The 60,849-nt window shown below is 32.4% G+C and overlaps 1 protein-coding gene and 2 long non-coding RNA genes across 5 annotated transcripts; 2 read left to right on the top strand and 1 right to left on the bottom strand.

Moving 5' to 3' along the window:
* The first annotated feature begins 18,074 nt into the window (after positions 1-18,074).
* On the top strand, positions 18,075-20,079 carry LOC135122039 (uncharacterized). 2 transcript variants are annotated; one of them, XM_064046297.1, is made up of 10 exons: positions 18,075-18,110; positions 18,229-18,314; positions 18,368-18,459; positions 18,513-18,663; positions 18,713-18,817; positions 18,904-19,041; positions 19,345-19,420; positions 19,478-19,542; positions 19,597-19,768; positions 19,929-20,079. In XM_064046297.1, the coding sequence occupies exons 2-10, from the start codon at positions 18,252-18,254 to the stop codon at positions 20,063-20,065; spliced, it is 999 nt and encodes a 332-aa protein (XP_063902367.1). In that variant the 5' UTR covers positions 18,075-18,110; positions 18,229-18,251; the 3' UTR covers positions 20,066-20,079. The 2 variants fall into 2 exon arrangements, with proteins under 2 accessions (XP_063902367.1, XP_063902366.1); XM_064046296.1 differs by having other exon boundaries at positions 18,091-18,174.
* Positions 20,080-30,379: 10,300 nt separating this feature from the next.
* On the top strand, positions 30,380-33,586 carry LOC135122041 (uncharacterized). 2 transcript variants are annotated; one of them, XR_010279218.1, is made up of 11 exons: positions 30,380-30,458; positions 30,607-30,645; positions 31,483-31,601; positions 31,664-31,806; positions 31,862-31,918; positions 31,969-32,068; positions 32,119-32,367; positions 32,491-32,606; positions 32,688-32,822; positions 32,876-33,027; positions 33,081-33,586. It is a non-coding gene; the product is annotated as an uncharacterized LOC135122041 (long non-coding RNA). The 2 variants fall into 2 exon arrangements; XR_010279217.1 differs by having other exon boundaries at positions 31,969-32,367.
* Positions 33,587-38,456: 4,870 nt separating this feature from the next.
* Positions 38,457-39,436, bottom strand: LOC135122040 (uncharacterized). Its single transcript, XR_010279216.1, has 3 exons — positions 39,375-39,436; positions 38,695-39,252; positions 38,457-38,560 (listed from the first exon to the last, which is right to left on the bottom strand). It is a non-coding gene; the product is annotated as an uncharacterized LOC135122040 (long non-coding RNA).
* Between the last annotated feature and the right edge of the window lie 21,413 nt (positions 39,437-60,849).

Raw genomic sequence — 60,849 nt, 5'->3', positions numbered from 1 at the left:
CTTTTTGTAATCGAATAAACTAAGTAATTTCCAAGTTAGAAATATGCTGCTTCAACTCATAAAGGCAACATAAGCTGGAAGACCAATTTCTTTAAACCACAAAACTTGATAATTAGTTGTCGACGTCTATCGCTCTAATAAGAATAAAAATACCCTGTGGGTGCTAAGTTTTCCGTTTAATCAGTTTCTAGAATCTCTTGAATTGTTGTTGTCTGAACACTTCTAACATTTCAGGTATCACACACTCCTTGAAAGCTTCTTTAAGAGTAATGACTATTTCATCTACCTATAATTTTTCACCTTTTCGAAAAGTATTTTAAATTGTTAGAACGCGATTGTTGCAGAATTAGACAGATAATTCCAATGTTCTTTGCAGTTACACATAAAGACTACTAACATTCTTTTCAACAGACTGAGCAATATTATTCACAAAATTCTTTAATGGGTTAGGGGGTACGGTCACATACTTAATTACCTAGTAGATATATACCTTTATGGACTGTGATGGAAACAGTCTTAATTAAACTATATACTGGCTTTTTAATTTTAAAAAACAGTTGGTACTCTTCCTCCAACTGTGTTTCGTATGCACCTTAACTTTCATTTTCATTTTTCATTTTCCTCTTCGCAACAAAAGCAGCCGTCATTCATGAACTCTCTCTTGAGATATATTTAAACAGCTAGCCCTTAGAAAAGGAGAGCACAAGCTAATTGACTCTACTGTTAATGGAATTCAAGCACCAAACGACTCGCAAAATTATCTTAATTTTATAGAGCCACTGATTCTATTGTCGTAGCAGGTTGGATCAAAATGACACAAGTTTTTATGAAAAAGTAAAAAGGCACTACCACTGAAAATTCCTTACTGTTGATGACCAAAACAATTGTCTAAGAATTTTTAAAAAATGGAAGCTTAATAAATACTAGAAATTAGAAGTTATGGATATTCTTTTGCCATCCTTAGGTCTTGCAAAAGCAGTATAAACTTTAATAAAAAGAAATATAGTTTTTAATTAAAATAAAAAAACAAGACGGCGTACATTTTAATTTAAATTAAAATGAACCTTATTATATTTTATAGTTCAATGCTAACTTTATATAATTTTTAATTCTTAAGTAATATTTTTTGCTTATAACTTAAGTATTCTAAAAATATTTATTTTTAATTAAAAAATAGTTTCCTTAAACTTTTTTTTTGAAAATTAAAATTAAAATTTTTATTATAGAAAAATAATATAAAGTTACTATGAAAATTTATTTTTTATCACATTAATAAATATTGTATCAACTTGAACTAAATAATTACTAAATTTGATTATAAAATAAAGCACGACAAGAAGAAAATCTGTTATAGCCCATAAAAACCGTTTAAATTTTTTTAATTCAAAATTGTTGTTATTTTTGTCTATTTTCATTTTAAACTTCAGCTTTAAAAGTAAGGCTGAAATATATTTAAGTGGCGGCCTCCAAGTGCCTGTTAAAAAAATATACTTACTAAAATTTGCAGTAAAAAAATAGCTATTAAATAAAAATGTATAACTAAAATTAATCTGGATTTAAATTGTAAAAAAAAAAATTAAATGAAAATTTACTCTTTACTCGAAAATTTTTCGCTAGCTAGCTTATTATTCATAATGTAGGCTGGTGCATATTATTAACTTTTTTCCTTATGTATATCATATTTGTATTTCTTTTTTTATTTAAAATTCATAAATTACTTTATTTTAGTACTTTATTTTTAACTTAATACTATTATTACTTTTTTTCTTTATTTAATTGTACTTTTTAACTAAATTTACTATTTATATACCTATATTTATATTTTACTTTCTTATTTATTATTATTACTTTTTTCATTTTTTATTTTACTTATTTTATATATTTAAGTTTTTAAGTTAATATATTATTAAATTTACATATACTATTTATTAATATATTATATTTTTTTTGGTTAATATTAACTTTGGTTTACTATATACAATTATTTAGTAAAGTGCAATAAACCAAAAATATCAAGAAACTAAAGTTACTTCCACACCTAGAAAAGAAATTATCATTCAAGTTACAAAACCAGTTTTTTTATAATCTTATAACCAAGATTAATTAAATTTACCCAACTTTTTCTAACTTACACTAAAAAAAGTTAAAAAAAGTTAAAAAATTTACAATTTTTATATCGAAAAATAAGATCCATCCCAGAAATTTAGCTCCATAGTCATATTTAATAATATTTAATAAGAGTTTAAAAATAGTATTAACTCTTTTTGTAATATCGGTATAATGTCATTAAACCACTAAGTTAAACTTTGAATTTCTCTTTAAAATAAGAAAAAATAAATTTCTTTTTTTCTTAGATTTAAGTTTAATTAGAGAGATGTTATTTGAAAAAAACTTATTTAAATTTTAATAAAAGTGGAATAATCATCTTTATATTATAGACAGACTAGTAGAATTCCGCTAACTTTGAAAAGAATATTTTATTAGTAGTGAATCCTAAATAATTAATAGTTTTATCTGTAGAAACCATTTTTTGGAATACATTCAAATCCTTAAAAAAAATCTTGTTTCATTACTTCTTTTTATAGGTACTTAATCTTATTAATACCTTCGTTAAAAGCTTTTATATAGTATAATCTTCCAAACTACTATAATAAATAAACAGCATTTTTTTAAAGTAAATATTTTTTAGATGTGCAACCAAAATTTATTAAATGAGTACTTCTATTTCAATAAATAAAAATTAGTTTGTAAGGCTTAATATAATTTCCAGTTTCTTCAGTTATATACAGTATTTATATTTATTATTATTTTATATTTTTACTTTTTTTACTAGATGCAATTACTATTATAAATTTATTTATGTTATTACGAATTTATTCGGAAAGAGCTCAAATTATAATTGCCAATTAAAAAACCCTTTTTTAGTGCGTGACTTTTTATGGAAAACGAAGGTATCATGAAATAGCAACCTATGGTAAGCAGTTACTCTTTTGAATTTTTATGGAAACCGTGCATTCTGAATATGAAAAGGGTAATATATGAGGTAGTTAGCTAGAAAAACCTTTTTTGATTTTTATGGAAACATATGCATTCTGAAAATGGTAGTATACGAGGCCGGCCGTTACTAAAAATTAAAGGTTAGTATAAACTGATCAGGTAGCTTTCAGTTAAAAGTAATTTATTCATTTCCAAAAAAAAATTATATTTATACATGAACTTTGCAGAGAAGTCATATCTTCTGTTACCAGCTGAAGTTACGATCGTTACCTGTAATTTAGATGTATATATTTATTCAAATTATTTTTCATTATTAGCCTTTTTATTGAACGGCGAAGTTTTATAATAAAGTACTAAAATCAAATATTTGAATTAACACATCTACTATCAGTTTTTTTTTAAAGGGTGATTTTGTTTCCACTGTTACTTCTATTTATTTTATAAAGCATTTAGAAAATAAGAATGTTCGATTATTAATAATATTAGATTCAAATTATGCACTTCAAACCCAATGAAGTATTTTGATTCTTATAAACAAAATATATTTAGTGTTATTACAATAATAATACGCTTTATCAATAAAGGTGTTAACAATTATTAATTCTATGCACATCTTTTAATTATAAATTATCAAGTAAAGTAACTATTTTTTTAAAAATCAACACTTTCCATTTTGTTATTGTTGTTATTTTTTTTCTTTCAGTTTAAATATATGTTATGATTTAAAATGTTTTATTCTTCTGCTTCAGGCTTGAAGATGACTGTCTCGGTTAAGTTACTAAATGCACTGGTAGCCTTACTCGCTCTTTCAGCAGGACTTGTCCATTTGCAAAAGTCACCATTGATGTGCTTCTACTCCGATTCGAATTGCGAAACTTCCCTTCTAGATTTGAACTGTCATTTTCTTCCCATCTCATCCTGTGCAACTCTCACTGCAGCTACGCCAGTATACATTGAAGCGTCTGAGTTGGACTCTAGTAATGAAAGTCAACTTTCTTATGGCTTATTTGGTTGTGGCGGTCCCGTAACACAAAGTGTGTCAGTGTGCGAGACGTTTAAAGAAGATCCTCATTACTATTTTAAAAGGGGATTTAGCGCTGGCTGGTATAAGGACGAGCATTGTACAGAAGTTGATGGTTCAATCTTCACTTCCCGGATCAATGCAAAATGTATTACTTTTGGCAAGTATTCCTTTTCTCAAGAAAGTAATGACCCTTCTAAAGTAACACTTGTGGAGGGGACAGGCTGTACTCCTACCCCTACCACCTTCTCTCTCAACAATGATTGTACACCAGTGAAAACTAACTTGTATGGAAAGTTAAGTACAACTGGTAGTGCTGATGTTAAAAGGGGACTGAATACCAAGCCTAATAGGGTTGAAGCTTGCTACTTCAGCGATAGCACTTGTACAGACATAATAATATGCCATGGTCTTCCTGTGAATACGTGTTCAAGTGAACTCGCTGGCTATCAAATATATATAGCCTCCGCCACTGAAGATTCCCAGGACTCTGGGATCTTTGAATTTACATACTACACTACATCATGCGATGGTAAAAAGGAAGTAAGCCTTTCTAGCAACTTTTGTGCAAAAGAAGACTCGAAATACTTCGGCCTGTTTCCTCTAATTGGCATGTATACTGATGATCAGTGCGCAACTACTGTTTCGAATGGGATGGCGACGTTGAGTGCTTGCTCTTCGAGTAAACCTTATTCTTTTAGAGTTACAAAAGTTGACGAGGTGGAAGTATTTAAGGGAGAACAATGCATTGCAGACACACAAACCCTTCAGGTGAAAGAAAATACTTGTGAAGCACTGAATATGGCTGGAGTATACGCCCAAATTACTCAAACAACGGGGTCAAACTTCAGTCAATCTAAAGGAGTTTCTTTCTGTCGCTGTGGGCTGCATGGTAGTAGCTATTACCTTGTCATCTTGATAACCCTTCTGGGGTCATTGTACCAGCCGGCAATAAACTAGAGCAGTCTCTAATAAAGCATTAGCTATATTTATGGCTACTTTTATGCTAACTATTGCTGTATGGAAGTAATGGTAGATATACTCGTAACTGATTTTATATAACAAAAGCTTTAAAAAGTTAAAACAACTACTATATGGTTCGTTACTATTTTTATTATATAGTAGTAGTTGACAAACTTATTACATAGTAGTAGGAAATGATTACTAATACTGTATACAGAAATTTGTAAAAGCAAATCATTAAGGTCCATTATAATAATTACATGCGGTATCGCTTCTATAAGCAAACCATTTGTGCAACCATAAGCTATGCCCATAGAAAAACGCTTCACCATACGTTCTCTTTGTATTGCAAAAGAAACACCATGAAACATCATAAGAAAGTAACTGGAGGCGAAAATCTTTTCCTTTACAAATTTCAACTGTTAACCAATAGAATTGTAATTAACCTCTTACAAAACTAAGGCTACTTTTCAGTATAGATCTCAGTACCAGAAAAAAATCTATCGTTGTATCAAATAAGCATATTACTTATAAGCCGTGAAATGAGACTAAGTGCTTTTCAATTTTTTTAAGTTAGCTTATTTTTGCTTACTAAAACATAGTTGTTTCTTGCCAGGATTCGATACCTTGCGGATGGCATGCCATCCTGCCTCCTCCTAGGAAAACGCCCCTTCTAATAAACGTTAGCATATTCCTAAATAACAAACAAAAGCAAAAGTACAATTTCATATATTAATACAAAGAAAAGAAACCAACCTAAGCTAAAATATAAATAAAGCTGACTAAAAAATAAATATCTTTTTTAATAGAGTTTGGTGAGTTCCGAAGCATTGCTGCTCAACTACTGACATAATACTATATATATACCAGAATTTATTAAATGATAGCTTAACATATGTAAACCTTTTTTAATATAACATAATATTTTTAAAAGATAAAATAGAACTTATAGACCAAAGTAATCAAAGTCATAGCATGCCAGTGCTAAAAAGAGAACCAAGATGTAGTTTGTGGTCTTTGCGAAGATAATAATGGGGGCACTAATAATTAACTACTATACGATACACAACTAAAACTTACACGTACTATCAAAAACTATAAGCTTTCCTTAATGATTTAATAACACAGTAATTATACAAATAAATGACCTTTTAATAAAATTAATTAAAATATAATACTATAAACACATTAAACTGTAAATAACCTAATTAAAATTTAACAAACCTTATAAACCCAAACGTTGTAACAAAAAATTTTATTGAGAGTTGTATAAGCGTTTTGAGTTATGGGCAACCTTTGTTTTTTACTAGTAATAGAGAAAACGACTAAATTAGAGATTCTTAATATGCAAATGCCTTGGCTTAGTTTTTATGCTTTCCATGTGCCTAATATTCTTCTAAAGTTTACATTCTCTTTTGGTTTAGCTCCAATAATGAAAATAGTATTTAATTTATATTGTGCTTGAGCGCTTCAGACCTAGCTAGATTAAGACTAGACGTTTAAACGTATAGCTAAGTGTACTAATATAGGTTTATGGCAATATGAGGTTCTTTATTTTGACTTCCCAGAAAAACTCAATTCCAGTGGACTTGTCCTTTATTTACAAGGCTATTTTTTATAATAATTATTAAATTTGCATAAAGATTGTAAAATGGAAGTAGTAACTAAAAATGTTTTAGCCTCACTAGTAAAATAAGTATGGTATCAGCGACACTTTTGAAGTAAAACTTGTTTAAAGTCTAGTTATTTAACAAAGCTTATTTACTTTAAGAAGTGTAGTTTAAATTTTTTAGGTTCAATTAAGCTATTAAAAAGTTATACATTTTAACATTAAAGCCTCACCTAAAACACTATTCAACTTAAATTTTATGATAAACTAAAACACTAACATAGAAGTCAATAATTAGTTGGATAACATAAGCTTAGTATTTTTTTTTTAATAAATTTGATAAAAACATACCACTTCCTAGAAAACTAAAGGTTAATGTTAGTTTTAACCCTCCACCGAAAAAGTTGACACCCACAAAAAATGGAGCAGTAAATCATATATTAACAAGTCGAGTCTCGAGAAATAACTTAAAAAAATTTTTTATTTGTAAACTTATAAAGTTTAAATATATAAATTTAACATTAGTATTTATATAGTTGCAATTGATCAAAAAAAATATATTAATGAATGCTTATAGTGAAACTTTATAAGAAAATTATGGAAAGCTTAATCTTATGTAAACTTTGAATGCGTAAGCAATAGATTTGGTTTTTATTGTATTTTAATATCTTTAGATAACCACGGCAAAAATACATTCAAATTAAAGAAAAAGGAAAACAATCAAACATTTTTTCTTTAATACTGGCAATGCTACAGTCAAACTGAAAAGTAACACTAACCCACTTAAGCTGATCTCCCCTCCACCTAGGGTGGCGCTTTCCATTGCATACTCCCGAAGAAGTATCATGGCTCTCCCGAAGTGATGGAGGGGCTTTGAACCCTAAAACTACGGTGGCCAACCTTTTTTGGGATAGAGTGCCACTTTATTTAACTAAAAAATGTTTGAGGTACCACTTCATTTCTTGTGCATTTTCTGAAACATAATCGTAGGTATCCCTGCCCTATTATTTCATCTGGATCGAATAACAGAAAAAAAGTTTTATATCATAAATTTTGATTTTTTGTTAATTACTTTATTATAATATTGATGAAACTAAACAGTATCCCAGTTGTGAGGACCAAAATTAAACTTAAACTAAATTACCACTTCAAACTACCAAAAGACTACATTATAAAACACTGATCGCTCTGTTATTGGGTATTGTGAATAAAATATAAATATACCAGTTTATGATAAAACAAACAGCAATTTACACTGAGGCCTATGAATGTGCTTCATCTGTGCCAATATCTTAATGTTGGGATCTCTTTGTGAGGACCCAAGAAGAATCAGATTTTTCATATGTTCGTTGGTTAATACTGCGCGATATTGATTTTTAATAAAATTCATAGTTGAAAATGTTGACCTTACAAATACAAGTCGAGTCAAAGCTACAAGAGTATCGGAGTGCAAGTTCAAATAAAATTGGAAGATCTATCCTGGAAAGCAATTTTTAACACAAGGCAAACTTTTGACTGGAAGGGTTTCCAAGCCCTTTAAATTTTCCATGCAAAACCACGTGTTCTTTAACTCCAAAACTGCCACATGAAGGTGAGCTGGATAAAAAGTAACTTCGTTAGATAAAATAGAAAAAGGATTTGTAAAAAGCTGCACATACTTAAAGTCCTCTTGAAAATTTGTAACTCTCCCTTAAAACTATTGTTTTAAGAGTAAAACTTGTTTTTTAAACCTTGAAGTCTTGAATTTTTGTTCCTGCCATAAATTTCTTGCCCTATAGTAAAATGGTTCAGTCCACCTTTACCCAGATGCTCTTCCAATAGTATCAATTTAGATTGGAAAGATGAACCAAACCGAACCAGGTTGGGAAAATATTAGTTTTGCTTTCCAAACGCTCATTTAAATTACTTAAGTTATCCATGAAATCTGTCACAAAAACTAAATCCCACAACCAATCTTTATTTCTAAGCGAGCATTCATCTGAGAGTTGATTACTCTCTTTTTAAAATCTAAAAACCAAATTTTTTAATTTTTAAAACCTTTCTAGAAATTGACCTTGAGATAGCCAACAAACAGTGCAATGTAGTAGTAATTCATGCTGTTCTTCTCCTTCATTTGAATTTGTGAGAAAAAAATTGGCGGATTTCCTCTTTAATGAAGAGCCCTGATATGTATGTGGTAGTACATTGTCTCACAGGCAAGAAAAGTTCATATCCTTGGCACAGAGAGCTTCTTGCTGAATAAGGCTGTGGTATTTGAAAACTTCGTATTTTAAAAAGTCTTCCAAAAATTACAAAAACTTTTACCTTCCAGATCATTGCCGGAACTCCATTTGTTCAAACACAATCCAATTTGTCCCAGTTTACTTAACGATTATCAATTACATCTTTACTTTCACGGAAAACATCTTTTTTACTCCGTATACCTAAGTTCTTCTGTGATACCGGATTGTTCGCTGACACAACTCATATAAATGCACATTTGTGCAGTGTCAGTTACATCGCAGCTCATTTTCAAAGCAAGAGAAAAGTAGGAGCACGCGGTCATACGATGAAGTATTTGTTTACCAACATCATCTGCCATTTCATTGACTCTTTACGCAACAGTATTTCTTAAAAGGGCAATATAATTTATCCTTAAAATTTTTAGATCTGCTATGGTTGTGGTGAAAATTTTCAAACAGGGTTTCACCATATTTCAGCTGTAGAATAAACTTTTTTTTATCTAGCAAGAAGTGATATATCATAAGACCTTTTGACCGTACCTTGCTGAGTACTATCCTTCTTGAATAATGTTAGTTTAATAGAACAGAGATTTTTTCTTTTTGCCTATGAAATTTTCTCTTAACTTTGAACCTATGGAATAGTTTGTATCGAAATCAGAATGCATTTAATTAATATACCGCTCTTAAGTAAATTTCTTTGGCACGGCTACACAAGCATTATAAACGAGACATACTGGCCTATAACCAACGCTTTTCACAAACAAAAACTGGTGCTCTTACTCGATGTTTAATTCGCAAAGAGCAATAATATCCTCTTTGTACCTTCTTTTCCCAGCTGAAGAAGATGGCTGATTTAGACCCATTATGGATTTAGAAGTGTACTACTAGGTATCTGTTAATGTTAATTAAACAGAGAATTCAGATTATTTTTTGCCGCCAAAATGCAAGATACAGAACAGCGCCTACACAATAGTAATGCATTCGATTCATGTCACTGCTGTGAATGGGGGGAGGGAGCGGAATGGAGGAAGCCTCGGACTACTTAAAATCTCTCCACTTGCCATCCAGCCCTAAAATAATGCTATTCTTTAAATACTGGCATTCCTACTTATTATTTTCTTGCGACCTGCTGCTTAAAGATTACTTTAGTTTTCCATTCACACAAGGATGTTACTTTCTTTAGAATTTAAAAAACTTTTTCAGTCGTTGGTAGGCATGCCAAGAGTTGCTTTTTACTCTCTCCTCCGTTTTATTCTATCACTACTCTTTCTTTTAACTAATACATATAAGTTGGCCCTCTATTTTAATCATATCATTATAATTTTTTTCGGTTACAAAAAGTAATGCTGAATGCCTTGCTTTGTTGTACTCAAGTAATGTTTATTATTAGTAGTAATACTTTTAATAGGTAAATAAATAATATAATAAGTACACAACTAGAAGAATAACAATATATGAAAAGTCTCGGTATGTTGTTTAGCTTAATACTGGTTCCAGATAGGCAATTGTAAAGGGTTTTTTTCACTCTTTAGATATACACAGTTATCGTCATGAGTTGGATGATTTCTTGTACATTTATTATTATCAAAAAGTTTTTTAACGTAAACCCAATCGCAAAAACTACTTAAAAAGCTCTACCACTACTATGCAACGAGCCCTTACAAATACATTCAAACTTTTTGTGCCAATGGTCATTGCGCCGCAGGAAAAGTCTCAGAGCCTGTTTTTGAAGATGTGATTTTGCCAGTAAGGTTTTATTTTAATTTATCTGGTAGGGGTTGTTAGTTTTCTATATATAATTATAAATACACCAATAGCTTTAAACTGTTTTTATTACAAGCGAATTAAATTAAAAAAAATCTACTCTTCTTTTTTTTTATATGACAAGCTTTTTAGGGTTTTTCGCTACAGGTAAGTCTACAAGGAGCTACATTATAATTTGAGTGACGAATTCTAGTGACTGACTTCTATGTAAACAAAGGGAAAGAAATTTTTGTTCCTTCTGCATTACTAAATTTCTCTTTTTAAGTATAGTGAAGGGCCTAAATATAAAGAACAGCTTGGTTTGCGGGTTAAAGAGATTTAATAATTTATATACTATAGATTAAAAAGGAAGTATAATATATTTTTATCCAAAAAGCTTTAAAACCATCTAAGAAGCACAACGCCTACCACAATAAAAACTATTAAAAAACTGTTTATATATATTTTTCTTACTGACATACTATAATTAATATGCATAGCATATTTTTACTGCTTAATGATAATTCTCTTCTTAACCTTGAGAGGGGCAGAGAAGGAGCTCACCCCCTTAAAGAGTCATAATACCCCCCATCTTCCTGCCAGGTCCCTAAGCAAATCATACGAAGAAAAATGTTAACGAAAAAAACAAGAAAAATGAAAATTAATAATAATGATAAAATACAGATATTAAATAATTTAAGTAAATAAATTAATAAACATTATTATCATAATTTATAAAATAGCTTTTATATACGTTATATTCCTATATATGCTAAATTATTATATTTATAACTTTAAACTTAGAAGTTAAAAAAATGATTATATATGTATTTAATTATTAGTAAGTATGAAAGACTTATCATATAAACTTTTTAAAAAAATTTTTTTTTATGTTACGTGTTATATTATTATATAATATTAAAACTTTTTTTATTTTTTGTTTACTGTTTACTTTGTTAATTTTTTTAATTAGTACATTTCAAATATCTATATGAAGTAATAACAAACCATTAAGGTGGTAACTTAAAGCTTAGAAAAAGCATCTTCTAAAGTATTTGGGTCTTTCTATCTATTCCAGTTTTAGATTATAACTAACAGTAGCAGCTGATAAACGGATCGTTACGTATATTCTTTATAGCATTTAATTTTAATTTTTAAGCACAAAGCCTTAGTTATCTCCAAACTTGTAGTCACAATGTAACTGATGCGCCACGGAGCATCCACAGTCTTCCTGAGGAACTTGTATTATAAACATGCAGCTTATTTATTGGACACTAAGAGTAGGCCAACTAACGAAAGCATACATTATTATTGCATCGATTACGGATTTATATATAGCACCTCCACTTTTAGGTGTAGTTGATTGCGCCTACTTAGTAACGGGCAGTGGATATTCTTAACAGCGTTCATTTTATTATAATGTGGTTAACATATATATTCCAAGTTTATATAGGTTGATGACATAACTTAAGTGCTTAACATGAGAGCACCACGGATTAGCAGTTTCAAACAGATGAGGGCTTTAAGAGTTTAAACTTTATCTCTTTTCCTTATAAATATCATTGCTGAACTTTAAGAAGCATTAACAGTGACCTTTTCGATCAGAAGACCTAGTTTTTAAAGTATGCAGATAGAACTGTAAATGCTTTTGTAGGTATGCCGCCGGTTTATAACTGCATTACATAATTGTATACCGCATATCAGGCTAGTATAACGGGATGTAAATTAGGACTTCTATAGAAATTGCGAAAGAAGCGGTTATATAAGTAATCCTAGGGGGACCATCATGTTTAAGGCCATTACATTTAAATTAACTGTTCCTATGGGTACTTCAAAACTTTCTGTTTGAGAATATTTTTTTTTATAGGGATCAAGGGAACTAAAACTTACACAACTTTTATGAAAAGGTCGTTAAACTAAACTTAAGAAAATGCTTTCTCATCATCTAAGAATACAATGACTCTATTTATCAACCGATAAAGGCTTTAGTTTAACATTTCTGACAGCTCTAACATTTGGTGACTCTGGGCTAATGCTCTTTCTGATCACGAAGTTTTTTTAATCCCTTAAGTATCACAGCCTACGCAACTTTACGAATGCAGAATAATAAACTTGTGAGCCGATTCTTAGCAAACTTGTCTGGCTTATTAATTTACTAATTAAAACGACTTTTTTCTAATATTAAACGAGTAGGAAAATAGGATGTAGTTACCAAGTTAATGAGCTCGTATGTGAAAAAAAAAAGCATTATTAGTTAGATGTTTGAGCATAAGCCTGGATATACCGATTGAACCCGCAACCTTTTCGGTCAGAATGAGTTAATTATATTAGTAATTCTTTCGCAACTGATAAAAAAAAATTGAGCGCGCCAACTATGGTTAATGGTGGCCCCCAATTAGAGAACCTTTTCGTAAGTGGTAGTGGATGTCTCGGGAAGCGAGGATAGGTGTTGTGCAAACTCATTAAATTTATCTCTAGTAGTATGTGTACCATTTTCATAATGAATGAATGGTAAGTCTAATAAATTTCAACAAGGTTGAGCTACCTTATAAATTTTAATAACGCCAAATTCGTGAAATTTAAATGTCTAAACATTTGTCTCCAAACTTTGTTATAAGTTTTGTAAGTTTTGTAATTAAGAAATTGTAAATATTGTTGGGCTTTTTCGTCCTTAGAAGCTCTTTCTTCATATATTTAATTTACACCATCTTCCTTGAATTAGTTGTTAAATAGTGGGGAAGGATTAGCTAAATGTTAGGTTCCACCCTCAATTTTAATAAATTTTACCTGCTCTCTTTAGGTTGGGACACACTTTTTGGCGCAAGGACTCAGATTTTAGTAGTTGAGGAAGATTTTAATGCTTCTGATTTCTTAATTATGAATAACTGACTGAATTAACAGTATCTGGCAGTGATGGCGGAAAAGTAAGGTTATTTAGGTCATTTAGCTCTTCGTGCTTATAAATTTGGCCAATGCGTTATTTTTTGATAGTCACTGAGCCTCCGGAGAAAACCGAGTTTCCTAGCTTGTTAAGATTCCGACTAAGGTTGGAGGACAGCTATAAATGGAAGTAATCCTTAGGGACGTATATATTTTTAGAATGGCAATGTCGAAACCTCGGTTCTGCTCTAGGGTTAATGTGCCTTGGATTATTTGGCCCTGATAGCTTCCTACTGAGATCTCCAGCAACAAAATTGTGTTGAAAAAACTAACTGTATTTTTTAACCCCCTTTGAGTAATTTTTATTCGGGGGCTCGTAGGTTGATAGCGCTGCTTAATCGCCGTTAGTTGGTAGTTGGATGAGAACCGCAAAAGCTTCTAAAATTTGAAAATTAATAATATTTAGTTCCGTGTGCTTCATGTCTTCTTTGATTATAATTCTCAACCCCACTTTTTAAGCATTCATGCGGTCGTACCTATAATAGTGTACTTGAGTACCAAAATTTTGTTACCCTCTAACAGTGAGTTTCGAAATGAGAGTAATATCTATTAGAATACGAGTCGTAAGTTCATGTAATTCATAGTTTTTGGTTCACAAGCCGCCCATCTTTCAAGATTATATCCTAATGTTTTTTGAAAGATATTCGTAATTTTTATTGGCTTGTTGAGTTTTTTAAATTACTCACCAATATATTTCGAAATTTAATTACTGATGGCCTCAGTGGTTGAAAGTTATCTTGAAAAGGTATGTCATTCCTGGTTCTATAGGACAGTCTCTTATATACTTCTTATTTTAAGTTTTATCAATTCTTTTAAGGAGCCATCTTAGGGTGGAAAATGCATCATTTATAATTAAAGGTGTGACCGCTCAAAAAATTTGTACAACTTGGCTTTTCACGTATTTAGCACATTAACAACTGAAGGATCAAATTTTTCGCTATACTTAAATAATTGACATTTAAGCATCGACCATTCACTATCCTTTAAAGTTCTTAGAGACCTTTATGAAGCCTAATTTTTGTTTATATATAGCTTTGGCAAATTAAGATGATTTTAGAAGGGCTTACCATTTATTATTAACTCTTGCTTAATATAATAATTGCATGACTTAATAAAGCCTCCAGGTTAGCTCACCTTCAATCTTTAGAAGGTAACTACAAGAATATATATTCATTTATATATAAAATTTCGTATAGAATCTTTATTCATGTCAAAACAAATCTGGTTAGCTTTAACTGGAAGATAATCTGTTCTAAACTAATTTATTATAAGTAATCGGTAGACTCGAAATTATTATAGTTATTTTTACTGTTATACTTGCTTATTATTGTTTTACAATTATTATTCATTACTATTAGCACTATTGCTATTATATGAAGTCAAAAATTATTACTATTTTATCCTTCTTATTGTTTATGAAGTTTCTTTTAAAATATGTGAATCAGCGTTAAGATATGGACTTCTTTAGTTATATGTCGGTCTCGGAAAAGTTATTTGTAAGATTATTTTCCACACACTATCCCACATTACATCGCTTAACTATTGCCATCGTAATAAATCACTTTTAGTTGGGCATGTTTAAATCATCAAGAAATGAAATAAAACAAGTCTTTTATTGGCTCGTGTTAAGGAAATAAATTTCTAATAATATCGAGAGTTGCGTCATCTGCCATGGATTAAACCTTTTCCCACGGCCCATAAATTCTTAAACGACCCCTTTTAAACAATTGTTATGAGGGTATATTAATGGTCCTGTAATGAATTCTCCTTCTATATACGTAACTTTGAATTCATCTTGTTAAAAAAAGTCGTCATGCAAGGTGAGCCACTTTATTCCAGTTTTCTGAGTCTTTACACCCGAAGGCATTACCGATTGCTTTTTAAAAAATGTTCTCAAGTTTCATGAATCCCCCCGAGAGTGCCCTCAGTTTCTTTTTAAATAGGGTCTATTTTATAACTCGTGCTCTAAAGCACAGCTGTTAAGGTTAAATTTTTTTTCAGCAATCTAATTTGGTCTAACAGCACGCTTAAAACTTATTCATTTTGTGCAACTCATAGAGTTGAAGTGGATGACTTAGTCATGTTAACTGCAAATATTTTAAGCCTGTTTAGTCTTCCATATAATTGGATTACTGATTTTTTAAAGCCACGGCAATCTTGGCTATAAGTTGACCCTAACAAAAATAATGAAACTGCATAGTGTTTTACACAAAATTTAGTAAAGTACAACAAACCCTTTGGCGAAGCATCAAAAGTGTAAATCGTCTCAGTTGCCTCACTCATATACTAGATTTCGTTTATTTATTAATTTTCGCCTATTTTAGTCGAATGGCATTTCCTCCAAGGTACAAAACATGCAAAGAGAATTTGGTTAACTTAAAAGGCCTTATTTTTATGAGCGATCTATTTAACATTTGCGTTTTCTCCTAAAGTCGCGTTCCCAATGATGAGCCTTTCCATGATGCGGGACTCTTATGCTTTATTAAAATTACTTTAGTCACCAAGGCTTGGATGCCAAGCGTTTCGAAGTATAATAACCTTTTTGATGATGGCGTTCACGCCGTCATCTCACCAATTAATCTTAATTTGTTTAAGTGTTATGGCTAATTTAGTTATTTGAAATAAATTTGTTACGCTTTACATATGTTATCTCGACCACTTGATATTTTATTTACACTTGGGGCTCAAGCCTCAGAAAAAAAGCTTGCTCTTGGTTAGAAAGCTTTTCGACTCTTGAGCTCGGTTTTGGTTTTGACCTTTTTGTTCTTGGTTTTCTTTGAACTTATTTATACTGCTTCTCTGTTATTTATTTTTTCTATATAATAAAACTAACCTGTTATTTATGCTATGCCTTGGTTCTTTGTTAGCGACCTTCTCACTCAATACCACTTCTACTTAATTTATTCTTTTGTCACTAGCATATATTAAAACTTAAGGAGTGATTTAAGTTTAATTTTTTCCATGATCTGGTGTTATTAAACGTCTTAATTGTTCTATGCTGTTATTTTGTTCTTCCTTCTTATTAATAGAGAAAGATATATATATACATATGTTTATTAATAATAACATCTCCTGGCTCTGAAAAACCTTATCAACTTCTTTGATGTAACCTTTTTCAATTCAAAAATCAGAAAAAGTTTTTCGTCTTACGGAGATGACCACTTGGTCGTTTGTTTAGGAGCTTAGTCATTTTCTTTTAAGTTTAAAATCAGTTGTCATCTTCCTAAAGTTAGTAGTTTAGATTATTTTTATATTTTTGTGACCCTGAAAGCTTGCAGTTTTTTCCAATCTCTTTAGATGCCAGTCATTACAAGACTCCAGTTTCCTTTAAACCCTATCTCTTTCAGTGGCGTCTTCTAGTAATTATATGTAAATCAACAACTTTAATCTCTAAAAGAACTTAAATTATTATTTAATAAAAAAGCAAATATTAGTAAATTTATTGTTAAAATTCGATATTTTAAAATTTACCCCAAGCCTTAATTTGCATTAATTTAAAACAAGGTCTCCATTTATCCTCACATTAAAAAAAAATTATAGGACGAGAGGGCGGTCGTATATTAACAGGACTTCTAACTAGTGAAACGAGTTTATAAATAAAGGTTGATTTTTACAAAATATATTTAATGATTTAAGCGTTTAATTCGGCATATATAGAACCTACGAAAATTTGTTGTTCCCAACCCTTCTCTCAACAAATTTTTTAAGTGGAGTCGTAAATATTGTATCTATTTCTTTGTTAATCCCTTAATTTGCTTGCTGATAGTGTACTAGCCCCCCCCCCAGGAAAAGAAATGATACATTTAAGCTTATTTGGGGTTCCACACAAATAAGCTTAACGGTCCAACTAAGTAGGCCTACTAATGCCATTTTCACCTCGTGACGTATATACCAAACTCTACTTATTATAAAGAAAAAGATAGAGTGGGGCTAACAGCGTGAATAAAAATTACAACTTAAACAGGATATAATGTTTTTTTAATTGGTATAGACCAGAAATAAAATAGTTGTATTTAATACTAGATCTGACTTAAGTCCTATTAGTCTTTTGTTAATACAGTCAAAGCGTATATATTATTTTAGTTTATATATAATTCTGTATAGTTGAAAGATCGTAAGAATATTTGAGTAAAAAATAATTAATTGAAGAATTATAATAGAAGAATGAATAATAAAATTATTGACAGATGAGGTAAATAAAAGAGATTAGAATAATAAATAAACAAAATCTAAAAAAATTGTAATAATGAAGAAAAAGAGAGATTAAAGAGACAAAAATTCTCTTGGGTTCTTCTGTATTACAAAATTTCGTAGATACAAATATCTAAGATGAAACCCGGTAAAAGATTTGGTTAACCTAAAATTATTAAAGCTAATATAATAGCTATAAAATGCAAATTTTTATATCGATATCTTGGAAATAGCGTTAGTCTTAGTATATAGATTATTTTGTTTAAGGAATTTTTAAGATAAATCTGCATCGGTTTAACTTTGCTCTACATTCAGTATAGCTTGTCATATAATCAAAAAACATTTACAACCAATCAAAATCTTGACATATTCTTCATTAAAACCTGCTTATCTACTGAAGCTTTAATTTGTATTTGCTCCAAAAGTAGCTTCTTTGCTCTTTTTATTTGCTAATAAAAACTCTTAAAAAAATTATATTATACTCTATGGTATATAGGTTACTTAGACATTCTCAATTTACCTATAAAAATTATTTTTTTTAGCTTACAACACAAAGGGCGTGAGGATGAATTCTGACCTTGTAACTTTAGCCCGGCACTCAATTGCTTTGCAAAAAGAAAATCCTGAGGTACATTAAAGTTTATTTTATTTACATTTCACGTAAATTTAGTAATTGTAAAGGCTAGTGGTGATTTCACTTTGTTGATGGCTTCTATTCAGCTTGGCTGCAAATTTGTTGCTTCTAATGTAAGGAAAGCAGGCCTTGCAAACTTGTAACCAGCTACTTTAGGTATCATATCATTTTTATAATAAGAATACCTTTTAGAACAGGCTTGGCTGGATGTAAAAACATTACTGGAGACGATCAAAAAAAATTAGATTTAATCGCTGATGATGTTTTTGTAAATTCTCTTAAGTCTAGCGGAAAAGTTAGTGTTCTGGTGTCTGAAGAGAGGGAAGAAGCAATTATTATAGAAGTATACAATTTATTTCACATTGGAAAAATATGTGTATTGTATATATTAGGGAGAACAGAGTGGGAATTATGCAGTTGTTTTTGATCCCCTCGATGGATCTTCTAATATTGACTGTGGAGTAAGTATAGGCACGATATTCGGAATTTACCGATCAGTAAGATTAATTATTATATTTTAAGAACTCGATACTTGGTTAGGGGATCTCCTCTTACTAATTTTAGAAATATATATACGTCAAAGGATCGCCCAAGTTACAGCAATAAAGATGTTCTTCGACCAGGAAGGGAAATGGTGGCTGCGGGATATGCTTTGTATGGCTCTTCTACGCAACTTGTAGTTAGCTACGGGAAGGGCGTCCACTGCTACACGTTGGATCCTGTAACTTTTTGAATCCACTAGAATATTTGTCTGCTCCGCTAATCGATTACAAGTACAAAGAGTTTTGTAAAAGCTTACAACCTTAAAATCTGCTTGTAGCAGTTTTTATAGTTTTCTATTTAATAGTAGCGATTTTACTTATTAAACTGAACCAAAATCTCTTTTTTAGCAAGACTTTGCTATAGCTGGAAGATCTGCACGTTTATAACAACTTTTAGAATACATATCTATAATGATTGTGTTTAGCTGTTATATTATTTAAAGTTAACGAAATGATTTTTTGAATATTAATATGCATTCAAGTCACTCGGAGAATTTATCTTAACGCAAGAAAATATAGTAATTCCCGAGCGAGCCACCATCTACTCTGTGAATGAGGGTTTCTAGACACGTGTACAGAGAAGTATGAACTCTGTGCTTCCTTTTTATACTAAAGGCAACTCTTCGTTGTGGGACAAACAAACTTGTGCGTTTGTGCTTTCAAGGAAAAGTCCGCTAAAAGTATAGTTTTATGACTTAAAGAGGAAATTTTGCACCCCATACTGCTTTGCACAGGGAAGAAAGCCGTACTCCTTGCGGTACATAGGCAGCATGGTGGCCGACATCCATCGGACTCTGCTCTACGGCGGCGTGTTTCTGTATCCCCGCGACTCCAAAAATCCCGCTGGGAAGCTTCGCCTGCTGTACGAGTGCTTCCCCATGGCCTTCCTCATCGAGGCTGCTGGAGGTTCTTAATGCGTAAAGCGGCTAAATCCTTTTAAAGATTGCTATAATATTTTAATTTTCGAATTGTGCAGTTTTTGTCTGTAGATTATCAATATAATTTCCCAAACTTATCGCTTTATAAAATAATTTATTTCTATAAATCTACGCATTAATGTTTAAAGGACGAGCAACGGACGGCAAAGACAATATTCTAGACATTATACCAACGTCTATACACCAGCGATCCCCTATTTGCATCGGAAGTAGACTTGACGTTTCCGAACTGGCAACGCTCTACATAGAGATGGACCAAATATAATAAATTCTGTCAACACTGTCTATATTAAGTTATCCTTAAAAATTAGTTAGTAACAAGTCCAAGTGGTGGTCATGGCTTGATTTTATAATAAAATAGATAATTTGTGTTTTGATTTCACAAGTGAAAGAAAGCTCCCAGAACACTTTAATTTTTATAAAGTTTACTCTAACGTAAAATAATGTAATAACGATTTACTGTTAAAAGCTAATCACCCTCAGCGTCCATTTATAAATAATTCAATCGTTAAAATAAGGAGACTTCTGTTGCTCGTCACGCCTTTTGTTATGAAGATAGGGTCACTTTTCTCAGTATTGACCTCTCAGTTTAAGCTAATAACACCTATTTTTATCAAATAACACTTTACATTCATTTGAATTCTTCAGTAGATCAATTTTCTCCTTCCATCAAGCAATATCTTTAAGGTTAAAAAAATTTGCTTCAAGGTGGTTAGGAAGTTACCGCCGATGCGATTAACCATCTTTCCTTTTTTGTAACTTCTGCAAGATCGCTTGGCTCCTCAACGCGATGGAAAAAACGGTCACTGTGGTGATGCCACCCAAGACTTCGCGAAATTTAGCGACCCCAGCAGTTATTGCTCCGTTAACCTTCTCTTAGATGGGCAAAACTGTGGAGACTGTTCTACTACGCCGGAATGAGATTGTAGAAACCTATAAAGTACTTCCAGTACTCCAATATGGATCCGAAGAGACCAACTCGATGACACAACTTTTGCGCTTTGTTGTAAGGGCAACTCGGAACTTCGATTTTAAGAAATTCACGGTTGACCACGTACGGCACGAAGGCCCCCTACGCAAACTATGCACATAGGTTCTCCGTTTGCCCTCTACAGCATAATTGCATCATAGTTCTATGCGACGCAACCTTTCGATTGAGAGTTGGGGCTCGCTTCGTCGTACCATCCACTCACAGCGTGAATACTGAAAGGCTCTCTGCTCTCACCCCTGCTCTTCGCGCTTCAGTTACTGCCAATCCCCCTGCCCGCGTTGCATTCTACGCCGATGACACTAAAATTTACGCGTCCTTAAAGAGCCCCTCACTATTAACGACAACGCCTACAGCGCTACTTGGAAACATTTATTAACTAATGCCGGTAGCAGGGAGTAACAAATAATGGAACGAAGAGCAGAGCAATTCTTATATTAAAAAGATGCATTACGCTACCCCCTCCTCTTACCCTCGAAAGCGATAAGATTTCATAACGCCTTCAGGCCCAATATTTTGGCGGTCATAAGCGACTAACTTGGCGACAACACGTAAAGTTCTTTACGGTTAAGATCAAAGCAGTATTTCACGCACAGCTGTATTATTTCTTGGTAATATAATATTCTAAATTACCCTCATTTGTTTATAATTAAATGTCCTTGAAATTTTCAAGTCCGTAAGATCAACACAAAAAATATGAATAAAAGTAAAAATTTTAAACAACATACAACCGTTAAGTTTGAGGTTAAGGGTTGCATGTTTATTAGGTTATATGTTTAATAGAATGTTTGGAAATATTGAGTAGTAGCCTATACCTTGCGTGTCGCTTATGCGAGTTGTGCGCTAACAGCTATATATCCTACGTACACCGTTTTGCTTTCGAAAAAGGGTTACTGTAAAATTCACTTCAGTTTAATAGTTTAGATATGTTGAAGCAGGCAAATACACAAAATAGAAGTTATAATAGTAAAGAGTGATATGGAATTTTAAAAAAAGTCTAGTAAGATTTGGTGATTGGCGCGTGTCCTTAATATATTTTCTAAAAACTTCTCTTTAAAATAATAACACTACGTAACGGCTTATATATATAAATAAGATTTTATGTTTAGCATAAATTTAAATAAGATGTATATAATATCTCAAAAGCTTAAAAAGTAAAAGTATATTATAAAAATAATTTTAAAAACTAATTAAAATTATTGATAACTCATATTACTAAAGCATAAATATTTATTCACAATATCATTATAAGTGCTAAAGAAAATGGTAATAAAAGTGATATAAAAAATAAATTTTAAATATGAAATATACTTCTCTTTTGATAAGTTTAACACGATGAGTTAAAAATTTTAAATTTTTAAAAGGTTTTTTACACCTAAAAATTTTAAACAGTAATTAGAATTACAAACGTATAAGGCTAACAAAAATATATATCTTACATATGCGTAAAAGTAAAAGTTTTAAAATCAATGGGGAAAAACTTGTTTCTAAGTTTATTATATATTTACTAACAGCTTAAAAAATATAAAAAAAATATAGGTTAGTGAAGTCAGTATAACTCTTATTATCTATAAAAAATACTTAGAGTAATAAGAGTTGATAAAAAAAAGGATATTTATAAATTTAATTAGATCTTATACCTTAAAATTAGTAAATAATATTAAATTTTGAAATATATAAAAAAACAAAAACAAATAAAGGCAAGAGTGCTATATAAACTTTAACAACATGAATTATATATAGTTTGCTGATAATAAAAAGCTTTAAATACTGAATAACTTTGATATATTTACGATAAAGTTCACTATATTATACTGAAGATTCAGTATCATAACAATAATACTCTTATAAAAAATATAAGCAGCAATTAAAAATAGTTTTTAGAAAATTAAACAGACAAATATTATACTACGCGTACAATTTGTGCAATAGCTACTACTATAGTTCTATATTCTACACAATTTTATAATAATCTTACGTAATATAATTCCATTTATATATATTTTTTATAATAAAAAAATTTAGTTTACTTCTGCTTTAAGAATATATTATTATATAAAAAATAAATAAGAAATGGTCTACCTAAATTATTTTTTACAATAAAAAGTTTACAAAAAGATTTAATCATACAAAATTATCATTATATTTTAAAAAGAAGTATTGAGAAACTAATGTTCGGAATACTGTGGAGATTACCACAACTCAAATTCATTTTTCGTTATATGGGTACACTGGTTAGTCATTCACTTTATAAAAGAAGTGCATTGAAATCCCGTTAATAACTGTGATAATAGATTTGGACATTTTAATGCAAATGCATGTTTCTATATATGGACATTTTCCTGTTTCTATTTATGATGTAAAAGAATCTTATTGAATGCATATACAAAACAACTACTTACTTCTCAAAGAAAACTCTTTACTCCACTTCTTCGTTATTTCTTTCTTCATTTGCTTTTTTATCTTATTTCTTTTCGTGTGCGTATTTTATATTTATATATACTCTATATTTTAACAATAACTTTTACTTAAAATATTTAAATTTTATTAACTTTTACCTATAGTTTCACTTAAAATTTTAGTCTAAATTTTTTAATTTCCAAATATATATTAAAAAATTTTCTAAAATTATAATTAAAGTTTTTTGTTCCTATTATAACATATAAACTAAAAGTAAAAGGTATGCCAAAAATTATATTGTTAAAGTTAACTTCTTTTTCGTATATATGTTTAGTTAATTCTATTTTGAAAATTTAACTATTTTATAAGTTAATTTTTATTATTATTAACTGAATAGTTAGAAAATAAGTTTTTTACCATAATTGTATTACTAAATATATTAGATGTTTTTTTAATAAAATAAGTTTAGATGATAATAAATAAAAATTAAAATTTTTTTTGAAAGTTCATATGTATAACTTTGAAATTTTCTATTTGAAAAAATTTTTTCAAGTAAACTTAGTTTATTGTACTTTATTATTACTAAAATCTTGAATAATTTAGAAAATAAACAATTTAACCATAAACTGTATTATACTTTAGTTCTATGAGTAATAATTAAAAGTTAAGAAAATTTCATTTTTTTAAAAAGGGTAATCATTTGATTAATTTGAACAATTAAAATTTTATTAAAAAGGACAACTTTATTTAAGCAAACATCCTTGCAATAAGTTTTTTAAATTTATGTTAGATTAGGAAGAAAATAACTACCACAGAGCAATAATTGCTACTATATTACTTTCATAGTGATCACTGATATTGTGCCATGAGTCGGACGCAATACTAATATATGTCTTTTCCCTTGAAGCTCAAATGACTTTTATTTAGAAAGAAGACGAGTGGAGGTGCCTTTTTTTTGGATAGTTCGTGCGCAGCGACTTTATTCTCGCAAAACCTGCTTTTTGTTCAAACGCCTAATAGCTATATATATAACTTTTCTTTATCTTCTTTTTTATATATTTTTTATATTATTTTTATATAGTGTTTTAATCATGTATAATTAAATTTATTGAAAACTTACACTTTTTAAAGTAATAACGGCCCTAACGAGTTCTTCTTCTTCTAAAGACAATTAGTAAGAGCTTATTACTAATTAAAAATCACAAAACAAGACTAAGCGAAGTTAACACTCCTGAAGCCATTATTTCCGGAAGGATTAAAGAGCCAATTGGAATTTAAATAAAAAGTAGTAACCCATATATTGCTTTACAACTCCTCGTTAAACCTTGTACTTGAGGAGGAATCATACACGAAATTAGTGAGATGTTAATAATTACAGAAATTAAGAATGGTATTGATTATAACAAAAATATCTCGAGATATTATAGCGATAAAAGTATAATTTGTAATAGTAACGATGGTAATAATAATTATTTTCATAGTACCATCAATAAACGAATCGACGATATAATAAGAAAATTTCAGAAAACGAAGCAACGCCAATAAAAATAAAAACAAGAACTCAAGTTTTAATAATATTAATGACAACAACCATAAACTTAGAATTGAATTATTTATAACACGCATCACACTGGTATTAGACAAAGCAATTATAATAGTAACAATAATTATCATTTTAACGTTAACTAATTTTGCGCTAATAATAAAAACGATAATTCAAAAAAATACAAATCACTCTGAAAAACAAGCAGAATGGGACCTTTTTACTAATATGATGAAAATTAACAGTAACACTATTACAAGTGTTAAAAATAGTGCTCACAGAATCACTTCAATCGAGAATGATTACTGAACACTCAGCTCTTTATTAGGTTTAGGCGCATGAATATTACACATACTAACAAGAAATTAAAACTATAAAGCGCGGGTTTATTAAGAGATGCCAATTTCCGAATATAAAGTCAAACTAAAAATTTAGTATTTTACCCTACAGAAGTTATAAGAAATGCGGAGTTAACTAAAAGTCGTAGGGCTTCTCTCTTGGTTTTACTCAAAGTACTCCAAGTTGAGGCCCATGTTTCTAATCTCGAACATGATTTCTCTTGAACTTCGCTAAACCTCTAAACAAAAGTGGTAGAATTGATTCCAATTAAATGAATAGACCGAATAATTTTGCTCTTCGAAACCTCGATGCGTGTAATGCGGACAAGACCATCACTAACTCGCACCAATAAGGTTGAAGGAAAACCTACTCGCGCTAATTGTCGGGGAGACACCCAGCAAGTTATAGAAGATGTATCTACTATCCCAAATACGCCCCTTTTAGTAAAGAGCTGTTCTTTTCACAAGATAACTCCATTCAACCAAATGTAACCTACGCTCAAGCTGCAGGCTCAATAAAAAAGATAAAATTACACAAACTAACCCAGATGAAATTATAATTGAACATGTTGTTACATTATCTGAGGCTAGTAGTAATCAAATAGCCAAACCTATAAGAGGTTTGTTCGCCAAAACGAACCATCGTCGATGACTTTTTTCCCGCCCCTAGAATATAAGATTCATTTCTCTCATGGAATGCTGATGGAATAAGAAATAATAAGCAAGAGTTAAGAGAACTCAGCTCACGATTAAAACCTGGCCCTTCTCTCCGAAAACCCACAAAAAAAAGATAATAAACTTAACATACCTAACTACATTCTATAAAGAAGAGACCGCAACAACACAAAAGGGGGAGGCGTTGCTGCTCTAATTAAAAAGCATATCCCCATTTCTATGTAGAATACCCTGATCTACAAAGCCTAGATGCTATTAGAATAAACATTTAACTTCAATTAACCGACCCAATAAATATTATTGCCACGTATAAAGCCCCAGAAAAGGTATTATATACTAAGAATTAAAATCAGATCTTTCATGGTGACATCTCAACCATTTCTTGCGGTGACTTCAAACATACATGAGGAAACTGTAGAAAATCTAATTCCCATTAAAAGGTTCTTAAACGGTGGACTGAACAAAATAACTGTGTCGTCTTAGCTCCGTACCAGCCCACACATAATTCAATACGAGGTACTTGAGATATTCTGGACATTGCCGTATTACAGGATATTTCAAAGTCAACCTCTATAACAACCTTACAGGAGCTTTTATCAGATCGTGACCCCATATTAACTGAAATAATTGTTGGAGACCCTTCACCCCCTTGACCTACTTTAAACTTAGACTAAGTAATTTTTCATGTTCGGGTGACTAAATTCATTGGCATGATTAGCAGGCAAACCTTAAGAGATCGACCACAAAACCTCGATTACCAAGAAAAAGGGCGTTTATAGTCTCGCTCTCCCCGTTAATATTAAAAAACTGATAGGAAGGAGGCATTATAAGCAAATGGAACGAAAGAATTATAAAGGAGCTAAGGATATCCTTCAACAAGAGTGGGTAAACATACTTAATTAATTAACTTTCTCGACAAATTGATTTAGATGACTAATTTATTATCTGGTAAAAAGAAATAACCGATATATTCCCTACTTACAACAATAAAAAGATTGCTTACACTACATCTGAAAAAAAACCTCTATATTTACGGAACATATCCCCTTTGAAACCTTCGCTCACCGACAAAATTATCGTAGCGAACATGTAGACTAGTTAGAAAAGGGTATAGACTGCGCTAAAAACTCTGGTTTAAAAAAGTCTTACACAGAAAAAGACATACGAGTCGTAATCCAATCACTCCATAGTAGAAAGGCAATAGGCTCTAATGGTATATCTCATAAGATGCTTAAACAAACACTAACAGGGCTCCACTTTATCACTGACCCGCTCAATTAAATTTTACATAAATATATTTCCCAAAGCAATGGAATAACGCAGATGTCAGTTGTTCACCAAAACAATTAAACCTAGCTGGAAGCAGTAATACTAAGAAGGCTACAAACTTTTGTTGAAGATAAATTTATTATACCAGACTGACAATTTGGGTTTAGGCATAATCTTCAAAACAACTTAACAGAAAAATTAAGATTTTTGAAACAAGTTTTACCTGGTCCATACATTTCTTAAGCTCAGTACACTATCTCTTTCGATGTTGAGGAGAATTGAATTCTTGACAGACCGAGAGCGCTTCGGTGTTAACGGGCCCCGCATTGGGAAGAGATTTGCTTATCTTCACCGGTGTATTGATAGAAATAATTTGGGGGCTGTCCGGCTCGCTAAATGGAAATAAGAGAATCCTTTGCCTGTTGGCGACAATATACTCCCTATGGGTTTTTTCCACTCATGTAGATGTTCATCATACATGTCATCCATCCAGCTTTTCGAGGACTAGTAGTTCCATGGTTCTACGATGAGAATACGTCCTTTAAAGGTATCCCCATGAAATGGAGAAGGATAGAAGTGATAGAGCCTTTATATATTAAAAAACTATACTAGGTGTAAGCGGATAATTAATTTTACTGAAAAAATTTTGCTAAAGTTCTTCCAATAAAATTCAGGACTAGAAAGAGACTGAGGATATCAGAAGTAGCTTGAATTCTGATCCTTTCTGCTGCCTGTGTCTCTTTATTGGGATTTGATGGCCCTTCTCTAACAGGGTTAGCATTATTAAAATTTTTAAAGTCAACACGCATAACTCTAACTTCTTTATTTATATAACTCTGTATAACGCGTTAACTTTATTTAACAGGATATATTGTAAGTTGTTTATACAACACAGCTGACGATAAGTCACCAAGCGAAAAAAAAAGTTAATTGCTTTTAAATAATGAAAAACATTGCTTTACAGATTATACTAAGTCTGTGTTCAAATAAATTTTTATTATTAACAACTAATTTACAATAAAAACACTCATTTATGCATTATTATAAAGTTAGTGAGTAGTTCAGAAAAATGTTTTATTACATACCAAATAAACCCTTTCACTTGATATACTTTGCTCTTTACACGTATATTACAAAGTACAGAATATTATCTTTTGACTATTTTATTAGTTATAAGGATGCCTTTTCCCCCTCCTTCCAGACTTTCCTCTTAGAAATTAGTAACTACTTAGCATTTTCTACTTTATATAACTTAGAAATATTTTGTTTTAAACTCAAAATTGTTTCAAATAAGAGAGTTGAATTAACACGCCCCATGAAAATTCCCGGGATTATCCACAAATGACTCTCTTAAAAACAATCCATACCATTCTCAGTTAGCACAACATAATAGTGATACGTACTAAATTTTAATGGCATTCCATTTGTTCGTTATCGAGATATCGAAAATTTATTGACGTTGCCTTCGTTATTTTCAAAACAGTTGGAATAAACGAATTTTGTGTGTTATGATAGAAAAAAATACCGTTAAAGGTCAACAATGGTCTAAAAAGGATTACTAGAAATTTGCTCGTCGAAAACAACGATTTGTCGATGGTTTACTGAGTTTAAACCCGGCCGTCCGAACACATATGAAGCTGAACACTCTAGCCGCCTAAATGAGACAGTTACTCTAGAAAACAGATTTTCCATTCTTTGATGATCGTAAAGTGAAGTTGCGTGGGTTAGCTCACAAGCAAAGATATCAATTTTTAAAGTGTAAGCTACATTATACACGAACATATGGGGTTGAGAAAACTGTAAAAATTGGGTACTGCGATTGCTCACGTGGACCAAAAACAACGCTGTTTGGAGCTGTTTAAGCAAAATAAAAAGAATTTTAATGTAATTTGTAACAATATATGAATCATGTATACTCTACCCAGAGGTAGTTAAATGGAAGCAAAAAAAAAAGTCGATTAAAGCGATTGTCCTTTTATTTTGCATAGCACTGTTTTCGTGGTATCCCCATTCACGTTCTAAGGTTACCCAAAAAACATCGAAGTTATTTTGGTCATTCGAAGAGGAGCCGATATCTCTGAAGCTCCTGAATAAATTCATGATACTGAAGAGGTTTTAAAAAAAACTAACGAAGGAATTATACTTTTTATACTACCACGGAATTAATATTATGTATATTTAAACCAATTAAAAAAATTAAACTAAATCAGTAATTATTTGCTACAAGCTTAAGACTTCTAAAAGCGTTTTAATACTATTAAGTTAATGCATCCAGTGCAATAATTCACCACCTGACTTAAAACACAGGCTTCAAACAAGTCGTTCACGATTGCATTACATATGTCAATACCAACTCCTAATCGCGGTGGCAACTGACTTTGCGAAAAACAAAGAAGGATGTAACCGCCATTATCAAATTACTTTGCAAGGCTCCCAAGATCGAGCCTCATCATATAAATTTTTTATAAGTGCACTATTAGTGATTTATCATTTTAAAATTCTTTGTCATACATTAATATTCGTCACCTCTAATGTAACTGAACCGATGAGCTTTGAAGCCACCCATTTAAGAACTTCTTTTAAGATTATGTAATACTAAGCTGGAGTTCATGAAGTTTACTGATTTGATCGAGCAACGATATAACGGAGTTATATAAAAAAAAACCTGCTTGGGAATTCTTTTCCATATAGGCATCTAGATATTTTCTGCCACGAGAAAAGAATGACAAGTTTTTTATCAACTGACGTTACTGCAATGAGTTTTAACGGAGTTTCCCAATTAAAAAGTTCGAGCGTATTTTGGAATTTCAGCAACTCCTTAGCTATCTTTTTCCTCGCAAGTTTTAGCTTAGAAAATAACATCTAGTCTGTCATTAGAGGGCTGTCCAGTTTTTTTTTAGTTTGTAAGTCTCCAAAGCTTCCGTTTTTATAACGGCCCTATCCTTAATTATAAGATTGTACCATCTTCGCACTCCCCCTCAAGTGAGGTAAGAAGTACTTGCGTATATAAGTTTTTTACTTAATTAATTAAGACCAGCTGGGATGAAACCCACTTTGGAAAACATTAATGACTATATTCAAAGAAGAAATTTTTTTGCCTTTCATCCTCCTTTGGATAAATTGTTAATTGACTTTCCGTGTTTTTCTATCAGATCTCTCATTTTACCTATAAAAGTATATTCCTATTTTGTGGACCTATATATTTGTAAATCAAGGGTATGATGGACCTTTCCCTTTAAGAAGCCCGGCCAACCGCTCCCTGAAAACATGAGCTTCGTATACGTGAGACTGGTTGGAGCTCAAAGTTTTGTAACAATTTATGTCTCTCTGGTTGTTAGATGGCTTCCTGCGGTATTGGGAGCGCATTCACCTTCCTTACTTTTTGGTCCGTTGCATTCCGTGAAGTTTTCATTGGAAACTTGCTTTTCCGCTGCTCTGTTAATGAGTTGGGTCTTCCTTTTATAAGAAATCTATTTAGTTTTTAACCACTTTATAATACTCTTAACATTAATGTTGCATTTTCTTATTACATAAACCTTTCATTTTTGTTACTTTTGTTTCGCTGTTACCCTATTATTATATTATTATATTAGGCCTCACCAAGTCGTGGCGGATATGGCTATTTTTAAGAGGTTTATACTAAGATGCTTTGTAATTTAGTTTTTTAAAATTTGAAAAAGAAAGTATTTAAGTTCCTTTATTAAAAATCTTTAAAAGAATTATTAATTTCTATGCAAGAAAAGGTGAGAGTGATGAAAAATTCAATGTTACGTCCCTCAACCTTTTTAGTTATAGAAAAAATAAATTTATGGTTATATAAGCTGTTCTTATTACTCTCTAAAAATTAACCTTATATATAATATTAATCCCCTTTAGATTTTTTTTTATCGAATTCTTTAATATATATATTTTTTTACATAAGAAAATGATAGTTCGGATAAACACTTTCATTATTAGCTAATAAATTTTTGCAAAACACTATAACTTCAGTCTTATTGAATTTTTTATTTGATATTTGAGTGTAGATTTTTTTTAATATTTTTTCCATTTTTTTTTACTTTTTTTCTGTTTAGAATTGTAATCTGTAGATTTAATATGAAACTTTTTATAGAGGGCATTCTATTTATACTTTACTAGAAGACGATTTACTAATTTTATTTTTCATAATTTATTATTTCTGTAAAGCATTTATAAAGTTCCTACGAATTAATACTCTGTATTTTTCAAAAAACTACTTAATTTTTCTTAACAATTTATTGGTTAATTAATTTCTGCAGACTTTTTCTTTTTTTACTTTTAAACTTTTTCTACTCTTTAGTAGATTTTACTTAGTTATAATAATTTATTATTATATATATAATTACATGTATATATGTGGTAACTACTGCTTACGAACGTTTTGAGTATTATGTAAACTCTTTTTTAGTATATTACTATCAGAAAATAATAGTACCAATCACAACATACAGGATTTTCATTGGACTGCTGCTTAGGCGTCAAGTGGATGGGCGCCTTTGTTGTGTCTCTAATTGGTTAGTCCACTGTCTATGAGCTTTGGAACATTTGGGGCGACCTGCATAATTCTCCAGTAAAGCTTTTAGTTTGTGCGTTCGCACTATTTCCGATACTTTTCGCCTAAACATGACACAGAAGACAGTTTTGCACCACTTTCTTACCCGCATGGTTTGCTTGATTGTCTTCCTTTTGCGCTGTACGCCTCTTTTTTCCGGATCCACTTCTGTTGAGCGTTCTATTCCGGCCAGGGAGACGGTTTCATGAGCTCAAAGTTTCAAGTAGGGCCTGTCCGTATTCTTTGTGGCAATAAAGACCGGCTAACCCACCTTCCAGCACACGATCGTTGGAATCCTCTGGCTCATCAGTTGAGCGCAAAGCACTTGGTTTATGGTAAGCCTTGCAGTTACACTCTTTTCACGTCACCAACAAGTTTTAACAAGGGGCTAAGTTTACACTACGGAGCGCATATTCTGGCGGGGGCTCCTGCACTCCCACGCAGAACTCTATCCCATAGAGTATTTGCAAACTCTCCATTTGTAGGTGCGTCTCGGTGGTTGCTATCGTGCATTGCTGTGAATTATTCTCAACAGGTCACAACATAATTCCTATAAGGACGGTGTAATAACGATTGTACATCAAAAAGGCACCGCATGGTGGTCTCTTGCATGCCTAATTCGATCCAATATATTTTACTTGGGTCTCAGCTAAATCAGGCGGTGTACGAACTCCAAGTTGGAGCCTGTTCTTCACGGAAACCTCGTGCGTCTAAAGCACGTGAGCACTGCCAAGCACTTGCCCAGTCACAACGTGCCCGCGTTCATGACTCTGTGCAGAAACAGGCACTACCATTATTGTTGATCTATAGACCCACGCATACTCAAATTTTTTATTTTGTTACTATCGTGGATAACTATTTCTTCTATACCGCTTTAGTTGTTCTTTGAGGATTATTTATTATTCAGGTTTTTGGCTGCGAGCACAATGATTCCAATGACCACTGGCAAGTACTGGTAGACGGCTACGATGATTGGCCTATCCTGCACTTCTTGGCAAGAGCGACACAATGCCTGTAACCGAGGTAATAAACCAGTTGATTCGATTAAGGCACTGAATGAGATCTCTGTTCCCACCAATTCTGGGCATTTATCTCTGGTAACAGCTTATCACAGCATTGCTATCTACTCTACAGCGGCGTCAACCTGAAGTGGGGCTTCGAGCAAGGCGGGGTCACGTGAACTCTTCCTATTCCGATTCCGCAATTTGTGGAACTTTGAAACCATCGCCGATCCCCACGGTTACCTACTTTTGTGCATCGCTCCCACTTTCCCTCATTTGTGCACTGCACAGTCGAGTCATTTAGTTTGAAGCATGCGAAACCTCTTTCTTTTCTCGAGAGAGTCATTGAGCTGAACACCTCTATGATGAAAGTTAGCAATAAATTTAAACCCAAGCCTAGAGAAAACTCTCCCGGCCCTGGGATTGGCCCATTCTGAAGCAAGGTCTCTGCACCATCAAGCTTTCTGCGGCGGTTTTTCTTATTCTTTCTGGGCAGGTTACCGTTTCAACCCTAGTCATGAGCACAATCATCGCATCTTCTTAATGGGCAATCCGCTGGTGTTTGGTGCATCCGGGCTCTCTCTCATCTCATACTGTTTTCTCCTACTCTTTTACGCAATTATTAGAGAAAAGCTGCAGCAACAACTCATATGTGAACTACCAGTACTAACTCTACTGCAGGGGTAGAGCACCCCTACCTGAAGCACCGGAGCGCTGTGGTGCACACGTCGGGGGGCATGGCTGTTTCTAGGCTATCTTCTGCACTACCTTCCCTTTTACTTCATCACAAGAGTTCTGTACTTCCATCACTACCTCCCCGCTCTGCTCTTCTATTTTATGGTCAGCGGAGTTTTTTTCGAAGAGCTGTTATTCTGGCTGCGAGCCTGGAAACTGTCGCGCTTCCCCCTCGCCTGTGGCCTCTATTCTTTGCAGGCGCTCTCATACACTCTTTTGTGTACTTTTCACTTTTTGCATATTTGAAATGACGGACGACAGAAAATTATATAACTATCTTAAATGGGGCGCCTATAGGCTTATCTAACTTTACAATAAAAGTAGTACTGGTTTATATTAATACGATAATAGTTGGGGGGAGGGAGATGATTTCTTCACCTGCCCTTAGGCAGTAAAAATTTATATTATTCGCGTATTGCCCTTTAGGTGGTCGTAATAATTATAATTGTATAACGTCCTTATTTAAATCCGTTATCTTTGCGATATCGCGCTAATAACATGGATATCAACTTTTTTCTTGTCCTGAAAATATAAAGTTTGTCGTTTTTAATATTTCGCCAATACCTTGACATTTTAGAGGGGATTAAATTTATACAGAACAATATATACTTAGATATGCTGGCAATTGTTAACAGGCCAACTAATCATATCGTATCACCATTTATTTTTTGTTTTGTTTAAGTTAAAAAACTTCAGTAGTCGCCAATCTAAAGATCTTACAGGAGCCTTAAATACTTTTTGAGGTGTCGTAATTTTAATTTGACTTTTAATAGCTTTACCTACCTCAGCGTTATTGCATGCTGGTTACGAGTTAACAAAAAGTCTCCTTTCGGAATATTACCCGAAATCTATAAATTCAAATTATTCTTTTATTATGCTATATATATTAGACATCTTGAAATTTATAACAGCGGTTGTACTAAGCTTAGATATATAATACCTAAGATAGGGATAAGTTTATATAAACTTTTAAGACAACATATGCTACACACAGTAATCAGACTGCTCTGTTTTCCCACAATGCGTTCCATCTAGTTTGCTAAGCTTCCTAATAAGCACACTATTCACTAATACTAATCTAATAATCCTAGCTGTTCCTTAGCAGTGGTTTATACCCTACCAAAGATATGTAAACAAGCAGAAACAAGACCAGTAACTAGAAGGGTAACTACAAAACAATCTTATAAGTTAGTTAACGAAAAAAAAGGAAGTTGATTGTTGACGATAACAATTTTAATCAGCTCTTCGGTATAATAGGTAATCTTTTATAACTAACTTAATTAAAAAAAAAAGGATTTATTTTTGCGCTACTAATTTTGATAGCTCTTCGATTCCGTTTTCTTAGTATAAATACTAAGAAGCTTTTAAAATAAATTAACCCTTTAAGCCTTAATTTTAATATTCATCGTCATATTTTTTTTGGTTACTTTTTATTTACTTCTTTATTTTGTATTTATCTATTTTATATTCTGTTTAACATAAATTTTAATACCTAGCACTAGATAATAGTACAAATGACACTGGCGCGCTAGCAGCAGTGTTGTCATTCCTCAATGATAAAGCTGGTGCAACACTAACTTTCGTACGCAACTACTCGCTTTAACCCTTTAAGACAAAACTCAAGGGCTTATAATATATTTGTTTTACGTGGCACTGGTACCACTCTTTTGTCTTGTTGGTTGCTGCCTAATGCGTTAGAGCATTGTACTCAAACTTACCAGAGTTTATTTCAGAGGTCGAGCTCTCGTTTGGGGCCGATTTCTATAGACCTACTCTGGCAGATTGAACCATACAACAAGTGGTAAAAATAGTAACCTGTAGGGGTTAATGAGTGTAGTTTAGTCGAGAGAACGTAAAATCTATTTGTAAGGGTTCGCCTAACCGCCGTATAGTAAAATAGATCCCAGTAAGAGTCGTTATACTTCCAAAGTCAGTTTTTAGCTAATATGAGCCTTAAACAGGCAACTTTACAGATGAGTGCATGTGTAGGATTACTAGTTATCTAAGCAAGCAAAATAGCTTTCTCTTAATTAGGCATTAGTAATAAAAAACATACAACAAGCCTGGCAAACACCACGTTTTAATTAATTACTAGAGTGGGTCTTATCGAACTCGACGATTTTGTGGTCATCCTTTGATTGGACAATCGTTGGGAGACCTCGAATTAAAAGGGTGTCAAGTTCAGAATATTTCTCCTACATTGCCATATATGGCACTAACAACAATAACAACAGAGAAGGCAATGAACAAGAAAACGGACGTCGCTTATTATCAAAAGATATATTTTTTTTAATAAAAAGGTGTTCTTTGAGGAATGTTCAAGAACATGCTTGATGTTAAACACAAATCTAGACTTCTTTTTTTGCTTTTTTTTTTCATATCACCTTTCTTAAGGCAAACCGTATATATACCGTTTCAAAAGGATAAAAATCATTTGCGCTCATGTAAATTTGTATAGATTTAAAAGGTTAGGTATAGCGCCTCAATCAAATAGTCGAGAATATTTATTGTTTAGCCGACAACCAATTGAGTAATTAACCAGAAATTTACTCTTGTCAAGTAGGTAGCAGAGTCCTCTTTTTTCTTTTCTGATGATGTAGTTTTTGTTAAGGCGAGTTCCGCTACAAACAAAATGGAAAGGTACAAAAAATTCCAACCAATTCTGATATTATTTTTTTCTATCAAGAACCCCATGGTCTTCGAGAGAGATAGTCATACTGGCAGCTTTCTTGTAGCTATAACTCTTCCTTCACTCGTAGGGTTGGCTCTTGATTTATAACAGTTGCTGTGGACAGTAGGGGCCCCGACAGACGTACGGCACACAAGAGAGTCTAAATTATGACTGGACACACTGATTGGCGAAGTATTTTCTTTGCCTGCACTTACTGCTAGTAAAAATCCCACTCCATCGAAAAGTGTAAGATTCCTCTCAAACCTCGGAAGGCTTCAAAATAGTTCGTTTTAAATGAAATATTTAATTCTGTCTCTACCATTTCTCTTTTAAGAAATTGCATATTTCTTATATAAAATATTTAACAGCGAGAAATGGAGTGAAAAAATTTGTTGACGGTGCTTGATGGTGCACCTACGCTGATTGACTCTTTACAACTCCGAGACAGTTCTTGCAGTATAACGAAGCAGTATTCATAAATCCAGCTGGTCGCCTATGCTCGCAGGATAACCTCTTAACCTAATGGCCCCCGCTACCTTAACTCTTTTCGTATCAAATATTTCATTACTTATGCTGAAAATTCAGCACTCTCCTTTGACCTCTTTCCGTCCCACCATGGTAAATAAGCAACCTCTATATTAGTAACTTTTTTTTTTATATTTACTTTTAAACCAAGTAGAGCTCTGTACACAAATAATAAGTGTTCAAATAATACTGATTGATTATCTTCGAAACCTTATTGTGGGCCATAATAACTGTGTTTAGTAATATAATAACTATCATATAATACTAATTGCTATCATGTAATACTTATAATGGATTAATTTTGTGTCTTGAGTCAGGGGCAATATTAGTATATATTTTTTTATTGAAGCTCAAGAAATTCATCAAGAGAGATTTTTTTTCTTGCGCAGGCCTCTTGCAGTGTTTGGCTGTGGCCTGCGCACCTCTACTTTTTACTACGAATTTCCTATAAATATCTTACTTATTACATGTTTATTACTAGGGGGAACGAACTGCCTTGTCAAAACACTACTTCCATGAGATGGTGATCAAGAAATTGACTACCATTGAAGAACTAACAACAAAACTAGAATTTGCAAACAAAAAGATTTCCGAACTTGAAAGTAAAGTAAACAACTTCGTTTTTAATGCTTCAAAAAAACGAATTGGCGGTTCCTTAGCTTAGAAAATCCCAATTCTGATAATTTTTCATCGCTCATGACCGGGATGAAGTCGAAGTTGCTATCATTAATAATAAGAATGGTATCACTACTATTAGTAATCGGTATATTAAAAAAAGTGGCTCTAATAACAAATATAGTAGCAGGAACGATAGTAGAAAGTATAATACTAATAACAATAGTGGTGAAGACCATAATAATAATAATAATAACAGTTGAATCCCTACTACTAAGAGCAGTAACAGTAGTGGTAACGCCTCCAAAAATAATATCAAAGCCACCACCAGCGACAATACTAGTAACATCTTTAAAAAAAAATTTCTCCCATGGTTATACGTGAAAGGCATAGAAGGATAGACTGTTTATCAAACAGTAACTTCAACAACTTCACCTCAAGGGAAACCTGAAATGGCATTAACATTTTCCTCTCAAGTTCTGACGACTTTCGAAAAGCCACTAAGTTTCCCATTGAGAAATTATTAATTTTACTCCTATCAACTACCTGAAGAGCGAGCATTTAAAGTAGTTTTAAGAGATATATTTCTAGAGTCGGACTGCGAAGAGATCAAAGATCTAAGAGGACGGTGATTCCACCCGTTAAAAGTCGCTCGAATGAAAAACTTTAGAAACGATAGGAAACCGACTCCACTTGTTCTCGTGCATCTACAGAGATCTGAAGTATCAATATATAAAGTTACTTCTGTTTGTCATCTCTCAACCCCTGTGGAAAGCCTGTAGAACAGCACCAGGGTTGGTCAATGCCATCGCTGTCAGCTTTTCGGTCATAACTCAATTTACTGCATCTCGGGCCACGAATGCATCAAATGTGGTGAAAATCACGAAATTATATGGTGTACAAAAACACCGTAGTCTGCACAAAAATGTGCTAGCTGTCAGGGCAATCACACTGCAAACTAAAGGGGATGTTAATATTATCCGAAAAACACATACTTAAGAAAAATGCAACCTACACCCACCACTATTGTACCTAAACCAGGAGCATCCTTTAAAAAAATACTTCTACCTCCTCAACGAAAGAGAGGGCTCGCACTGAAAGAAAAGTTACGAATAACCAATTAAATTTAAGAAATACACTTTTTACTATAGCCAAATCGCTTAAAATGAACTTCTCAAATTGTTATGACTGTCCTGCAAAACGCATTGAAGTACATTCGTATTCTATTCTAGAACGCCGATAGCCTGTGTTGCAAAAGAAAGGAGTTGGAAGAGCTTCTTATAAGAGAAAAAAATCGATAGTTCTTGCGAGCGAAACATACCTAAAACCCGGAGATTTCTTTAAATTGCCCAACTACATAATATGCCGAAAGACTAAATTGACTCTTAAAAAGGAGGTGTAGTAGTATTGGTCAGAAGACACCTTGCTCACTAGAGATTTCATTTAATAGTTAACTTTCATTAAAGGAATTGCAATTAAAATAAATCCAAATGGTCAAGGCAAAGTAGCGAGTATCTCTGCATATAAATCTTCGGGAAAGCCCCTAGTAAATAGCAAAATGAACCTCGTTATGAGCTATCATAGTTCCGTAACTCTTTGTGGCGATCTGAACTGCAAAAATTCATTATGGGATTACAGAATGGGGACTCCTAATGGAGAAATTATCAACAGTAAGGGGTTATTGCTTTGGGTCCAACCAACCCTACAGTCATTCCTAAGTGAGGTACTGCTGATGAAATTAGACATTGCAATTATAAAAAATATTTGTCTCGCAGTTAAACAGAAGATTCTATATGAGCTCTCCTTAGATTACTCACCTGCAGTTCTTAAAATAAGCTCCCTAGAAGTTGGCTCTCCGCCTTTATTACGTAAATTCACCAGTTGGAAAACTTTTATAAAGCTCTTCTAGACGGAAAAATTAAAGACGACCCTTTGAGACTTTATTCGCCCGCACTTCTCAGTGATCCAGTAGCTAACCTTCAAAACACGATCATTTCATCATACCAAAAGGTCACTACCACTACGAAACAATCATATTTAAAATCACATCTGCCGACAGAAGTTAAATTCTTCTTCAATCTAGCAAACAGCAAAACAGGAGATTTGCTTTAACTTCGGACCCCTAAAGAGAAATGGTTACTAAGTAACTTTGACAAAAAGGTTAAAAATAGCCTCCTCACTATTTACAAACGAAAATGGGTGAATAAGTTTTCTAATCTAGGAAATAATAGCCCTCACTCTTACTGGCAATCCAGTAAATCGGTGAAGAACCGCCATAAACAGCAAAGCTTCCCGTTAAAGTCGAAAAACGGTATTGTTTACGACGGCAAAGAGAAAGTGGAAGTCTTTGCTCGCTGTCTCCTGTCCCAATGCCTACCCTTAACAATTTCTTCAAATAGAACAGCCACCCTTACACGACTCTCCTCCTCCTATAGTAAGCCAGCACCGCTAAAGGATCACACAAACTTCAAAGAGGTGCAAACAATTATTAACTTCTTCTCAACTAATAAGTCACCAGGATCTTATAGCGTAGCAAACCTCATGCTAAAAAAACTTACCTGAATCGACCATAAAACTCTCACTTTTATAATTAACGCCACTATAAGTTTTTCACTATTTCCCAATCAATGGAAAGTAGTCACTTATTTTTCTACCAAAATTAAAAAACCCTACCTTAAACCCCCTGGTCTATCGCCCAGTAAGTCTACTATCCTGTCCTGGCAAAGTAGCAGAGGCAAACCATATCCTCATTGAAAACCAATTTGGGTTCAGAAGGAGCCATTTAACTATGCAACAACTCTTGAGGTCCATCGAGCACGTGTCAAAGAGATTTAACAAAAACAAGATCACATGCACTGTTCTCTTGGATATTGATGCTTTAAATAGAGTTTGGTCGCGGATCTTCTAACTAAAATGATCACCTAAGAATAAAAGATTACCTCCTATCCATTATTGAATCATTTTTGCATTGTAGAAAGTTTTTACTATAATTGAAAAGGTGGCTTGCTCAAGTTTATAGGTAACTCGGGGAAGGCGTATCACAAGGTTTCTTACTTTTACCTTTCCTCTTTTCGAGTTACCTGGTAGACGTACCCATCACAATTCGCTGATGACATAACAATCTTTGCTATTTCTAAGTCAACTCCGCTAGCAATAAAAAATGTGCAAGCATACATTGAAAGGATCGAGCTTTGGTTCGCCCAGTGGCATCTTACTATTAACCCCTCAAAGAGCACAGCCTTAATCATTACTAAAAGATGTAAAAAACTAAATGTTCAACCAACTGTCATTAACGGTACACCAGCCCCTGTCGCATTAACATAAACTATCCGGGCCTCATAGACAACAGACTCTCTTGACGCACCCATTTTTAACATGTCACGAAAAAGGCTAAACTGGATATCAAACTACTATACCCGCTTATCTGTCGGAAAAGTAGCCTCTTTAACCGCAACGAATGCCAACTTTATCTCACACTATTAGCCCAAAGATGACCTACTCATCTCAAGCGGGGTCGTATTTTCGCCCTTCCATTATTCAGTCACTCCAGGTTATACAAAACTCTATACTGAGAACTATTTTAGGTGCCCCATTGTTCTTCCATTCACCGCGACTTAAATAATTAAACTCTATCACAATTTTCTCAACTTGCAGTCAAAGAGAATATTGAAAAGTTTTTGGCTTATTCTAATCCGCTATTTATTCAAGTAACTTACGAAACTAGTACATATTAAAAATACAGGTAACTTCGAACGCAACTTGACGGCGTCTGATGCTCCAGTGACCACCTATTAACCTGAATATCCTATCATCCGATGTTACGCCGTAACAAAATTAGATTAAGCAGTACTTGAGGCCTTATAAAAAGAGAGACCTGACTCTAGCATGTCAGAGTTATAAATATATAAATATTAAAATTCATCGCGTTTTGCTTCTTCCTCCTGCTCACATGTTTTTATTTTTATTTTTATTTGGACACCGTTTAGTTGAGGCATCTTTAACTTATTTGAGTGTGTTTAAATAGAATTGGAGTTCTTATGACTGAGTGCTGACAAATTAATTTAATGTGCTAAATTTGCTCTTTTTCTTTTAAATATATCGAAATTAATTTACTTAGATATTAACAAGTCAATGTGGTAAAAACTCAAAAGGTTATTACTTGCATTCAATTTAGGACTAAAGAAGAATGGAGTGCCGACTTTTTAAAAAGTTACAAACACACACAATAGGTTTTTTTATAACATTCATTTGGGTATTAATCATCAGGGTTGGTGATAAATCCTTAATTCAAGAATATGGCTGTTTAGTATACAAACCTATAAGTTAAATTTGTTTATTTGCCCTTGTTATGAACATCATTAGCTATAAAAGTAAGTTAAATTTTTTTAAGAAAACAGAACCGTTGAAATTTAATTTATTCTCTAATTTTAAATAATTTTTTTTAAAAGGATAATTTGCCTTGCACAATTTAGAATATATGGGCAATTCTGAATACGCAACTCTGAAAAACCGAAAAAGAACCGCGTCAGTAAATCTGACTCACGATTCGTTGATTGCGCGTCATTGCTCTATATAGCCTATCTTTGATTGCGCTCTCAGCTCAGGTATATGCTGCTTGACTTCTTAAACTTACTGCACATATTTTTTAAGAAAAATATAAAGTAGCCATAATGAAAAGCTAAATTAACTGCACGACACTTTTACAGGGGGGAAAACATTTAGCATTGAAGATTTTGCATTTTTATTTAGGGTTAATTAAGACTTCTTATGGTCGTTTCAATTATAAATAAAATTGTGCTAATACGACTACGGCATCTTTACCTATTAGAAGACAAAAACTATCCTTTAAATTGTACCTTGTCAGAATCACCTTAACCAGCGACAAATCAAAACCTTTATAAGCACCTGATTTACACACCCAATATGTACTTTAAATGTACTGTACGAATTAAAAGTTTCCGTTCTAATATTTTACCAAGACCTAAGTAGAAGAGTAGTAAAATATGGATACCTACACAGCGATTTTAACAATATTATACTTCCTATAACAGAGGTTGGGCTCTAAGATTAAAAAAATCATTACAAAATCCGCCGAAGGAAGACAAAATTCTATTTTTTGAAAGTTGTAAACAAAATAATTTGACTACTATTACTATTGCTCAAAAGGATACAATAGAGCTGCCAGCTTTAAATTTAACTCAATACAAAAAATTTTTTTTATCACATCTCTTTAATTTTGTAATATAATAGATAGCAAAAGCTCATATATATTTTTGCTGATACACTCCTCCTCAGCTTTCTTCAGAACAAAGCTACTCACGTATATGAGAAAATGGTTAACAAAATGGGGAGCGTTGGATATATATATATAGTACTAGTACCTAGGACTATATAGTAAATACTATTCTCCACGCGCAAACGTGGCAAAAAACATCATTACCCACGGCAGCGAACCAGACAGGAACCCTAGGTAAGCATCACTCATCATGTTGTTCTGTTTGTCTACGCCTTCGTTCTCAACTATTTGCTACTCGACAAGGGAATGCTACACAACTTAGCTGATTTCGTTAACGATTCAGTAGCTGTGTTAACTGCGTCAGCTCATCTAGGCAGATTAGGTTTTAAAATTGCTTCGAAAGGCAATGCCAATAATCAACGCGAAGATTTGACTTTAGCAAGGTTAATTAGCCTATTTATTTCAAACCAGCAAGGTTAATATGAGTTTACAAATTATTCTCGCGGGCGAACATAAAGAAGTCAATCCCAAGTATGTTACCAACAATGACAAATGCTCACATGTTACAGGGAAGATTTCAATTGCCGATGAACAAGTCACCGCCGCCACTGTGCCATTTTTAAGAATATGTTTTTCGGAAAGTGGCGTCAAAGCACCAGCGACTCTTTAAAGTAACATAGACCCTCAATTCAGTGCCTGATCAGAAAGGTATCATAGTCACAACGAAAAGGGTTTGGTCAATAATCACAGTGATCATGTATACAAATATATATATACATCCATGTGCAGCTACAATAGCCTTAGATCAAAGTGACGTCCAATTAGTCGTAGAGGGTGACAGGACCCAACCAAGATAAATTTGCTTCGATATGTTATTCCGCCTTTAGATGGCAATTTTTCGACCATCATAGACCGTAACCATCTGGCAGCCTATAGGATTAACGCAAACGCGAATTTTTTATATTGGCGCGATCTTTTCCGTGCGCCTGTACGACATTGAAATTGGCGACAGCACAGAAATCGTTAGGCCCAATGAAGAGTGTACGAAACTTAACGAAGACTCAAAAGGTTCGATCAACGGTCAAAAGCCAAGATAAACTCCGCTCGACAAAGCGTTACCACTAATAACCCGACCTACCCAGTTGCCAATGGGTTTAACTATAAACCACGAAGGACTAACGTTCTGCAGTCACAGTTAAGTTTAGCCTCGACACAAGCTCATGCGCGAATGAGAAAATAAAGATGCTTACGCAGGAGAGAAAGCGCGCAGTGAGAGACAGTAATTAACTAGTTGCTATCCATATACGGGCGATCCTTAGCCTTAAATATAAACAAGTGCAAAAAATGAACAGGACCGTTAAATAATTTGTTGTTAAAAAATATACTCTTTTAAGTGGAGTAGGACGCCTTCCTGAGTTAAATTACTATGTTCTCCCTTGTTTTGCTCTGTTATGTCATGTTATGTGATTCTGGGTTATGCTATGTTATTAAATTATGTTAAATCATATTATATGTTGCTATATTTGTACTGAAAAAAGTTATCTTCCTTTTTCGTAGAAGTACGTAAAGTATTGTTAATGTTGGTTATAGTTGAACTCGTCATGATCCTTCTCTCCAACATTGAATGAACTAAACTACAAACCCCCAATGCAGTATGTATTTCCACAACTTCAGAGGGTAAGATTTTCTTTATTAGTTTTCATTTTATTTGGTATTATTTTATTTTATTTTATTTGTTAATTTATTAAAGATTAATATGAAAAATTATATATAAATGCTACAACGAGTTGGCCGTTATTTATTGTTTATAACACTGTTACAGAATTAGCCGAGTAATACTTAGCCAATATTTTGCTTGACCTGACCTGCTTAATTACCTCTTTAAATAGACAATATACACAATGTTAGTCATTTTTAGATATTTTATTTAGTCAAGTCTTATCAAACATAATACAAGTTCTTACTTTAGAATTAGAAATTGCTTGCTTAAACTGACTAAGTTATCTTCCTTTTTGCTGAAGGATGTACTAAAATTTGTACTAATGCTCACTAGAATTTGACTGGTTTTAAAATTTTGCGTTTTTATAGCTATTAAGACACTCTCTAGGGTCATTAGCCACTGGCTAGGCACACTATTTAGCTACACAAAGGGGAGCCTTAGCTCAGTTAAAGTAGGTGCTAAAACTCCCCTTGATTGAGGTTTGGCCCTTACGGTGACTCCCGCAATATTTAATTTAATTTTCATTAGATGGTAGTTATACTATTTTAAATTTTATCAAGTTATTTAAAGTTGAAGTCAGATTTAATTTAGTAGTCAACTAAGTAAGTACTCCAAGTTAACTAAGTATAATCAGTCATATATAACAGTACCTAGTGGAATTTAACCAAGGATGAATTCAAAATACACTACACACAGCGTACCAATTTAGTCCTAGATTTAAACCAAGTTATATAACTATGCCAGGTTCTAGTGATGATTAAATCCCTTGAGTATATTGATCCTTAATATTCCCCTTACTAAAGCTTAATATAGCAACTAGTTTTGCAACTCCTACTGACAGGCGCCGTAAGAATCTACTTGATTACCTAGGAGAATCTTATGACTCCCTCCAACATTTGACTAAGTAAACTACAAACCCCCAACGCCACGTTTACACATAATCAGGGGTGAACTCCTTTATGTTAATTTTCTAAACTTTATAGTTGTAATATAGCGCGACATAGCCAAAACGAGCTAGCGAATAAAGAATTTATTCTCTATTCGCTAGCTCGGTCGATAATCCTCTCTCTTCGTTAAAGGGCAAAATAAACCAAAGAGGATTAAATCTTTATAAAGCGTTGGCCTCAGTTACAGGCTATGGCTCTGAGGTGGTTACTTGTAACCATCCGTAGGATCTAACAGCGCAAAAGTAGATTAGGTCTAATGAAGCATTCACTTACCACATTAATATTTCACAAACAACTCAGCTAATAATATGAAGATTAATGTGAAAGTAAAGGAAAAGCTCTGAAAAGCTCATAATTATAATATTATTATCCCTTAACCTTCTTTACATTAGATATGATCCTTCAGTTTCACTCTGAAAAAGTTATAAGCAGGCCATGGTGTAGAATCTGTTACTGGAAAGGTATTTGGTTTCAACTACTTAGAAATTTAAACTTATTTATCATATAACAGAGGAAGTAGTCTATATTCTCCATAAATTTTGAGGCAAGGAGAAAATTTATATAATAAAAAGTATTATAAACTGAGACTGCCATTACCATAAGTAAACTCATTAGCTGACTTATTATCTTATTACTTATAATACACATACCAATCGATTAGCAACTTTATAAAATACACAGTATAATACATTGTTAAGTTTTCTTTTGGTCTACTTGTATGAAGCGATCCAACCTAAAACTGTCATTGCGATTTAAAGACTTAATGATCTTAGTATAAATATAATAAGTCATTGACCATAAAAGAAAAACGTAACATGTTTAATAAAACTGTCAGAGATTTTATTACGGGGGTCTCCAGGCTAAATTAATTTTTACATAAGGAAAGTTTATGATTTTTCGGTATGTTATAACAATAACTGTACTGTTTAGTAGATTATAAATAATAATAATAAATTGTTAAAATATTTATAAAAAAGGATATATCATAAAACTAATGATACTTATCCTATAATATTGTTGTAAAGAAAAATGAACTTAAATAATTTAAAACTCAAGTTATACAAGGGGACAGAGGCTTAATTTTTTTTTTATTTATTAATTGAAAATTAAGGTATTACCATTTTCCCCCCCCCCAAAAAGCATTAATATATAGCTAAAAATTAAATTTTAAGTTAAGTTAAGTAGTAAGATCCCAAAAAGTGCTAAATTGTTTTAGGAATAAAACAGAAACTTTAGTTCTAGACCAACCTTTAAAATAAACGTTTTGTAAATTTGGGTAGCACCTACAGAAAAAGGATTACAAATATAATATCCTCTAATTAGTTAATCAAGAGTATAAACTCTAATTTACTTTTTACTACAATACAGTTATTAAGTATTATTAAGAATAAGTTAGGGTTAAGGTTTAACAAAAGGTAACATACAAAATTAAAAGGTAACCTGTGAAAATTTATAACTTACAATTTTCATTCTTTTTTTCAGAGAATAATTTTCTTCATTTTAACAGAAAAATGTAGACAACTTCTGAAGCTTTTTACAAGAAATAGAGCTAATATAGCTCTGAGCCTTTTAACTTTATTAGAGGAGACATTTAACCGCTAAAAGAATCAAATTTGGACCCCGAGGGACATTTATGAAAACAATTTTGACAGTTTCACCTGAAAGAAAATTAAAGCATATGTGATACGCTGTTCTGTGAGATAGTAGTTCCCATGGGTATACATTTCGAGCACTTATAATTTCCTTCCAAAATTGGCTGGGTTGTTAGAAAGTTAAGTTTATATTTTATAACATTTGACTTTACTAACTCTCGAATAGCGCTTTAACTCAGTCGTATATAAGGGTATAATTTCTGAACAGCAACATCCAAGTTAATTTTGCCTTATAAACACTTATAATCTTTATTAGCTTTACCAGTAAATATGTTTATAATAGTAAAGTGAAAGTGTCTTACTTATCTGGGTGTATAAGTAGCATTCATTTCTAAACCTGCTTAAAATTTTTTTTTTAAAATGCTAACTTGATCCTCATTTTTACAACTTTAAGATAAAAAACTAAAACAACAGGGAAGGCTGCCGAAATAAAATTTAACTTTAAGGTTGTACCCTATCAGTAAGTGCGATAAATTTATAATAACTGTACAAGTTAGGGCAGCAGGTTTAGGTTATTTACCTTATTTATGTTAGAAAGTTGTTTGTACACGTCTTTTTTTTTTTACCCACGTTTTTTGTAAACTACCTGCATGAGCTCTCACCTTTAGTGATCTGAGTGCACCATGAAACCCTTTTATTCGAATATTAAAATTTTAGAGGTATGCACCCATAACTATTTTAAATATTTCTTTGGGTGATATAACTATGGTTTTAGTGCTAGTTTATATTAATAGTGAATTCACAAGAACCCGTAAAAATTTTTAGTTAATTGCCTGGTATATTGTTGAGTCACAAAGTAATTCACTGACGCTAATAATCTGTGTTATTGACAACTTTATTTCTAATTTATTATGCCATGGTATTATACTGTCAGAACAGGCCTATCTTTAGTCTAGTGCGGTTTTTAAATACCCGAAAAACTGAGTTATAGTTAAAATTTACAAAGGCTAAACAGGTAAAGTTACCCAATACCTACATGAATGAATGAATCTGAAAGAAAAGGAAGTAAGTGCTTAAAAAAATATGGAGATTGAAATTTATAAACAAGGTAAAAACTGCTACAATTAGAAAGTGGTTATATTGTTTCTATCAAAAAAGAGTTCAAACACTTAAGCAAATAAGTAGACATATATATAGTAAGTAGTAGCTGTTTTAAAACTCTACAAAAAACGAAACTAAAGAATACTAGTTACTATGATAGAAAGTATAGATAAAAAATCAGGGAGCAAAGTAGACTAGTAATGAACACAGCGTTCAGTACTAATAGTTAATGGAAAGCTTAGAACCCAAAATTAATAATAACTTAGGTAGTGGGGAAAAAGTTTATTTTATAGAAACTATTAGAATCTACTCCTATTTATTAGTGTTTTACCATTCACAGATAATTGGCTTTCCAGAGCAGTTGTTTAATACGAAGCGGGATAAGACTAAGATCCAGCATACAACGAGTTATTCATTTTATTTTATTTTTGAGAAAAATTAGGAAGGAGAAAGTAAAGCAGTAATAGAGGTTGTGCAAAAAGTGTGCTTAGCCAGGGCAATGCACAACAGTAGTAGTGTCCACGTGCCTTCTCTTTCGTAGGCAGCATTGACTGCGCATCGAAAATTTTAGGTTGTTAAATATCTGGGTCACTAAGCTCAGGCAAAGTGCGCCTGGAATATTGTTGGCGCCTCTGCTTTTGTAATAGTTGCAACGTTAATGCAAATGGGTGATTGGTGGCCTTGCTAACAAATAAGGCAACTTTGACCCTTATTTTCTAATATGGAATTTTGGTTCTTGTTTTAACTTGTTTCCCTTTTATTAATATATTTAAATATGTTTTAATCAGTTCATAAAGTTACTTAGACCCCATTTCTTCATTTAATTTAAAAGTGAGACACCTTAATCTTAGACCGAGAAGAGCTTTAAGTTTGTGTTTACGCACGATTCGTAAGTATTGCTTTTGAAATTTTTAAGCAGACAACAGACCTTTGGTAGTGCTAGATTCTATCTGATCAGTGCAAGTAGTATGTACCTTATCATCAGCGTTTTAGTTGACAAATTGATTATGCTGTTAGCGGCGCTAGTGGTCGATATTTTACTGAAAGAAAAGCTGTTTTTAGTATACTAGCTGCATTGCCTATTGAATAGTTTTTCTCTTAGACGAAAGCTATATAGATCCATCAAATAAGTACTGCATCCTGCGCAAATAGATGTGGCCGAAAGCTGAGGGTCTAATGCACACTTCGAAAAATTGGAAAAATGAGAGTCATGCTAACTGGTGCTATTCACCGCTTTATCTCGGCGGTGAAGGGCTAGTCGAAAACGGGTAATCTAGAATTGTACTTAAGTTCTATGACTCTATATAATCTTTACTAAAAACAAATCACAGACTTATTTAATTTACTAGCTTATTAATTTAATATAAATAAATAAGATATTTCTTTTTTGACTTTTCCTAACATTTAACCAATTTTCCAAAATCATGAAATCTTATATAAATACTTATGGCTGAATGCGAGGAAGATACGCATTTTCTCGGCAAGATTTGCTTCTCGGGAATCAAGGAGAAGACGATGCAAGCTCCGTTATCTGATGCTAAAGGACTCATTAAGTTTGTGAACCACTGATGAACTTAATAGTATAGTTGTTATAACTATGCACTTCTCCAGCAAAGGGAATACAGTACCGATGGCCTACCAGCGAGATACTTAAAAAAAGTTTAATTTGGAAGTAAGTCATATATCCGGACCTGTAAATTCTCATAATGTGTGATGTCATTTTGCTCCTTTCAAATTCTTTGAAAAATAATTACCGTGGTGTTGCCCTCGAGGACACTCCGGCCTGTATTAGAAGTCAGCAAGTATCGTCCTAGCAGCCTGCTTTTGGCAGTCGAAAAATCTGTTGAAAATTTTGTGCTGTGCTGACAAGAAGCATTTGTAAAGCGTGCGGTGTATTGCCAAAACTACAGTTTAGATTTGCAGTCACTCTACAGAAAACTACTATGCCTCGTAGAATGAATAACTTAATGCTTTAATTCTAAAAAAAAAATCACCCCTACAGTGAGCTATTGTAAGATTTTTTATAGTTTTTGCTTGTAGTAGCACCTTTATCAACTAACAAAGAGTCATGTCACCCTCTCAGATTACATTGATTTACGAGGACCGCCTAAGTAATTTAAGTGAGTCGCCCCATTAGTGCTCTACAGACATCAGGCAGAGTTCCCACGGGTCTTGACTTGAAGTAGTCACACATAAGGTGTAATAACGACAAGAAGTCCTTTTTTTATTTGTTCGCTTTACACTAATATATATACCCGTTTGCAACCAGAATTTTAGCATTTCCGCAATACTGGATTGGACTTAGAGTTCTAAGATATATTGGAATTATAAAAACACAGATAAATTTAAAAGTAAATTAAAAAGATGTAAGAGGGTAAATGGTTAGATGGATAGATAGAGAGATTTATTTTAAGTTGCCAAAGATAAAAACGTATAAACTAAATATATATAACACATAGGACAAATTAAGTTGGAACTAAAAATAATAATAAGCTAAGACCTTCACGAAATGACTATTGGAATTCATCTCGATTTAATAACATCCGATAATTATTATTAGTTAGATCCTTAGTACCCCACATTTAGATTGGAAAGGCCGTTTTACCTCAAAAAAGTTCTACTTTAGTTGAACAAAACTATTTAACTAACAGTCTAGGAATGCTAGTTAACTGGATTCTGCTACTATAGTAAAAAGAAGAAACCTCCACTGTTGGAGGAAAGAAAAGATAAAGTTTCTCTCTTTTAAGCGCCAGACGCTGCCTGGTTACACCAGGTAAATTTGATACAATCCCAAGGGGGCCTCCAGGCGTACACTTCAGGATTATTTCTTTAGAAATAACGCTGCTTAAACATCTTTTTAAATGAAATTATGTTACACCATCACTAAATATCTACCTGATTTTTGTTATTTAATAAACATTGTTAATTCATCTCTGAAATTTGAAGTTTATTAAATGGCTTAATCTCGTATCCCCTATACTGTAGGGGTTAGGCGCGAGTACCCAACAGTGTAAGCTCTTTAGAGAGCTAAATAAATGTACTGAAGGACAGGAAAAGCGGGAGATGATTGGCCAGGGCTTCACCATTTAACCTAGCGTAGATAGAGAACTGCTAAAAACTTCCAGCGGAGAGAGTCAGCCTTAAACACAAAACTCGAGGCCACATGGAGCCACTGGTCAGCGCCTCCGCAAGCAAGCCCCTCGATCTGTTATGCTTTAACCTATAAACCATATCTATAACCTTTCCAAAAGTTTTAAAATGAGTTCCATATATGTATATTATTATATAAATTAGGTTTGAGATTATTCGTATAAACATGTTTAATCTGGTTCTATTTATATACAAGTTAAACCAGAAATCCCCATATTTGTATAAAATATTGGTTAAAATAGTCTCTACCAAAGTAATCACAAATTTAGAAATGGAATATTTCTGAGATCCGTATTAAACTTTTGTGGAGGAAATCGCACGAAGGTATAGTTATACAATCAAAAAAGGAGCAGAAGCTTCAAGATAATCGATGATAGTTCTACACCAACAGAAAGGCCTTTGGGTTCTTATTGCCACCTGTGCCCAATGATTTTTAACATTGATCAAAACGAAGCGATTAACCTAGTCATTAACTCCATGCAAGGAGAGAAAAAAGATTTGCTGCAAAAATGAAGGCTTCGGAAAAGGTAAAGCAGGTTTCAAACCAGATGACCCAAGGTCTATGTGCTTCATGGTTATCCTAATAAGAGATGGAAATATAAGTGGTTTTCGGGCAGAATTTAGGATATGTAAGGCGTATATGGAAAGGCCACATATACCAGTCACCTTCGAAGATGGGAATATTGTAGATATACCAAAACATGCCAAATAAAACAGTTGAAAGAGTTGTACAACGGCAAAGTTGCTATTAACCAGTGCCCAAGAACAACCCAGGAAGCCCCAAGGAATGGAGGTTGTCGTTGCCAACGAAAATTAAAGCCTTAGATCGGGCTGGTACTTGAGAAGTTCGTGAGGTGACTGAAGGTGTACCTCTTAAAACGACCCAATAAAATTTTTTGATAAAGTCAGATGGGAGGCTAAAATTCAAATTATAAGTCCGGGGTTTCAACTGTCCCGTAACCTCCAGGAGGCGATTAGGCTTATTATTGAAGAGCATGGTCGAAAATGAACTGCCAACGACTACAGTTAAATTGCATTTTTGCACACTAATCTGGAATACACCATATACCTTGAAGTCCCAGTGAGTTCTTTATTAATATACCCTTCGGTAAATGGTAGTAAATGCCTTGAACTAGTAAAGACATTGTATGGCACGAAATAAGCCAGAATATTTTGGTTTAAATACATAGTGCAGAAGCTTAAGAGACTTAACTTTAAAGGAGTGAAAATAGAGTTTTACCTATCTATCGCCGAGAAAATTCAGTCTATACTAACGAGGATAGTTGGGCTCTCAATAAAATAATTAAACTTGAAAATATTAAGGAGTCCCCCAATTCGGTTTATTTGGGCCTAAATTTTAAATATTCGAACATTTTAAGTTGATTTAAGAAAAGTTCGTCGATGGTCTTTCTCTTGACTCTGGTTTAAACGGGCGAGTAAAATACTCTATGCACAAAGTTAAATTGGAAAGCGGGAGCTGACTTCTAAACATTATTCGCACAGGGTTATTACAATATCTGGAAACATGCACCAGACTGCACATACAGTTGACGGTAGATGTGTCATCACAACACCTTAATTCTTATGAAAAAGAACGTTTAGAGAAACAAAAATGCCTTAAGAAGTACCTTATAGACACAAGATAAAATCTATTAAGGTTCCTAAGGAAGCGTACCCTTTATATCTACTCAGATGTAAGTTATGGCTCGGAAAAAGATGGCGAGTCTCGTTTCGCCACATTAACAATTTTGAATGGCCTTCCCATTGTTTGAGAAACAAAGAAACAGGGAATAGTTGCACTTTCCTCCATAGAGGGCGATTAATGTGCTGTAGACAAAACTACCAAATGTGTCAAATAATTGCTTACAGCGCTACTGGAACTATATACGTTGGTAACCAGCCCAGTATACATATTGCCAATAATTGTGGTGGAAATATCAAGAAATATTGATGTGATATTTCACTATAAGGACGAATTTGAAAAAAAGAAAACATTCCAAGTTTTACCTAAGGAAATGCATGCTGACTTCTTTACGAAGAGCACAGCTAATCCTCAATATACCAAACTGGTAAACAGCCTCATGTACGGTAACTTTCCTAATATGGGGGAGGTAAATGCTATGTTCCCATATGAACATTTTTTTATTTCATGTCAATTGAATAGAATACAATAGCGTCCATATAATCTAATTGAAAATACTCTTTTTTAATAAAAAAGTTTATCTAGTCTGTTTATTGTTTTATTATACTAAACTAGTTCTGTTCCTCTTTTCTTGTGTCGTTGCAGAGTTTAGTAAATTTGCTATCTCTCTTTATACCAGCCTAATTTTATAAGCGTTAGGGTCAGGTTGGGCTACGCGAGCGGGGTCCTAACTAACACATATATGATTTTGTAAATTTTTTTTTTGCATCGTTTATATTAAAATAATGGGTGTGGCCGTTATTTATATGTTTGCAACTTAACTACTTCTACGTCTTTAAATGACTTTAATTTTACCCTTACAAGACTGATGAACATTTATTTCTGAACCCTTGTTCGGTTTGGTTTAATCTTTAAAAAGTTAAACTGATACTTCTGAAAGAGAATTTCAGTTAAGGCGAATTACACCGGTTTGCTCCCATATAAGCACGGATGGTACCAACAAAAATTCACGATTTGCAAAATATAAGAATGGTTTCATTTCTAAGCTTTTCTAGAATCTTTTTTATATTTCACCTACCAAAGTTACTTTATCCTGTTCACCCTTAAGTTAAAATTTTGGAGTAATTAAATCTCACCGCTTTGCAAGAAAAACTTACCGTGTATTCTAGGGTTTGTTGCCTTTTAAAAATTGCTTTTATTAATGAAATTAAATATTGCGCTTTGCTATACTTGTAGCGTTGACTAGACTAATATATGTAAGCAAACATTTTAACTGCTTTTAGGACATAAATTTAATTCACAATAACCAAATAACAGAGTGATGAGTGTTTTCTGTGTTAATAAAGTGAGTGTTATAATAGTTTTAGTGTCTAGTAGAATTTAAGTTTAATGTTTATTATAATACTGTTTTGTTCGCATATTTTTTAATTAAAAAATTTTTGTAGACAATTTATTTATTACAAAAGGGAAAAAGTAAAACATCCTTTTCACTACTCGGTATAGCTTAAATGGTAGGGGAGGGATACAGGTGCATAGATATAAAAGGTGTGAATAGAAGTGGCACTACTAAAAAATAATGTCGTTTACACAAGCATTAAAGTGTTCGCCAGAAACTATAGAAAATATATATTTTGCATACTTTTCTCCCACCTTCCTAACTAATTTATAAAAATTTTAATTCAATTGCATCTTCAGATGATTGAGTAGAATTAATTACCTTCGCCCGTCAAGTTTATTCTCTACGGCAACTTCTTCAAAGTCTAGTTTGCCAAACCTTTTTAAACTTTTATATTTATTTCGTTTGATAAATCTCTTTTCAACCCTGTTATGGCGTGAGGGTAAGCTTAAAAAAAGAAACAGCCACCGAAAGCTTTAAGCTTTTTTTTGTTGAAGTAAATTTAACTCCAATGAATAGCCTGAAATAGTAAAAACGTGAGGCGGTCTGCCATTAGTAAAGCTGTTAACGTCGACTTGGAAAGTAATCGCTAACCATATTAAATACTATAATTAGTCATATAATTAAAAACTCAAACGTAAATATTTTTATAATTAATTCGGCTACCTCCACTTATTTACAAACGATAGTGGAAACCACGAACAATTAATTACACAGCTCAAAGTCATATATTTCTAGATTTTAGCTAAAAGAGTACGTACGGGCAGTCATTCTAACTATAGCTTTTTGCAGCTTCCTCGTCATATATAAGTACATTTGTCTTTGTTAACTAAATATCAAAGAAGGAGGGGTTAGCTCGATAGAATATGGTGGGGAAAGAAGGCAATATATATATGTTAGCATTTAATACCTTAATAAATGGTTTCCCGCCCTTTAAGGAGGGTCCCGGCGGGAAATTTAACTATATATTAGTTAGGATAGTAACTTATAGCCCTTTGTATTGGAGAGTTCGGGTAAGTTATTGTAACTATATATTTTTTGCGTTGATTGATTTAATGTAAACCCTTATTAAAAGGAGCTTCAGATTAGTTTGTAAATATAAGAAACAATTGCTTTATATAAATCTACAGTTGAATATTACATATAAAAATTTTGTTTTTTTAAGAAAAATTATTTTTGACGAGTAGGTAATTATATATGACCTTACAGCTTGTTTTGTCGTTTTGTATAGTTGTATGTTTATAACATTTTAGTTTAGTTTCTCTTACTACTCCAAGAAACTTTTAAAAACAACGGAATTTCGGTGTCGAAAAAAAGCAACCCTTTCTTCTATGGCTTGGACTGACTTGGGCTGTTTACTTATCAGTAATGAGGCGGTTTCTAAAACAAAAAAGCTGAATTTACAGATATTATTTAGTGTAAACTAATAACTGACTTTTCGAAGATGAAAATATTGCTATGTCTTCTAAGTGAGTTTAGTGTTCATTTTCGTGTAATGCAAGACTTTTTCCGCATTATACTTTTTTATAACATTTCAAAGATGCCGGAATTCTTGTCTTCAAACGGTACAGGAACCCCAAATGCTACATTCTGTCAAAAGTTTTTCTAAAACTTCTGTAAAACCAACCTGTCGCTATTGTAATAAAGTTTTTCTCGCGGCCTATGTATGTTTAATATGAATTTCTTGGATCCCACTTGTTCTATTTAAGTTTTATCATATAAGTAATAAAATTATTAAATTGTAAAACTCAAACAGCTTTCTAAACTTTTTCTATTGAAGAGAGCAAACTATTGGTCTATAGCCATTTACACATTTGTGAGCGAGGAAATTTTTTGGAAAGTATAAATGTAGCAAGCTTAAAAAAATCGGAAAAGACTTCCTCAAAGCTAAATTGGAAATGTGTACCAAAACCCCTTAAGCAAAGTAACTTTTGCTTTTACAAGCAAAATTTCTAGCTATTTAAGATGTTGAAGTTAATAAAGAAATATTGAGAAAATACATAAGTCCTGGCTTTTTTAATTTAAAGCAATCGTTATGCTCTTTATTTCAACGCACGGATAAGGCCGCCTTTGCATGTATATAAATAAGTTATTGATAATCTCGTTTGCTTTTTGAAGAAAAAAGTTGTAAGCATTATGGTAAATTCTTTTTAACTGTTTTTAAAATTCACCTAAAAAAATTGTATATCTTTTTAAGAAACCTTATATTATAAGACCTGCACCAAGTATTAAAACATTTTAAGACTAAAGTTTGATTAAAGAAGTTAAAAAAAATTTCTGCTTAAACTTACGTTGATTCCTTGGGTTGTAATAAATATTTTAGTAAGCGATTTTAAAAAAATTAGGCCTTTAAAAGTAAGACGCAAAATCAAAAAAAAAACTTGAAAGTTCAAGTAAAACAAATATCTTGGTACACTTTGTAGTTCTGTAAAAGATTATTAAGCATAAATTTTACGGGAAAAATGTCGACTACTTCGTTGTATTAATAATTGCAATATAACAAATATGCAAGGGTGGTTGACCGTTAATTGCATATAAGATGCAAGTCTTTATCTCAAATTTACTAACTCTAACCCCTAGGAGTGCCCGGAAAGAGCCTATAGTGGATTCTTCGACCAAAAATAGAAATTTACATTGTATCCTACTCTTCCTTCGGGCACTACCCGCTAGGACTTGAAAAAGGTATGAGATCAAAATTTTTAAAGGAAGGAATTCCCTTAAAATAGTTTTATCCAACGCTACTCAATACGAAAGAAGGAAAAATTTTTATGATTACATGTAAACATATTTAGCAGTGTGAGGAATATAGAGTATCTAGGATCATGTAGAAAGGACAAGGACGAAAGTGCATAATAAAATCAAAGCGACTCCTTGTTTATTTTCGAAAATTTGGATTTTAAAGTTTTTTGCTACATGTTTTTCGGGTTGTGCAGATTTTGTAAAGATATTAGCGATTGGCCAATGCTAACAACCTCATCCTCGCTAGTGCTAATTATGTTAAGTTTCTTTAACTATAATTTACATATTTTTTTTTATATAGAAATTATTTTAAATAAAAATTGCATCAAAACTTAACAGCTCTCTAATTAAAATTTTTAAGCTTTAAAGTTCCAGATAATATTAAGTGCGATTAAAAAATTAACTAATAAATATTAAATTTATTTTTTTTTTGATGCATTTTTTTCAACAATTCATCAAAAATTTTTTGTTTGCTTATGGTTGGTGCACCGAATGATTTTGTGAATTTTCTTTTAATTTTTTTTTTATAAAAAAAAATTTTTTTAGGGAATTGCATTAGCGTTGCTCATCTTCTCACTTAAACAAGTTTATTAATTTATTTTCGGCACTCTTAATTAATTATTTTTAAATTACTATTTATTATAATGTAAATTTATATCTTTTATATTAATTTTTTTTTAGTAAATGTTAAAAACTTATTAATTTTATTTTTAGTTATAAAAAATATTTAATATTTAAAACTGATTTTTAAGTAATAATGATTTATATTTTGTTAGAATTTGAATTTTAAAAATTATTTTAAATGTTTTGATAAATAAATTTTTTTCTTGAATTTTCAGTATTGTTAAGTAAAAATATAAAATTAATTTCTACTCTTAGTTTTACTAAATTATTTAATTTTTAATTTTATATCTTTTTCAAGTTACTCTTATAAGTTAATTTTTATAAAATTTAATTTATAATTTTTTTAAAAGTTAAAAAATCGTCATATAATTTTATATTTTACAAAATGAAAATGGTTTGGTGATGGGTAGATAATTAAATTTTTATATTTGTACAGTTAGAGTGGGTACTGGTTTCAAGTTATAAACTGCAACCAGATAAAGTCACGTGCGTATCCGAATTAGGTTAATTATTTTGGAAACGTATAAGCCTCTCTTAAGGGCTAGGCTCAGCCCTTCTGGTTTGTTGGTCCCGAGGGTGAGCGTAGGGCGCTTTCCGCTTCCCATAAAACTTTTTGTTTTATATTTTCACTAATCCACTAAGGTTTAACTGGTACCACTTGCGAGGGTGCACGCAACAACACGCTCTTTGGACTAAATTAAATTGAATGTGAAGTTAGAAAATCAGGAATTAATAAAGTTAAATAAAAAGAATGAACTAAAATGAACAGCTACTTTAGCTCTTTTTGAAAGAGAACTTAAGAGACAGGAAGATATTAGAACTTTTGGTGATTATAATAAAGTTCTGCTATAATACATAAAAGATGCTAAAAGGGGAGTAAAAGTGACATCTTTAATGCCGATGAGTGGTATGGACACTTGTATTTTAGATGTGGGCAATCTTCAGAAAGTTTTATTCAAGGCTTATTGTAAGGTTTTAATGAACACGAAATATTACCAAAAAAGGTTATATACTTAATTGTTAAAAGGTTGCTCATTTGGCTAACGCTTGTAAATAAAATAATAAATTATTTAAATCCTATCTCTCTTATTTTCATTTAATGGTTCATAATATACCCAGGCACAGAGATTCCAATATGAATAACGATAATATAAATATAGGGAAAAAAGGCTACCTGAGATTCAGAGTACTGCTAGATTGTAGCGCGGGAGGGAATTTCATTTGCGTGCCCACTGCAAACATGAATGTACGAAATTAACAGTAAAATTTTACACTACATCTCTTTCGGAGGAAATCAATTTAAAACTCTTGGGTTGCTCCCCAAAGAAGTGGATATGGAGTTAAACAACATTTAGACATTCACACCGTGGATCACCCCTACCTAAGAATATTGACTCGGTTTGGGAGTAGAAGGATTTTAAGGTTCCGTATTAAATTAGTGAATTTCTCTAATTAACACTTAATGAAAATAATATAAAATTAAAAGAAATTAAGTTTCGTAAACAACCAAATGGAATTATATTACATGACTTTGATGAAACCAAAAGCATTAAGACCCATGTGACAGTCAAACCTAAAGGTGAAGGCATTACTACGAAGATAGGGAATGCAATCCCGCTAGGAATAAGGGTTTGCGGGATCAACAAAATTTACTCGTGTTGCTAGTTTTCGTTACAACCCGTAACGGACGGGAAACAAAAAATTAACTTCTATTTTGCTAATTTGAAGGATCCCTTTAGCTGAAAAATCCTAACCTACTTAGACGCTTTCCATTCATTATAAGGTACGTTTCGGAAAACTTAACCAAGAAAAAATTTAAAAATTATAGTGAAAGGATAAAATAAAAAAAAAATTTGAAGGTTAATTAATTTTTTTTAGTGTTTAAATTCATGATTTCGCAAATGGGATTAAAAAAAACTAATGTAGCTAAGGCGGCGTCACTTATAAGACACTTTAATTTCGTACAAAAGTTCCCTGTCGATGAAAACGCTCGTTTTGCCTCGATGCTTGACGGTAGAATTGTAAGAAGGTATTGGTACACCATCTCTAAAATTTTCCCTCGCTGATGACTTGCTCCGATAACATTATTTTCTTCTTTATGACTGCATCCAAAATTTTCAAATCGCTTCTAATTTCTGGTTTAGAAAGATTTTTGGCAGTAGCCATAAAAGCTGTTCCTTGATCGACAAACCTTATATTGTGGAAGTAGGTCGTTATATTTCCTGCCTTCGCCCTCAGCATTCGGTCGACGTTCTTCCTCACAAGTTAAACGTCTAACAAAATTTTTTATAGTTTTTCAAATATTATACTCGATGGACAAGTAAAAAACCGTAGGGTCGACAGATTTTCTTTCGAACGCTTTCGGGTTATGAAAAACCAAGACTGGCGTCAGTACCGTCCCTCGTTCAGTTATCCTTTATTAATCGCTGTAGACAATTCACTGCTCAATCTATTCTTTCGTTGATACAAAATATTCCAGGACGGTTTCAGGTGTTAATAAATTCGCGCTGCGCCTGCCGAGAATAGTCTAGACTGCCGTTTTGATAGGCCAAGCGCGCTATGGATATTTTGGGCTAATTACCATTCCGACTCACAAAAATATATTTCCGCATGCAACTCTAAGAATGCCAATGTAGCACAGGTCTTTAGCTTTAAAACAATTTTTACCATATCGCGTAGACCACTCTAGCTAGTCTTACATTCCAGTTTAATACTTAATATTCCTTCAAACTGATCTTTTTCATTATTTTGCAACTCTAATTTTAAAGGAGACTTTTTGGTTAACTTTACCACTTTCCGGACTTTGTTAGTTATTTCTTTATAATCTACTAATTCCGTTAAAAAACTTCTTCGTTTTCAACTTCGGTGGATGCCTCGGTGTCCCATTCTTCCGACGAAGAATCTCCCTTTTTGCTTTCACTCCCAGCTTCAAATTCTTTTTCCACTTTAACGTTTTCTTTTTTCTTGTATGAAGATAACACAGCTGCTGTTCTACAAGAGAGACACAAAATCAATTATTTAAGCAAAGTAAATTTTTGAATGACTTAAATTTTCAACTCACCGTCACCTAGCTTTGCATTTGACAGTTTTCTCAATCTTATCATTACACCATCACCATCATTCCAAAGGGCTACTATATCATTTTCGAAGGACAAATTAGATGATTTTAATCGATTTAATAAAATTTCGATAATAATCTCTCTAGGAATTTTTCCTTTCTTTCGAGCGAGTTCTAAGTTATATATATAAAATGAATTTTTGATACAGCAATGAACCTTTACATTTAAGTAGCATCGGTTCTTTATAGAGGGCCATTTGTCTAACGTTAATGAAAATCTTTTTTTTTTCAATAAAAAAGATCTTATAAATACAATTTAAATAAAAAAAAGGGTGGAGGGGGAAATTGTCTATGATTTTGGCGATGCCATGCAAAAATTTCTTCAATCATTCCATTTTTAATGGAATTTTCCATATTTCATTAAGATAATTTCTAACAGTATGGACTGAATTCGATAAACTATGCCCTGATTTAACGTATAACTTCTTAAATCCGGCGAAATAAAAAAAAATTT

The sequence above is a fragment of the Zophobas morio genome, unplaced genomic scaffold (genome assembly GCF_036711695.1).
Source record: "Zophobas morio isolate AGI-343-1 ecotype UQ-CSIRO unplaced genomic scaffold, CSIRO_AGI_Zmor_V1 ptg000838l, whole genome shotgun sequence".
NCBI classification, from domain to species: Eukaryota; Metazoa; Arthropoda; class Insecta; order Coleoptera; family Tenebrionidae; genus Zophobas; species Zophobas morio.
The sequence above is the reverse complement of the archived record's forward strand: the minus strand, read 5'-3'. Positions and strand labels throughout refer to the sequence as shown.

What these genes read in the sequence shown, in the direction of transcription:
- LOC135122039 (XM_064046297.1), top strand. Translation starts at nt 18,252, where the DNA reads ATGAATTCTGACCTTGTAACTTTAGCCCGGCACTCAATTGCTTTGCAA. An exon ending in CAAGGAAAAGTCCGCTAAAA is followed by an intron (nt 19,543 to 19,596) that starts GTATAGTTTTAT and finishes TGCTTTGCACAG; the next exon opens with GGAAGAAAGCCGTACTCCTT. An exon ending in CCTCATCGAGGCTGCTGGAG is followed by an intron (nt 19,769 to 19,928) that starts GTTCTTAATGCG and finishes TAATGTTTAAAG; the next exon opens with GACGAGCAACGGACGGCAAA.